Source organism: Chelonia mydas, chromosome 11 (genome assembly GCF_015237465.2).
Source record: "Chelonia mydas isolate rCheMyd1 chromosome 11, rCheMyd1.pri.v2, whole genome shotgun sequence".
Taxonomy (NCBI): Eukaryota; Metazoa; Chordata; order Testudines; family Cheloniidae; genus Chelonia; species Chelonia mydas.
In genome coordinates this window covers 43114612-43186700 of record NC_051251.2, presented here as the reverse complement: position 1 = coordinate 43186700, position 72089 = coordinate 43114612, and the positions used below count along the sequence as shown (strand labels likewise).

At 40.0% G+C, this 72089-nt stretch overlaps 2 long non-coding RNA genes across 2 annotated transcripts in view; one reads left to right on the top strand and one right to left on the bottom strand.

Annotated features, from left to right (window-relative positions):
• The window catches only part of LOC122462469, a 2107-nt gene extending 906 nt beyond the window's left edge, over positions 1-1201 (top strand). Inside the window, exons 2-3 of the long non-coding RNA XR_006285014.1 lie at positions 693-757; positions 952-1201. This is a non-coding gene — a long non-coding RNA (uncharacterized LOC122462469). The remainder of the gene's footprint in view (positions 1-692; positions 758-951) is intronic.
• Positions 1202-32881: 31680 nt separating this feature from the next.
• LOC122462466 lies at positions 32882-57208 on the bottom strand. The gene is made up of 3 exons (XR_006285009.1): positions 55239-57208; positions 41074-41143; positions 32882-33418 (listed from the first exon to the last, which is right to left on the bottom strand). It is a non-coding gene; the product is annotated as an uncharacterized LOC122462466 (long non-coding RNA).
• Positions 57209-72089: the final 14881 nt, after the last annotated feature.

Here is a 72089-nt window from a genome sequence, read left to right as displayed (position 1 = left end):
GTGACCTGGTCAGAGGGCTAGGCCATGTCCAGCAGCAGACCATTGTGTCACCAGAACAACTGAAGGAGGCGTTAAACTGAGAGAACCCCAGCAACACTGCACCTGAACTCGAGGAGGCACTAGGAGGTGACAGGTGCAATTACAACCTGGTTCTATCATTCCTACTCTCACTGGGTTGTACCTTTTGTCAGCACCCACAATAAAAGAAGATGTTCAGAACAGCTCAGCTCCCAATTAGGCACCAAAATAAGTGGACACATTTCCAAGAGTGCCCTCAGCACATTGAGATCTGAGCCTCATTTTTTTAAAAAAAAACTGGTCGTAAGTCTCACAGTGGAAGCTGTCAGGTGCTACATTCTTTTGAAAGCCTGGCCCTTGTTTGGGTGTTTAAATGGGAACTGAGCTCTCCTTAGACTCCAGCTGCAGTTATGAGGCTGAACATGTGAAAATCCAGCTCTGAACTCTTTGAACATCTGGCCCGTAATATTTGATAACATAACTGATTTTTGTTTGTTAGATTAACGCTAGTTGCCCCTCAAACTTGTCATTATTGGTCAGCTGCTTGCTTGCTTGTCATCACTGTTGAAATGGGCCCTTAGGAGGGACTTAAATGCTGGTAGGGTATCGTGTTTTGGACCAGCTCAGGAAGGATGATCCCAGCATAAAATAAATGTGATCAATATTTGTCATAGGTTCATGTCAGACATGTGGGGAAAGGGAGCTGGATCTTGCCTTGAATGATGCTTTCTCCAAGATGGTGAGTTATTTTACCCCCACCATCCTTCTACACTTATACAGCAGTAACTTGGTTAATCAGCTCTATAAATGTCTTGCTTTTCTATTAAAATGTTGAATATAAATATTTTAAAAGTATGACACCATTATTCTCCCTTTATCCTTATGTGCATGTGTCTTACAGTTCTCTGTGCATATTTTCTCCACTTGACCTAGATCAATATCACCTAGAAGGAGTCTGAGCTAATCTGTGATGGCACGTCAAACAGAACCCAGCAGTAGTGTGAGCAATCTGCTGTATGCTTGGACTATAGAAATTATACATGCAGGCGGATGGTTCTCCTGAACTTACAGAAGCACTGATGTTCCTTGTCTAAACTCTCCCCTCACTGAAACCGCACCATTCATTGATGGTCACGTCACAGCTCAGCTAGGCTGGATATTATGCTGGAGGAAGGTAGGATTGCCAGGTGTCCAGTTTTCGACCAGAATGCCCGGTCAAAAAGGGACCCTGGCGCCTCCAGTCAGCACAGCTGATTGGACTATTAAAAGTTCAGTTGGTTGCAGCAGCCAGCTCTGTGTGGCTTCCGGAAGTGGCTGGCATGTCCCTCTGGCTCCTAGGTGCAAGGGCGGCTAGCAAGACTCCGCGCAATGCCCCCACCCCAAGGGTCGACTCTGCTGCTCCCATTGGCCGGGAACCACAACCGATGGGAGCTGCAGGGACGGTGTATGTGGACAGGATCAGCACACAGAGCCCCCTGGCTGCCCCTGCACCTAGGAGCCAGAGGGATGTGCCAGCTGCTTCCGGGAGCCACCTGAGGTAAGTGTTGTCTGGAGTCTGCACCCCAAACCCCCTCCCATGCTCCAACCCCCTGTCCCAACCTTGAGCCCCTTCTCGCACCCAAACTCCCTCCCAGAGCCTGCACCCCCTCCCACACCTCAATCCCCGGCCCCAGCTCTGAGCCCCCTTCTGCACCCCAAACACCTCATCTGGAGCCCATACCCCCTCCCATGCCCCAATCTCCTGTCCAGCCTAGAGCCCCCTCTCACATGCTGAACCCCTTGGTCCCACACCGCAGCCCAGAGCTCCCTCCTGCACCCCAGCCCTCTCTGCCAGCCCAGTGAAAGTGAGCGAGAGTGGGAGAGAGGGAGGAGGGATGGAGTGAGTGGGGAAGGGGTGGGGCCACAGGGCAGGGGTGGGGCAGGAGTGTTCAGTTTTCTGCAATCAGAAAGTTGGCAACCCTGGGGGGGTCCTTGTTTTGCATCTTTTCACTCCATGCCCTTTTTTATGTGTTTAAGGATGATTTGGAATGGCAAATAGCTATTTCTTTCTAACATGGCTACGGGGCTGGGTACGGCCAACAATTACAGTATCACAAAGAAAGAGCGTGGAAGGTCAGTATCTCTCCTGGAAACCATAAATCCTCCCACCTTGTTATAAACACATACAGTCTCTCTCTCTATCTTGCTCCTGCCCCTCCCCAACCTCTCTTGCACAAAATTTAACAGGTTATTCACCCTCATTTTTTTAACTTTTATTATTTTAATTGAAGACATGCATAATGTGCCCTATTTATTGTACAGAAGTTGTGGTTCACGTTGTAAAGAGTGTTGTGTTCATATTTTGATTGCATTTATGCTTCCCCTGGCTTGTATTTTAAAAAGTTCAGATACAAAATTTTAATATTCTTAAGAAAAAAAGGAAGGGGAGGGGAAAGAACAAAATGCCAGTGGTTTCTCATGTTACTAGGAATGGGCTCTTGTTTCTGGGCTAACAGTGTAACTATTTCTGAACTCTTTATTGATGGCACCCAGAGATAATTAATTTTCATGCAGCTTTCCATGCATATTCCTCAGTGACTGTTTTGTCTGGTATCATTGTTACCCAGAGGGTTGTGTGAGGTTTAGATACCATAGAAAGTGAAGTATACAAAAGTGTGGGTGTTTCTCCAGAACCTTGTTAGGAACTGGCATTAGAGAACAAGCTTGTAATAACTCCTAGGTGATATTGAATTAGGTCAAATATTTATATTCATTGTTTTAATATAGCAAGACATTGATAGAGCTGAGCTACAGTGGATCAACCATCTCCTGCTATCACAGAACATGGACTTTTTGGGTAACTTTCATCTGTGCTGCAGTTTTCATTGCAGGATCTCAAGATGTTTTGGTCAGGCATTTTTTATCTATATGAATTATGCTTCAGATCCTAGCGTGGCACCATATTCAGGGGAGTACTCTGTCCTTGATGTGCATTCAAAATGTACATTTTATATTAATGCAAGTTATGTGGACAAATCATGGGAAGGATAGATCACTCAGGGTGAAATTCCCATCCCTTGATGCTCCCGCATAGAACCTGAATAAGTGGACCTTGTGCAGGGGAAGGGGCAGGGTTAATGTGGTGCCCCCAATAAAGTTATGGGGCAGCTCCACAGCCTTTCTTCAATACAGCTGCTAAACCTACACTTTCCCTGCAGCAATCTACTGGCTCTCAGAGCCGTTATTTAGCCTATAGTGTCTACTTGGTTTTGTTTCTTATATATCATCACTGACAGCAATTAAACAAAGTTAGTAGGGAAGACACATGTTGTCTCTCCTAGGGATTTACTAGAGCTGGCTGAAGGAAAAATGTTTAATTTATTCTTCAAATGGTGGGGAAAATCTTCACAAACAATTAGGGATTATTATGAAACCAGCTTTAGCTATTACATATGATGTACATGATATGAATTCTTAGTATGGAATAACCATGTTTTGGAGAGTTAGACATAGATTGTGGAAATAAGTTCTTGGTTTAGTTTCAATAGAGTTTAAAATTACATCTAATATATAATGTATCTTGTTTCCTTGTATTATTACTCTACATACTAAAATGTAAGCCTAACTTTAAAAAAAAAAAAAGCCCACATTAGAGACAAATTCTTAGCTCTCCAAACTTTTTTTTTTTTACTTCAGTAGAGGTAAAGAAATAAATTAAAGAACTGAGGTAAATGGGACCCTTTGTACAATACAAGGACAATTTTTGGCCCTTCCTATGCTTCTGCCTTTTAACCTGCAGATTTTATGATGAACTTTTTGGAGCAAATTATTGCACTGAATTAAATTTGGAGTTGTTAAACCAATGATACCCTGCAATTAATCTTGGCATTTACAATTTACAAAACTCCAAACACATTTCTTTTGTACACACTACTGAGGAATGTTACATAAAATTAAGCACCAAGTAATGATTTAATTTGTGGTTAATTAATAATACACAGATGATCACACTGCTAGAAAGTCTATCTCTTGGGACAGTAAGAGAGATACAGGCAAATGAGAATTTGAAACTGACAGGCTATGAGCTATACATTTAAGAGGGAAAAGTCAGATGTACACCATCAGTATTTCTGCGTACTTTACCACACAAGCCTCATGGAAGGATTTTATCAGGAGAAGCCATCCTGCATGACCTTTTGTGTTTCTTAGATTACTTGAAAGTTTTTTTTGACTCCTTGCCCAGAACAGGGATTTTACAAAAACTGAAAGGGGCCCTAGCTTAAGTTCCCACAATGGCCTAGGCTCCCACACCATAATATGAACTACTGCATTTCACAAGCTACTGTAAAATTTCTTGGCAATTGGTGATAAACAGATATGCCTTATGAGGAAACCTTTCTTCCTTTTTCTTTTTTCTCTGTTCCTTTTTTTTTTTTTTTAAACGAAAAATAAAATTCCAGACTTAATCCAGAATGAAATCAAACACTGTCACCATGTAGAAATAAAAAGGGCTAGTAATATAATTTGGATATGATGCATAAGAGCTAGATTGTGCCTTTAGGCTCGGCCAAGATGGAATGAATGGGTGGCACACAACTGTTCCACCTCAAAACAGCAACAGGAAGGAATTCTGAGTCATAAGCGCTGCATTCTCCCTGTTCCTTACCACCCACTTCCTCACAGGGGAGAATATTTGGAAAGTTGGACTGCTTTCTACACCAGATGCAGGTTGTCCGATACTACTACACATCACTCTAGTATCAAACTCTAAGGATACTACACTGCAGGTGAGAGTCCCAGTTCAAGGAGACATACTCACTCCATCTCTCATTGAGATGCACACTAAAAACAGTAGTGCAGCTCTGGTCGCATGGGCAGTAGCTGGTAGCAGGAGAACCTAGCTGTCCTGAGTACAAACCCATCTAAACCATGTGGGTACATTTGCAGTATTGGCTCAGGCTACCCACCCATGGCTACACTATGATGTTAATCCACTAGCTCAATGAATTTAATACACTGACTCAATGAAAGCTAGTGTGGATATGTCTTTTAGTTGGGAATCACACCCCTGCTCCAAGTATAGACATATCCTATGATAGACCCAGATCCAGGATCCAAATAGGCTGAGCAAGAGGGTGAGGGGAAGCATACTCCCCCTTATTCCTTTGCTTGACTGAGTAAGGTTTTGTCTACACTAGAGACCTTATAGTGGCACAGCTGCACCTCTGTAAGGTCTCCCATGTAGCCGCCCTGTGCTCTCCCATGGGCATAATTAAATCCCCCGAACGAGCATCTCCTGCTGACCTAGTGCAGTCCATGCTATTTGTCTCTTTTTTCCCTGTTCATTTTGTGTGTCTTCTATTTCTCTATACTACATTCCCCCCCTCCTCTCCCCAGTTTCTTTCTTGCTCCCTTCTATTTGGGTTTCTCCTTTCTCCCCTAGTAGCTGCACTCCCGGTTCCCCTGAATACTATGATGTTTGGCAGGGGAGCTAAGCTGAGTACCAGAGTGTAGAGGCAGCCATTATCATATGAGATGCTCTGGAGATGGCTACATTAGGGACTGCCAGAGGAACAGGCCGGGGTGAAGTGGGGATTAGATTTCAAATAAATATCTGGATGATTCAACCAAGAAAAATATTACCCTTTGAAAAAATAAAAAGTGCCAAGTGCTGAAAGGCTAACGAAGTTGCTAACTTTACTTGTATGTAACTTTTTGGATACGGTATTTTTTTTTTAAAGTGAGGTACCTTTTCAAGCAGTCTAGCCCCATTTTCTGCTAAAGCACATGCAGCACTAATAGCACTAAACCCTGAAGTCCTTATTCTATATTTCTTTTTCAATTCTATGATGCCCCAAATATTCAGATTATGAGGGATTTTGTGGGTTAATACTTTTATATCCCTGTAAATTAATGTTGTTTTTAGCAATATTAGCTATTGCCCATTTGTTTAAGATCATAATGGTTTTTTTCTAATTTGGTTTTGCCAACTAGTACTTTTTTTTTTTTTTTTTGAGGTGTGAAAAAAGCCATTTGGCTCATGAAGGCTCATTCGCTTTATTAATAAACAAGTACCATCCACAATCTCATTGTACTTGGTGCATTAAGACAGTCTCTTATTTTGTGGTAATACAGAACTGATTTTTCAGTATGTAAAAGGCTTTGTACTGTCACTGTTTTCCTTTGAATTTCTAGTTCGTGGGGTTGAGTAGATGTAAGAAAGCAGAAGCTGGCTCTTAACACTCAACAGTGTAATTAGAAGAATTGACTTGACAAAGTATAAGGATTGGCTAAAGCCTGCACGGTTGCTCATCTTAGAATGTGCCACTGCTGAGTCACCCTTAGGGTTGGACCAACAGTGTATGGTGCCTTTATAGGAGATGCAGGTCACAGTGCCTGGTCTGAGTAGCTGAGCTAACACAGCGGAGGTGTGCAGAGCAGGAATTATCCTCACTCATTCCATGGAATGGATGCAAAGTCACTCTGGAATGGCTGAATGCAGCTTGTTTACTCAGTCTCTCCTCACCCCCATGTTGGGGGTGGGACTGAGGAGCCACACAGTAGGAGATCATTTGTCCCTGTTCTCTCCTTTCCATGTGAGCATACTGTGTAGGAAGTGTCACAAACAGGATGTACAACCTGTTGATGGTTCTACCAAATCATCCTCCCCCTTGCCCACACACCTTTCACAGTGAAACCTTGCCATTCTGATGCATGTGGGCCTTAGTGCAGAATTCTATAATTTCATTCTATCTTGCCCAGATTTATCTTGTACTGTTCTAAGTACTTATTCAGCAGTTCTACTGAATGTTTTTAAATCATGTTAACAACATTATCTATTATGTACTACACCATATTTTTCAAAGTCTTATGGTCCCATTTCAGTTCTATTCCTTGTGTGTTGGTATTAATTATTTTTGTCAGTACTATCTGTGTTTGTCAATAATACATTAGATGTTCCATATGTCAGTTCTTCAGCCAGTCAAAGCACCCTTTCTTACTAGTTCTTAATCTTTTTTTCACTCATCAGCCACTTTTTTTTTTTTTTTTTTGCCGACAGCCAAAATTCAAAACTAGAGATGTGCTGAGAGGTGGTGTTTAGATCCAAATTTGGGGTTCAAGGTTGAATCAGGGATAAGGTTGGTTTTGGAACTGATAGTGTAAGTAGAATTTTGATAGCATGAAGAGCTTGTGCTGGTATTCTGCATAGGGTGAATTATTAAATGCACTGTCACTACTTGCTTTTTTTCTATAACCCTCTCAAAACTTGAGTCTGTTCTGCCCTAAATATAATCTGACAGTATGTATCTTATTACTATACTTAGCAAACTGTAAATAACTTATCCAAAAATCCGTCTTGCTAGTATGTTTCTATGAAACCTCTGACTTCAACCTGGAAGACTTATTTATGGTAGGGTTTCCACTATCAGAACTTTCTAATGGCTATGTGATTTTTAATAACATGAAATTTAGACATCTGCTTTTTTTTAAAGTATTAAAAACAAAAAATGGCACATGTGCTTTTAATTTCCTTATGTCATGCTGTGTGATAAGCTACAACAAGATAATATGTTGCAAGTAATAAGTCAGTGTTTCCAAAGCAATAGATGCATTGTGCATCCAAATATACAAGGCTATTTCTAATTATCTGCATACCATTTAAAGTCCAGGATAATTCAGTGTCCACATCTGTACTTCACCTCTACTTATTTCCATTACCTTGCATATTATAGATGTCAAATTGATGGGCCTGCAGTTCCCTAGAGTGGCCATTATAAATATCAGTACTACAGTGAAATGCTTCCAGTCTTCTGGAACCTCATTTGAACTAAGCAAGTTCTCTATAATGATCATTAATGATGTATTGCTTGCATATAAATGTTGGATATTAATCTTTTGTATATTTACACTATTCTGTCAGAGGTTTGTTCATCCCTCTAATACACAGCTAATCAATGAATGAAACAGTATTGTGCTTATGAGAACTCTGCATGTATACTTAGTGAAGTACTATTTTTATTTGTAGCTCTTTTGGTGGTGAGCCTTTTCAGAATTCTAACTCTCTTCTGTTGCATGAACTGTAATGTCCTTTAAAACCAAACATTGAAAATGCACCGAATAAATTAAGACGTACTCATAACATAAAAATATTTGCCGATTTTTATATACATTTGCTGATCATGTGAATTCCCCTTTGCACTTGTTTTTCACGAACATTTGAGTGATTGAATCACAAAAACCCAAATGTTCATGGAGTGTTAATTGCAAAGTTATAGAATCTGATGATGATTCATGTTTCAAATTAAAATGCAAAAGTGCTTCTCTAGTCATCCATTGAAGGAACAGAAAAAAACTTAATGTGACTTTTCTGACCAATTATGACTAAGCAGTGCAGCTTAACTAACAAGCCCTGAATTCTTGCAGTGACTATTCATGATTTACAGAATTTTAAAAAAGTATATGTGGAGGGGAGAGAGAATGTATAACAAGTACATTTGAAGAAATGAACTGCTTATCGACACTCCAAGAGTGGAGAAAAAAGAGGCTAAATTAGTTGAGACAATCCTAAAATTAGGGGCAGGAGTTTTGTTCTGCTCCTGGTGGGATAGGTGAGAGGTGATTTTTGTCCTGTGTGGATTTTTTTAAGTGTGTATTTGTACTGGAATGAGGCAAGTATAAAGCTTTGTCTGATTTCAGAGTAACAGCCGTGTTAGTCTGTATTCGTAAAAAGAAAAGGAGTACTTGTGGCACCTTAGAGACTAACCAGTTTATTTGAGCATGAGCTTTCGTGAGCTACAGCTCACTTCATCGGATGAGGTTATGATGAGTGTCCATTTCAGTCTTTTCAGGTGTTTCCAGCTCTTATGATTTTATCACCAGTCTCATGATATTTAGGGGTTTTCTTCAAGCTCCAGATCCTGAAAGCTTGTGAATCAATGAGTATGTAAAATTTTATTTTGAAATAAAGTCAATTTCTAGCCCTAATGGGCTGCTTTTCCAAACTTTTCTCCATGACCAAGTGTCCCTTGAGGGCTCAAATCAGATAAACATTTTTAAAGTATTGTATTTTAAGTCAATCTTGTGTGTGTGGCATGACTTTTTTTCGTGTGGTCTAACTCATGATGGTAGAATGCTTGGATTTGGCAGTAGTGATGCCAATTTAGTTTTCTCCATATTCCAAAACTGATGATGCTACTTTGCCTTGGACTGAAGGGAAGTAGGCTCCTCCTACCATGAAAAAGGTGTCCTGTTAGAAACTTGTAACTGATATCAAAGAAGCAAGGAATAGTGTGTGTACTGCAAGTGAAATTTTTCAATCACACCTAAGGCACAGATCCTCAGAATGTACAGTATATAGGCTTTTAACTTCCATTGAAAACAATGGAAAATAAGTGCCGGAATGCCTTTGAGGGTCTGTGTGTCAGTTTCCATTGAAAGGGCCTTTTGTGTTCGTGTACATTGGTGTAGCTCCACTGACGTCAGTGAAGTTACTCATATTTATACCAGATGATGATCTGGCTCTCTTTCAGTGCATAGATGAGTGCCTTTCTGCAGCACAGTCAGCAGCCAAGCTGTTTGCTGCTGCTTGTTACAGAGGAGACATGCAGTGTGACTTCTCACTGAGACCTTATTCTTGTGCTTTCATGATTTGTTGTGCTGTTAATCTAAAATAAAGGTCATTCTGACTCAGCAGATATAGAATATGGAAAAATAACTGACACATTTCAGTTGGAGAGGCTCTTAGTTGGTTCCATCAGGAGTTTTTAATGATCTCAAAATCAAAAATGAAGACCACAAAAAGTGGAAACATGGATGAATTGGTACGGAGGAGTGCAAAAGAATAGCACAAGCATGTAGGGCCAAAATCATAAAGGCTAAGGCTCAAAAATGCCTGCATACCTAGCAAGGAACATAAAGAAAATAAGAGGTTCTTTAAATACATTAAGAGGAAGAGAAAGACAAAGAAAAGTGTAGGTCCTCTAATTAGCAGGGAAGGAGAACTAATAACTGATGAGATCAAGATAGCAGATGTTTAATGCCTATTTGCTTCAGTCTTCATTAAAAAGGTTAATGGTGACCAGACACTCAACACAATTAATATTAACAAGGGGAAAGAACGCAAGCCAAAATAAGGAAAGAACAGACTAAAGAATATTTAGATAAGTTAGATGTATTTATGCTGGCAGAGCCTGATGAGATTCATCATACTGTACTTGAGGAAGTAGGTGAAGCAACCTCAGAATAATCAGCAATTGTCTTCAAGAAGTCATGGAGGACAGGTGAGGTCTCAGGTGACTGGAGAAGAGTAAATATAGTACCTATCTTTAAAAGGAGGAACAAACAGGTCCCAGAGAATTATAGACCTGTCAGCCTAACTTTTATATATAGAAAGATACTGGAACAAATTATTAAACTATCAATTTGTAAGCACTTTGAGGATGATAATATAAGGAATAGTCAGAATGGATTTGTCAGGAACAAGTCATGCCAAACCAACCTAATTTCCTTCTTTGACAGGGGGATTACTGGCATAGTGGGTAGGGGAAAGCAGTAGACATAATGCATCTTGTATGTTTTAATAAGGCTTTTGACACAGTTGCATATGACATTCTCATAAGCAAACTATGGAAATGCGGTCTATATGAAATTACTATAAGAAGGGTGCACAACAGGTTGACAGACCATACTCAAAGAGATGGTTCGCTGTCAAACTGGGAGGGTATATCTAGCAGAGTCCCACAGAGGACAATGTGAGATCCAGTAAGAGTCAATATTTTCATTAATGACTTAGATAATGGAGTGGAGAGTGTGTTTATAAAATTTGTAGATGACACCAAGCTGGGAGGACAGGATTAGAATTCGAAAGGACCTTGACAAATTGGAGAATTGGTATGAATTCAACCAGATGAAATCTTATAAAGATAAGTACAAAGAACTTCAGTTAGGAAGGAAAAATCAAATGACCAACTACAAAGTGGGGCATAGCTGGCTAGGTGGTAGCACTGCTGAAAAAAATATGGGGATTATAGTGGATCATAAATTGAATGAGACAACATGATGCAGTTCAAAAAAGGCAATATCATTCTGAGGTGTATTAACAGGAGTGTTGTCTGTAAGATTGGAAAGTAATTATCCTGCTCCACTCTGCACTGGTGAGGCCTCAGGTGGATTACTGTGTCCAGTTCTGGGAACCACACTTTAGGAAAGATGGGGATAAATTGGAGGGAGTCTAGAAGAGAGCAACAAAAATGATAAAAGGTTCAGAAAACCTCACCTGTTAGGAAAGGTTAAAAAAATCCTGGGCATGTTTAGGTTTGAGAAAAGACTGAGGGGGCACCTGATACCAGGCTTCAAATATGGTAAGTGCTGTTATAAAGAGGACTGCGATCAATTGTTCTCCATGTTCACTAAAGGAAAGACAAGAAGTAATGGGCTTACTATGGTTTTACTTTGGGGTGTCTACGGCATGAATAGCTAAGATTCTGCACCATTCAGATCTGATGAGTGAAGTATATGAAAGCAGACATAGGACATGCAGAGCATTTGAAAAACATGGCTGAAAGGTGCTGTCTGGCAGGACTAAATGGACACTGAATAATGCCTAGCTACACTGGCATATTTAATGACTTGTCACTTGTATTTTATAACCCTTTTGTGGCCTTGAAAATTTGCTTAGTTTGTACCTTGTAATAAAAGCTCCTGGCAGGATTTTTTTTATTATTACAAGCGTAGCCCACACCCCCACTTCTCCCACACCAAAAAGTGATAAATTAACATTCTGAAGCTCAAATTATTTTTATGTCAAAAGGCATGATTTTGTTGTATATTGCTGAAAAACATAAATTGGAGCCCCTGGAATATTTTGTGTCAGAACAAATTATCTTTGAGAGAGTCATTTCTTTTAAGGAAGTCATTTTGCCAATCACTAATTTATTTCAGTCAGAGTTTCATAATATTTTTTCATATGACTTTGTGTGATCATTTTAAAAACCTTAGTATGAAACCTTCTAATGTGTGGAGGAAGAGTTGACACAGAGTTGTCTTGAGACTTTTAGGGAGGAGCTGAAGAACCTAAGAACTCTCTCTAGATCTTGAACACAGGGCTATCTTGCCTGAACTCTGCAAGAGATACTACATTTGAGAGCTATTAGCTGCAGTTTTGCTTTTGTCATCAATATCCCCCTTCCAAGGTGTACATGCCTGTCAATAAAATTAGTGGAAATTCAGTATCCTATGTGTACATCTATGTGCTTTTCTTCCAACATGGAAGTAACTCACTGCAAGATTCCCAGCTGCCCAGAAGCTGAGACAGTGAATTTTAGAGCTTGTCTACAGGGAGTAATTTATCCATATGGCTATACTTAAGTCTCTCTAGAAACAATACTCAGTCCAGAATAAGAGTGACCATATAGGAAGTTATGCCAGTATGATTATACTGCTGTGTGCATGCTAGTAAGCTTCCACATATAGATAAGCCCTGAGTCACACTCTTAACTTTATTAAATTGCAGTTTCTGAGTATGAATAACAGTATATGGAATCTCAGAAATTACAGGTGGAAATGATCAGTTAGGTTATCTCGTCAATCCACTGGGGGCCAGTGCATGATTGTATCCACCATACATTGTTAGTGCTTTGTCCCTTCCAACTTTAATGTTACAAGGGATGGACTTTCGGCATTTCCACTGAGATACTATTCCACAGCTCATACTTCTTAGTGTGAAAAAGGTACCCCTTATACTGTGCCTGCATTTTCCTTTAATTTGATGGCATTTTTAACTGTCTGGGGAATTAACAAAAATAGAGTGAATATTGTGAACGAGGAACTAAAACAAACTTTCTCCTATTTTTAAAAATATATCCTCTTAATGATCAGGTTAACTAATTTTATTCATCAGTTGTTTTTGTTGTCAAAGCAGAGCAAGTAGTTTTCAGAAAACAAGTTGAACTTCCCCTGTAAACAAAAGAGGGAAAATACCCCGGATTCATTGTCATGGATTTCTACTAATTTCACGTCTGCTTTAAATAAAGGAGTTTTTGTCATCGTTTACAAATAAAGACCTTGAAATGAAATGGAGAAGGGGGAGTTAACATTAAAAACATACTGGCTTCCTCCCAAACAGGGAGTGCTGACAAGTATAATCATATTACTGAAGTCACATCAGCAATGCGATATATTAAATAAAAACATTGTCTGCAGCAAGACTAGTTTGTATTTTGTTCATGAAAACGCTGTTACATCAATCTGCCCAGAAAATGGGATACATCAGAAAACAATGTTAAGAAGGCTTTTAAAACACATCATTGAGATTACAACACCTTTAAAAATAAACAGCACTGAATACCAACGCAGGTAAAATGTCATTGTGAAACCAAGATCTGAAATTCAACAGCATGCTTTATCGCTTTCCAGTGTGTGATAAAATCTGTTCACCAGATGTACTATCTGTCTCCTGTGTAGCATACTTGAGCATCCTGTAGGCCCGAGGCCCATTTATTTCATGTAATTGCCTTCCCTGTGCACACCTCAGGGCACCCTAATTCTCCATTTTATTTCAGGCACTGTTCAGGGTACCATCTGGTAGAGTTAAGCTCATCTCATTTTACTGCGCTACTGCAGTGGCTATATTCAGCCCTATAGCATTTTTTCAGTGGAGAGAGATCTTACTGCCAGCTATTTATTGTTGCCTGAAACAAGGTAATCTTTAACTATACACGTTCAGAGTTCACAGGTGTATCAGTATTCCCTGAAAAACAGGTCACCAGTTTCCACTTCACGTTCTGAAATAAATAGTGAATTGCTAATATCCAGGTACAGTGCCATGCCGGCAGAGCATTTTCTTCTGTTAACTTGTGGAGCAGTAGTTCTAAATTCTACTCCTGGTATTTCAGCTACTCATGTCTCTTTAGTATCTCATTTTTATTATTTCTATTAAAATGAGCACAAAATATTGTATCACCTTGAAAAAAGGTACCTTACTGAAATAGCTTAATATTCAAAGAAAGCAATATATTTCTCAACTGTACCTCATTACAAGGTTCATTACTATTTTAGGCCCAAATTTACTCCATCCCTCATAGACATGGTGTTATCTTATTGTTTATCGTTGTAAATCATTGATTTGATACAAAAAGGGTTGAACTTGAAAGTGAGATCGTGGAAAACTTCATCCATTTCCAGCATCTTCCTTCTCCTCTGCTTTTTTTTTTTTTTTTTTTTTTTTTTTATGATCTCTCTTTCTCCTTTTGGGTTTTGGTCATGTATTTTAGTGGCCTGACTCTTCTTCCCCCCCCACCCCCCCAATATAACTTCCCTTTTTGTGCCTGCAGTTTTGAGCCCACAGTTATTGCCATTTAGATGTCTGTCTACCCGATTGTGCTTACAGATTTGGTGTTCAGTGTAATTGTTCCCAATTTTCATGTGCTAAATGAAAGTCCTGCATCCCTAACTCTGACCCCAAAAGGTGAGGGTGAGTCATCTTCAAACCTTTACGGATTTGAAACTTACATCCAGTAGAATTCAAAGAGCCAAATTCTGTCTTGATGTAAATCCCATTGACTTCAGCATAGCTGCAAGGCGCATAAGGCAGTACAGAATTTGCCCCACGACAGCAGCTTTCTCTTGTAGGAGAGAGATGTCCCCTCTCCAAAAGTTGCTATGAAACGGTGTATGCATCATATAAAACATCCCCAGTTTCAACTTTGGACAAATCCTATTGAAGCCTTGAGTAAAGACCACAGAACTTGGCTCAACGTTTCTTAAGTGTGTAACCGGCTTCTCTAGAACAAAAATTAGCTACTACCCTTCAGGGTCCAATCCCACATTCCTTGTGTACACTAAAACTTCCACTGAGGTGAGTGGGATTGTTGACTATGCAAATATGCAGGACCAGGCCTCTGGCCTTGAGAGAAATAGATCCTATTTTTCCTGTCACAGCAGCATGCATGTTAAAAAATGAGCTACTCTTCTCCCACTAGCCTCTTTTTAACAAAACATCTAAATCACACTTTCTTTGCATCCTCTTCACCTGAACTTTCTCTCCAGGCAAGGTCAGGGCAAGATTATGGCAATCTGATGTAGGCACACTGTAACATGGCCCTTTGTGGCTCTGCCTCCACTTCAAGTGGCAGTGACCGTAACATAAGGCCAACGCTGCACTCTCACCCAGGAGCAACAGCAGGAGGGTCCTCCTTCGAGGCAGAGATGGCGGTTTGGGAACCTCAAGTACTTAGCCCAGCAACTGGGATATATCTGCTTGGGTAGGTCGGCTAGGCCCACTGCACTTCTTGATACATATGGAGTGGCTTTGGCAGGATGCCCAGAACAATGGGTCTTGGAGCTAATACCCCATTAAGATAATAGAATCATAGAATATTAGGGTTGGAAGGGACCTCAGGAGGTCATCTAGTCCAACCCCCTGCTCAAAGCAGGACCAATCCCCAACTAAATCATCCCAGGCAGGGCTTTGTCAAGCCTGACCTTAAAAACTTCTAAGGAAGGAGATTCCACCACCTCCCTACGTAATGCATTCCAGTGTTTCACCACCCTCCCTGTGAAAAAGTTTTTCCTAATATCCAACCTAAACCTCCCCCACTGCAACTTGAGACCATTACTCCTCGTTCTGTCATCTGTTACCACTGAGAACAGTCTAGATCCATCCTCTTTGGAACCCCCTTTCAGGTAGTTGAAAGCAGCTATCAAATCCCCCCTCATTCTTCTCTTCCGCAGACTGAACAATCCCAGTTCCCTCAGCCTCTCCTCATAAGTCATGTGTTCCAGTCCCCTAATCATTTTTGTTGCCCTCCGCTGGATGTTTTCCAATTTTTCCACATCCTTCTTGTAGTGTGGGGCCCAAAACTGGACACCATACTCCGGATGAGGCCTCACCAATGTTGAATAGAGGGGAACGATCACGTCCCTCGATCTGCTGGCAATGCCCCTACGTGCACAGCCCAAAATGCCATTGGCCTTCTTGGCAACAAGGGCACACTGTTGACTCATATCCAGCTTCTCGTCCACTGTAACCCCCAGGTCCTTTTCTGCAGAACTGCTGCCTAGCCATTCGGTCCCTAGTCTGTAGCGGGGCATGGGATTCTTCAGTCCTAAGTGCAGGACTCTGCACTTGTCCTTGTTAAACCTCATCAGATTTCTTTTGGCCCAATCCTCTAATTTGTCTAGGGCCCTCTGTATCCTATCCCTACCCTCCAGCGTATCTACCTCTCCTCCCAGTTTAGTGTCATCTGCAAACTTGCTGAGGGTGCAATCCACACCATCCTCCAGATCATTAATGAAGATATTGAACAAAACCGGCCTGAGGACCGACCCTTGGGGCACTCCACCTGATACCGGCTGCCAGCTAGACATGGAGCCATTGATCACTACCCGTTGAGCCCGACAAGCTAGCCAGCTTTCTAAGCACCTTATAGTCCATTCATCCAGTCCATACTTCTTTAACTTGCTGGCAAGAATCCTGTGGGAGACTGTGTCAAAAGCTTTGCTAAAGTCAAGGAACAACACGTCCACTGCTTTCCCCTCATCCACAGAGTTATCTTGTCATAGAAGGCAATTAGTCAGGCATGACTTGCCCTTGGTGAATCCAGGCTGACTGTTCCTGATCACTTTCCTCTCCTCTAAGTGCTTCAGAATTGATTCCTTGAGGACCTGCTCCATGATTTTTCCAGGGACTGAAGTGAGGCTGAGTGGCCTGTAGTTTCCAGGATGCTCCTCCTTCCCTTTTTTAAAGATGGCCACTACATTAGCCTTTTTCCAGTCGTCCGGGACCTCCCCCAATCACCATGAGTTTTCAAAGATAACGGCCAATGGCTCTGCAATCACATCCGCCAACTCCTTTAGCGTTCTCGGATGCAGTGCTTCCGGCCCCATGGACTTGTGCTCGTCCAGCATTTCTAAATAGTCCCGAACCACTTCTTTCTTCACATAGGGCTAGTAGCCTCCTCCCCATGCTGTGCTGCCCAGTGCGGTAGTCTGGGAGCTGACCTTGTTCATGAAGACAGAGGCAAAAAAAGCATTGAGTACATTAGCTTTTTCCACAACCTCTGTCACTAGGTTGCCTCCCTCATTCAGTAAGGGGCCCACACTTTCCTTGACTTTCTTCTTGTTGCTAACATACCTGAAGAAACCCTTCTTGTTACTCTTAACATCTCTTGCTAGCTGCAACTCCAGGTGTGATTTGGCCTTCCTGATTTCACTCCTGCATGCCCGAGCAATATTTTTATACTCTTCCCTGGTCATTTGTCCAATCTTCTACTTCTTGTAAGCTTCTTTTTTGTGATTAAGATCAGCAAGGATTTCACTGTTAAGCCAAGCTGGTCGCCTGCCATATTTACTATTCTTTCTACACATTGGGATGGTCTGTCCCTGTAACGTCAATAAGGATTCTTTAAAATACAGCCAACTCTCCTGGACTCCTTTCCTCCTCATGTTATTCTCCCAGGGGATCCTGCCCATCAGTTCCCTGAGGGAGTCAAAGTCTGCTTTTCTGAAGTCCAGGGTCTGTATTCTGCTGTTCTCCTTTCTTCCCTGTGTCAGGATCCTGAACTCTACCATCTCATGGTCACTGCCTCCCAGGTTCCCATCCACTTTTGCTTCCCCTACTAATTCTTCCTGGCTTGTGAGCAGCAGGTCAAGAAGAGCTCTGCCCCTAGTTGGTTCCTCCATCACTTGCACCAGGAAATTGTCCCCTACACTTTCCAAAAACTTCCTGGATTGTCTGTGCACCGCTGTATTGCTCTCCCAGCAGATATCAGGGTGATTGAAGTCTCCCATAAGAACCAGGGCCTGCGATCTAGTAACTTCCGTTAGTTGCCGGAAGAAAGCCTTGTCCACCTCATCCCCCTAGTCCGGTGGTCTATAGCAGACATCACCCTTGTTGCTCACGCTTCTAAACTTAATCCAGAGACACTTAGGTTTTTCTGCAGTTTCATACCGGAGCTCTAAGCAGTCATACTGCTCTCTTACATACAATGCAACTCCCCCACCTTTTCTGCCCTGCCTGTCCTTCCTGAACAGTTTATATCCATCCATGACAGTACTCCAGTCATGTGAGTTATCCCACTAATCTCTGTTATTCCAATCACATCATAATTCCTTGACTGTGCCAGGACTTCCAGTTCTCCCTGTTTGTTTCCCAGGCTTCTTGCATTTGTGTATGGGCACTTGAGATAACTTGCTGTTTTTCCTGCTCTCTTAGTATGAGGCAGGAGCCCTCCCCTTTCACGGTCTCCTGCCTGTGCTTCCTCCCGGTATCCCACGTCCTGACTTACCTCAGGGCTTTGGTCTCCTTCCCCCGGTGAACCTAGTTTAAAGCCCTCCTCACTAGGTTAGCCAGCCTGCTTGCGAAGATGCTCTTCCCTCTCTTTATTAGGTGGAGCTCGTCTCTGCCTAGCACTCCTCCTTCGTGGAACACCATCCCATGGTCTAAGAATCCAAAGCCTTCTCTCCAACACCACCTGCGTAGCCATTCATTGACTTCCATGATTTGACGGTCTCTACCCAGGCCTTTTCCTTCCACGGGGAGGACATTATCAGATGATTATAAGATAAGTTCAAACCTTTCATATTGTTCCAGGCTGATACTCCTGCTTTGATCACACTCAGTTTGTGTTTTCAAACTTTTCTTTGCAACCATGAGGACTAGAAACTTACTTTAAAAAGAAATCTGATGTAATCACATGACTCCAGGAGCTGTGGTCTGAGGTACTGTCCAGCAGTGTCTGTGTCTTAACTTAGCCCTGGTCAAGGTGATGGGTGAGGGGCTACTTTTCTGGTCTGTGGAAGTACTGCTTCTCAAACAGGGAAGGGATTGTAAGTGATAGCTCACCTGCCACTTTGGTGCTCGAATTGGTTTTCTCTCTGCATTATCTGCAGCATTTGACAAGAAGAAGTTTCCAGAATCATTCAGAGCACAATCTGTTATGGCTGAGGTAACCAGCACAAATCAATCCTAGACCAAATCATTTCTAAAAATGCATCTTTTCCCCTTCTCCTCCCTTGTTACATTAATGATCGGTAATAGTCAGAGGATGGCATTTCACAGCTGCGTCTGAGAATACTGTCTTCTAGGTAAACTATAGTATCGTAATTCCACTTTTTAAAAAGAGAGTTTGTTGTGTGAATTCTGTATGTTTTGTACTCACGGGCAATGACAAATGTAGGTAGATGCACCTGGATGTAGCTGTCTGCTTTGATATAAAACAGGGTTGAAGGAAAAGGATAATGCCCACTGTTATCCATTGTTGTAAGGAGAGTTTATTTTTACTATTTTTAAACTCAGCTGAAATCAGAAGTGCTGGATTATTATCAAACTGACAAATTCTTAATAACCATAAAAATGCCTTTGGCTGATGTCTTGTAAATCCTTGAAAGTGTCCAGTGACCAAATAGATTCATATTTATTTTCCTGGCAATTTACCCCTTTGAGATTTGCTTGAGAGTTAGTCTATACAAATGTTAATGTTGATTTCAATCTGAAGAGTAATTCTCCTCCCCCCATGCATTCTGTCAAACATTGCTTCCTAATAATTACACTTGCTTCCTTGTGCTAAGAGCAAAGTGGATGAACAAAGCAACCACAGGCCTTTGAGGACTGGGAGCTTGGAAATTTTTTAGCATATAATTCAATGCTGAGGCTTTTTGGATACCAAATATACTAAGAAAATATTCCTTAGATAAAGGAAAAAAGATCCACCATGGCCTCAATCTGCAGTTGATAGTGCATGGTGCCCTGCTGTATCCATGCTATCATGTCTGGGACTGCAGCCTTAACCAGTGGTGAGCTGGAGCCGGTTCGCACCAGTTCGCGCGAACCAGTGGTTAAATTTTGAAGCCGGTTTAGAACCGGTTGTTAAAGGGGTGGGCAAACTCCGGCCCGCAGGCCACATGCGGCCCGTGGGACTGTCCTGTCCATCCCGCCTGAGCTCTCAGCTGGGGAGGCCCCCCTATGAATTTTTACTCACCCAGCAGCATTCCGAGCCTTCGGCAGCACTTCGGCGGCAGGTCCTTCAGTGCCACCGAAGACCCGGAGCGACTGAAGGACGTGCCGCCGAAGGCTTGGAGCGGCTGAAGGAACAGGTTCTTCAGCTTCTGGCAGCTCATCACTGGCCTTAACTATAATTAAGGCTGTCTGTTTTCCTCCCCATGAGACAGACTAAGGCCTTAGCTATTTCATTGATCAAAAAGGCAAGTGATAATTTAGTTTAAAGGGGGGAAAAAAAAGGAAAAGTCAGGCACACAATTCTTAAGTTTATTTTCCATTAGTCAAGTGCTAATTAATTGCCATTAATTTGTAGAAAAACACACTCAAAAAATCCAGCTATGTAAACAAATTCTCTGGAAGAGTCTTGCATAGTCTTGTGTGGACACCAGGGTAAAAAACACCTTTTTAAAAGGTCCACAAAAATCACGGCTGTGACAGCCATAAAGTCTTAGTTATGACCATATGAGTTACAACTACCTAGGCAATAGTCGTACTGCGTGCAGTTGCAGTGATATAAAAGTGATACTGAAACAGTCTTCCCTGTTTCTGCCATTGTATAGTGAGGAAAATATTATGGTTTCCATTGTACAGCCTTTCAGAGGAATTTCCATTGCAGCATCTGAATCTAACCCATGTTTTCTCTAAATTTGAAGGGTGGCTTCTTAGCCTGATTTCTCTCTCAACCCTGGGAGACAATATGAGTGAAGTAATATTTTCAGACCAACTTCTGTTGTAGAAAGAAACAAGCTTTCAAGCTACACACCACTCTTCTTCAAGTCACCCTGAGCTCATTCTTGATCAGGTCCCATTGAATTTGACAAGAGCTTTGCGTGCATATGGCCGGCAGCATTCCCCACCTCCCGCCCCCCGCCCAGTGTTTGTATGGTAAGACCTGCTGGCATTTCCTGTTTATTTCAGGGTCTGGTCTGGATCTTGGAACACAAGGCCTCAGTCTGGAAATACTGTTCTTATTAAATGTAATATGTGTTCAAATTCCTGACAAACTATTTGGCTATTATATTTTATAGAATATTACTGTAATAAAACAATTGGTTCATTTTCCCCTTGAACTGAAACTTACAGAATTTCAGTCCATAAAATGGGGTAGGCCCTTTTCCCAGTTATACACAAAATCCATAATAATCAATCCCACATCTGAGATAGTGAAGATTAAAATCAACCATTGTGTAGTAGATGAGCAGTAACTATTTTTCATAAGGATTTTTACTGCACATTTGGGATTATGATTTTGTATTATGCACATACATTTTATGAATCCATAACACAGAAATGTGTACTATTGTTAATACACATTTGCTGCCTATCATATAAAGGCTCTAAAAGAGCTATTTTGGTGTCTGCTGTCAATGTGTATTCTGAATAATAAACAAAACTTGGCTAGACATATTCTGTATTCTGGAGAAATAATAATAAAAAAATCATACTCTTGCTAATATTCACTGACAGCATATACCCTAATGTCCCAAAAGGAGTCGTTCCAGTGCACATGAATGTTAAGAATACAGAAAAGTTGCCTACATCATAAAAGATTGTGGGCGGAGCTGCTGTTGGGTCAGCTGTATCAATGTTTCACTCAGAATGAAGGGGGAAAACTCAAAGTGAAATAGATGCACCCAAATCTCCGTTCTACATGCCAGTCACCTCTTAATTTCATAATGGGATAGCCCTTCTACGTGAAGAATTTGTCAGGATAATTTCCTGCAGTGCCAAGGCCAGTAAAGTAATACGTCTGGAAAGGGTCATTGCTGTGCATACTCAACTAGGGGCTCCAGAAAGCAGCGGCAGATTGAACAACCTAGTACCCACCACAAAGTCCTGAGGAGTACTTTCAAAAGTGTCCTAAATGAATAAGTTGTATGCCATGTAGTTGTAGCCATGTCAGTCCCAGGATAATAGAGAAACGAGGTGGGTGAGGTAATATCTTTTATTGGACCAACTTCTGATGGTGAGAGAGACAAGCTTTCAAGCCACACAGAGCTCTTCTTCAGGTCTGGGTGGCTTGAAAGCTTGTCTCTCTCACCAACAGAAGTTGGTCTAATAAAATATATTATCTCATTCACCTTTGTCTCTCTAAATGAATATGCTCACGTGTAACTAAAAAGGATACTTACAATACCCTACCTAGAATCTAACCTGTAGCCCCCACTGAATGATATTTAGTTTGAAAAAGCCATAAAACCCATAGGATCTCTTTTTTCTTCTTCTTTAATATTAAGTAAAAACAAAGTAAACCACTATATATCCTACCTCCAGGCTGATGTATGTCCACAAAAATTATGAATGCATCAGTTAAAAATGACTTGCAATTAAAGGGCATGCTCCTACTTCCATTGATTTTTTTTCATGGACTTCAGACCTATATGCTGAATGCTTCTTTTTATGTAGTCCATGAAGCTGCACCAGCTGGTTTCACTCTGCTGTGATGCCCCGGAATGCATCTTTCTCTGGTCTCACTGCTCTCAAGGTAGCACAGCTGGAGCCTGCCACATAACTATGCCATATAATTTAAAAAAAAAATGCTACTCATTCTAACTCAGTGTGCTGGCCTCATACCCGAAAAGTGTGTGTTTGGTATGTATGATATCACAGAACAATACCTTCTGGGGTTTCACTATGGAGTTGGCCAGTGCAACTTTGGGAGAAACAGAGAGAAATGGACAAATAGGTCAGTCTTATGGTTTGCACAATCAAGTATTTAGCTAGGTTAGTAAGGGCATTTTTCTGGAGTAAATGAAATGGCCTTGTTTAATTTCAGGTCAGTTTTATAGCTGACACTCTTATCCTAAATTACTTTATGTCATATCTGGTGTAGACATTAAAAGAAATCATGCCCACATAAGCTTCAGTACCAGAAGTCTTAATTTTGGATTACTTGTACTAATGGGTTGAAGACAGACTTTGAATATTATTATTTGACTATTATTCTGTAAGACTTGGAGCTGTATTATGGTACTTCTAGCTTAACAACCTCTCTGCTAGTAAAGCTAGAAAAAATTAACAGAAGAGAATAAATCAATACAAAATGCCTGAAAGGCAAGATCTCTAGAAAAACTAGTTTTGCTCAAACACACTTTTCTATTTTGAAAATTCATGCAAGTATCCATTAAAGAAGAATCCATTTCTCTTGGAATGTTACAAGCATGGCATCCAAGACTAAAGAGATGTAAACACTCAAAATTATAGGGTTTTTAATGAAAATTGCATAACTATAAAGCCTTTTTCCCCCCTACTGCAAAATACATTTGTATAGGTAATTTCAGAAAACATTTGGAGAATTGGAAGTGCTTTTCTATCCATATGGTTCTTTATGAAGGGGTAATTTTTATCTGTGCTCCACTTAATTGAATATTTATAAGTCTGCTTGGCCTCAAAGGTACCTGTTAAAAAAAATACAATTGCCCTAGAATGCCTATAGTAAGATTTATTCAGTTACCCTTTAAGTACTTTGCAAGTTATTTCCATTTTCTTCCTATACAGTAATTTTGCTCCCAGTAAAATCCTATATTTTTCTAATATGCTTTATTTTAATTGGTCAATTCACTCTTAGTTGTACAAATAAGCAGTTTTAAGTTTGAGACTGTAAATCAGTCATCCATTTAAAAACTCTATTTCCTCAAACTGCAAGTTTGATTCATTTAGAAGAGAAAAAACATTGGCATGGAACAGAATTATGCAATGTCATGGACACATTAACATTTGGATCAAAATTTTACATTGTGTCAGCCAGTAAACAGTATAAATGGTTCAGATTTGCAATAAATAATTGTCTATTAATACTCTGGCATGGTGTAGCAAATTAAAGTCTCACTCCAGTAAGCACAGATGTAGGTAAGAGCTAGGGCCTAAAGCAAAGCAACTGCCATACAGCATCGAATAGTAAGAGAGCATCATGAAGCATTGTTCTCATTGCTAGAAAAAAAGCAATGTCTACAAATTTAAACAGCAATATAGAAGCATAGGAGGAGGTACATGGTGGGTGAAAAATCCAAACATTTCAGATTAGGACCATTATGTTTTAGGTGCCCCGGCAGTGGGAAACATATGTTATAAGAGTAAGAAGGGCATTCTTATTCGTAAAATGGTATGCTGTTTCTAGATCTGAACCAATAATTTATTCCATGAAGTTAGCCTCCTTTCTGTTTACAAATTGTCTGAAACTATCTTGTGATTTGTTTTCAAATGTATTCACTAATTAAATCTTTTTGCCAAATTACTTCTGTGATTTTCTTCATCTGTAGATTGTTTGTTTGCAAGCAGATAATCCTGAGTATTTGATATCTGAAATTCACAATTTTAGATGCACGGGTTAGTTTTTTTTCTTGGACGCACAGGGGCATGTGGTATTTTTGCTACCTGATTCTGTGACTTGCATTCATTGACTCAAGGATCTGGTGAGACTACTTGTGTATAGGAGTCTAACATTCAATTTCTTAGCATATACTGTTTCCTTGACAATTCCTGCAGGTAAACTATGCTTGCTAGTTCAGGGTGGAATATGAACACAAACTGAGGTGTAAATAGGGACAAAGCAAATTCATCAGAAAATCCAAATGAATAGAAATGTTTCTGTTATTCACCCAGCTCTAGCTGATGCACTGTAGGACAGTTGAACCTTAGAATCCAGAGTGTGTTCTCTGTGTACTATGCTTATTGTTAGAATCGACTCAAAACTGCTGTATTTGCCTTTTCTAACTGAATCAGTCTGTATTACCATAACACAATCTAGTCTTTCTCTACTCTAATGAGAAGGCCTTAGCAAATAGGGTGCTGTCTGTTACATTAACCATAGAGCAGAATATCCCTTTTCTTTTCCATATACTGTTTAAATATGAAGATACAGTATGCTGGATGACACAGTTTTAATAAAGTGTCTGCTTGGATGGCCAGAGAATCTCTTATCTATCTAGGCATTTCTACTGTGTTCATCTCCTTAGTATCTGGGTGTTTGGATCAGTGGGCTTTTGTGAAAAATGTATTGTTCCCCCCAAATATATAGGGGTTGCACTTTGTAGGTAGGATAAGCATTTAGGGTCAAATTGACCATGGCCCTTATGCGCGTGCACAATAGGGAAGAAGGGGAAAGGAACTTCCCCCACCACTTTGTACTTTAAAGGCCGCAGCTCTCAGGGGAACTCAGAGCAGGGAGGCCAGGGATTGAATCAAGATGGCTAGTGAACCACCTCCAATGTCACCCCTTGAGGTCACATTCCAAGTCAGGATTGAGGCACATTGTATTGGTATGAGGGAAGTCTAAACTGTTGCTGTCCATGCTATAGTTGTCGTATGGACAAATAAAAGATAGTCAGCCCTAGAGACTTAATTTGTTACTTTTCATGAACATTACTTCTACCATTTCTATGAGTATGTACTTAATATATGAAAGAGTCCCTTAATGACAGCTCTCAAATTCTTGCATCTTAGAACACAAGAATTAACTGGATGATACGTGACAAAACTTCACCAATCCTCCAGAAGATTGCAAAGTATTATTTAGATGAACCTTTCATAAGGAAAATAATTTTTTTCTGTTTCTAATACATCTCATTGCAGCCCCAACATTACAAAGGCACACAGGCAGCATGCAAAAAATATGATCAGCATATAGGAATTTTCACAGTTAATTATAAAATTCAAATAAAAAGCAACAATGAGAAGTTGTAGGTGAATGTATTAGACTAATTAAAAATATAAATAAAGTGGGCCCTGACTGAGCTTTTGACAGACCACTAAAAACACAAAATTGAGTCAAGTACAACAGTAGATTCAATATAACGGAGTGGAATAAAATAGCGAGGTCTGAATTTACACTGTTTAAGTATCTCTTGCTCTTCTTAACTCAGTTTCCAGGGTTTGATGAATAGAGTGCAATGCTCAAAATTTCAAGTCCCATGTAATTTACTATACTAAGTGAAAGATCATCTGCAACTTCCTCTTGTTTTTTAAATCATTATCTATTTGACTAGCAGCATCACCACTTGATTACATCTTCATTGGTCATTTTTAACCATGAATGAGTCATTTTCAATTATCTGAAATTATTTCAATCTACAGATACATATTTTCTGTTTTGAAAAGAGCATTGATTTGAATTGGGGCAGATTTGGTGCTGGTGTGTCATCTTTGGTTTTCAAGTAACCGGTAGCTGCAGGACCATGGTCTGGTAAGCATTTTTTTTTCATAGTGATTATGGTGTATGGGTTGTTCCAATGGCTCACTTTGTGAATGTCTTTACTGTTGGCTTTGGTGACACTGGTGAACATACTGGGCCTGAATTCTCTTACTTTGACTTCAGTGGAGTTCCTCCTGATTATACTGGTGTAAGAGAGAATCAAGCCTGTTGTTTCTGTGGTTATCTTTTTGGGATAAAATTCTGCCCTCATTCAGGCATGCAAAACTCCAATTCACATCTTCAGAAGACTGGCTTAGAGGGCTGATTTGAACATACCTTTCCTGACTAGACACCTTTGCATCCTTTTTTGCCTAGACACCTTCGCATCCATAGCTCAGTTTAGAGTGTGAGGAATTGTCTCCTTGTTATGACTGGAGAACAGCCTGGTGTGCCATTGTGTTTTCAGCAAAGTTCACTTCCCCCATATGATTTGACAATAAGGAGACCACAAGTCCTAAAATTAAACAAGAAAGGTGAATTTTCTGCTGATTGTTGACCAGACCGGGAAACTTTCAAGAGGGTTTTTTTCAGTGTTTAGTCTGGGAAGCTCACCTCAGCTCAGCTTCAGCACTTGATTTTCAAGGAAGTCATCTTGCTTTTTATCCATTTCCTGTTTTGGTTGACTTAGACCCCACATACATCAGGCTTCATACCAAATTGAGGAACAGTCTTGAACAAAGTTTCAACCAATTTGGTTTCTAACACAATTTGGCCAGCCAGTGATAGGGCCAAACTATGTTTTAACCTCCCTCTCTCCTCCTCTCCCCACAACATGTTGTAGCCTAGGTACAGAGCCAGACACTGCATGCTTATGTGTCAGTGCTCAAAAGGGGTAAGGAGACAGAAACTGTTTCCCTCTTAGATACCTGCACAGGGGACAGTCAGAATCTTGATGCTGAGCATAAGGGATATGGGAGGGGGAGGTAATGTAAGTGCCATCAGGAGTGCTAGACATCCCAAAGGGGACATAGCAAGGGAAAGGACATGGTTAATGTCTAGAGGCCATCACTGCCAGGAGTGTGCACAATACCCTTTTAAAAGGTGTAGCAGTTGCTGCCTCACTCTGTCACCCCCAGCACTCTGAAAGCATTCTTCCGGCCTTTCTCCATAGTAGGAATCATACCTCTGGCATTTGCCACTGGTGCTGTGCACCTCAGCACATTTCCTTACTCCTCAGCATAGCTGTTCTTTAACAGCCACTTTCCAGTGTTTGGATTAGAACAGTTTTACTCTGTCCATATGGAGCAGGTGAATCGTGTTAGAAAATGTTTTAACTGGAGAAGTGTTTAACTGAACTGAGAAACCATATTTAAATTCAGTTATTGGTCTGGTGCGGATGGAGCCTCAGAAACAAGGTTAAATGAGTAGCACAGGTTCACCCGTGATCCGCCTAATGCCCAGCTCTTTTCTGCTGCCACTAGCTCACATGGGTATCTTTTCCGTAGCATCTAAGTTTGATCAGTCACAGGATTACTAAAATACTATAAAACAATAGAACAGGACAGAAAATTGCTTTCTTACATGACGGCAACAACATGCTCCTTCTTATACCCTCTGGAATGACAATGAGACATTTATCTTTGTGCAAAAAATACCAGTTCACTGTATGAATTGCCGAGTTATATATGGCTAAAACATTCCACTCAAAAAGTTATTCTTTGCTAAAATGAAAACTTCCCTTTTTTAAAGATCACAGGGAAAATCTTAAGCTTCTGAACACGATAATACCAATAGGTTAATATTTATATACTGCCTTAAAACTTTTCTCCCAGTCATTCTTCTTCCTGATAATATTTGCTTGAAACTTGTGCCAAACTCTCAAATGACCTTATTTTTCTTAAATATTTTTAAATCTACTCACAAGGGGAAATGCTCATAAAATTCAGCTTCAGCCACAATCTGGACTACGGCCTGCCAAGCTCCACAGAAATAAATCATCCAGTCATTTTGGCATCCTGTGGGCCAGAAAGACCATCTTCTGAGGTAGATTTAAAGCGACATTGTTCTGTAAGCTATGTCTTCTGTGAAAGAAATTGAGCAGTAGGTTGAAAGGCTGTATTTTTGACTCTTACTTACTTGAATTTCTGCATAAGATCATCCTAAATAAATCATGGGTGGGTGCGGGGGGGAGAGGAGACTGTTAATTACAAAATCATGGATCCCAGGACTGGTCATGAGATTCCCAGGCCAGCAGGAACTTGAGGGGCACTGCAGTGACCCCTCTAGCTAGCTGAGGAATGGCAATGCTAGACCCAAAGGAGTCCTGTTCATCTGACTCCTAAGAAAGGAAGGTTTCCTTGTGGGAGGGATCTAAAAATAAACCAGAGTGACCTGTTTTCTCCATCCAAAAAGGCAAGTCACAAGAGACCATAGTCTGGCCCAAGGTCTCTTGACAAACCAGTGAAAGAGTCTTCAGTGATTTCAGTGAATGGCACTGGGGTTGTGGCATAATGACAGACACAGGAAACTTGGCTTATTGTACTTGGACTGTGTGAAACTACTGAACAGTAACAAAATCAACTCAGAGGAAACTTGGTAGTGTCAGGTTTTGTTAGAACCCAAAACTTGGGGCAGATTCACAAAATATTCAAGACTCTAGTCATGCCTGAGAAGGTTTTTGGGTGGAAAGCAAGCAAAATATGATGGCCTTGAAACCAGGCAAAAGTCAGAAGTTTTGTCTGAGTTTTGCTTTTTGTGGTTTCACTACAACTCCAAGGAAAATACTCAGGCATGCAAACTTGCATGAACTGAAAAAGGAAAATATTTGAACTTCCTGGGAAGTGAAGCAGCAGAATCTGGCAATGCTCCAACTGCACCATCAGTGGATCAATAACTGTTTTATGCCACCTCTGGTGGGGATGTAGCTGCTGCAGCCAGAACCTGGGAGCCATTTTCAATTGTCACCTGTGAGATGTAATCACACTAAACAATTGCGGCTGTGCCTTCTAAAATCCTAATGGAAAAATTTCCCTTGAAGTTAAAAACAATATATGTTATGTGAAGACATGGTTACCTATTTCATTATCATTACTGATGAGCAGAGTTGGGCCTATGCTTCAAAACTTGGACCTGGATCTAGATCTGAAATCAAATTTCAAATACTCCAGAGTTTGTGCTGGTTCAGAGGCAGGGCTTTGGCTGGTCCGTTATATACACAGCAATCATTTAAAAAAATGTGGATCTTTCACCCCCCCCCCAACTTCTCTCAAAGCTGAAGTTTCAGCTCATCTTTATTTATACAAAGAATCCTGTTAAATATTTTCGAGATCAACTGAATCAAAATAATTTTTCACCAGGATTGGATGACTCTGCAGATTATGTGTCAGGTTACAGGCAGTGTGGTCTAACTCTACTGAGACATGACAGTAGGTATAGTTATCAGATAGTTCCTCCTTGAGTCTCTTTTAATTAAATCTCTGTTTTTGTAGTAGTGGCAAGATAAGACTGATTGCAGCACTGCTTGGTTGTTAGAGCATTTATGCACTTATTTCCCTCATACACCTTTGAGCTGCAAAGAGGTACTGAGAAATACATACCAGGCAGTTAGAGGTTAAGGATCATTTGCATAAATTAGCAAGTTTTGCAAATGAATTCATCTAGTGAAAAGTAAGACACGGGACACTGCATTTTAATAATTGACATTCCACATGAAATGCAATGTTCTTGAGGAGGAAATTGAGCTCCAGGTTGCTATTAGACCCAGCGGAGCTGCAAGAGCTGGAAAGAAATGCCATCTCACATTATGAGAGTTACTGCTCCTGCATAACAACTATCTTCCATGCTGATGGACTTATTAATAAAATTACTAGTAGGCATAGAGAGGGAATCGGGAGAAATCCAGGCATCAACAATACCGGACAGGAATCTAAAATGCAAGAGGTCTTTATGATGTGGTCTAAACATCCAGCCAGGAATTCATTATGCTCTGCTTCTAAAACAACCTTTCATTTTCCATTTTATTTGGCAGCAAAAATCCCTTTACTTTATAAACACTTATAAGATTACTTCAAAGTATGCACGGCTGAGTGGAAATTATAAATTATCTATTTTTGTGCCTTGTCACAGCATAGGTTAAATTACAAAATAAAGATAAGTGATCCACTTACCTGCCTCCTGCTGTCCTGATCAGTTTAAGAACACATTATGTTACAAATATTGGTCTTGGTACATAAGTAATGACTTTCATAAGGTGCTAGTCAGTCATTCAATGTCAGAGTACCTACATCATGTGCCATAAGTACAAATTATGCTCAGGAAGAGTTGGAAACAAATCTGCCCTTAATGTTTCCTGGCTTAATTTAAAATGATCTTAAAGTGAATTAAATCATTTTACTCAATGATATACTTTCCTAGGTTCAGGAAGAGTAACTATGTCATATCAATTAAATCTCAATGAACTGCAGCAGCCGATAAAATTTTCCCCATTGACTTGTAATATTCCTAGATATTGATGGGAGAGTTATTGTCATTAATCTGAGTATAAACCTGAAATCATGTAGGGTGAGTGCTCTGATAAACTTCCTGCATTGGAAAAATAAACTGATTAACTATACTAGCTGTACACTATCTTTACCATTGTGTTGTCCTTTCCCACTGTGTTAATTGTATACCGATACACTCTTACTTTTTGTATGTGTAATTGTAGTTACCCCATTTCTGCCGCTGTATTTTCTCCATATTTGCAAGTAATCTGCTAGCCAGTTAAGAACGATGGGATGAGATAATGTTACTAAGATTCTCTCCCTCCAGAGCTTGGAACACTTTGAAACTAGATTGTACAAAGTACTAGGAAATATATGGCAGTGAATAATGCTTTACTGGTAGCAGGTTGGACAAGTTCACCTAAAAGGTCTTTTGTGTCTCTAATTTCTATGATCCTATGACAGCAAAGAATTATTGATGGTTTATTTGTATTCTTGAATATGTTGTATTTCCTTCAGCAACAAACCCTCAACCTTATTAATGATATTTATTATAAAAACAATTAAGACTTTTAAACTTTGAAATACAGACATTGAGATTCCTAACTGAAATGAGTTTTGTGGTCTCAGCACACTGCTGAGTTGCTATGGGTCACTTTATCCTCAAAAATGCCACAGACATTATTTAGGCAGATGACAGTCCATGCTGAAGAGTGAATCTGTTCAGAGTGACTTCAGTGGGGTCAGGATTTCAACCATAGAGTGAATTCTGTAGCTCTCAACCTAAGAAGTATTTTCTAAGTCTTTGGATATATCCTATTATGGAGAAGTTCCTTCAGGACTGTTTAGCAAGCCTGTGGATAAATAGAACTTCAATTTTTAACTCTTTATGAACACAAACAACCATCCCCCACAAATATTAATAGGAATGTTCATACAATTGTTTTCCAAGAAAATAAAAAACAAAGGGGCTCGTAGATTTTTTCACTGTATGATAATTTAATATGTTTCCCTAACAAAGTAACCCTGTATCTTAGATCAGTTTAGCCCTACAACATGTCATGTGCAAAAGAAACAGTCAGCTGGCCTAACAGATGCCCACAGCTCCATGGAATGAAACTTTATTCTTAAGAGTGTGGTAGCAGTATAAAGAGCCTTTTCACCAGTGTATTGCTGATGGATCTGAGCTGCTTTTCATGTATGGATGCTACAGACTCCTTATATTTCTACATTTTAATAACAGTGAACAGCATAAATTATCTCTAATTCTTGATTCTGCAAGGAAGCAGCCATCTGGTCTAATACCACTGTGACAGTGATATAGGACTGAACACTCTGTGCTTGGTCTGCTGCACAGAAAAGGACAATAGGACATATTTTAAAATGTCAGGATACATCAGAACCATATTCAGGAAAGTTTGCATTTATGAAAATTGATTGTATTGGAGATATATCATGATGCAGATCTAATCATGGCTGCTGGTGTGGTGAATTAAATTAAGAGCTGATTTGAATTTTTCTAATTAAAGATGTTGTTCCTTCTCCCATCATGCTTTCTCTTTCTGTAAAGGAAGCTTATTTAAACAATTTTCAGAAAAGCTTTGTGGGACAAAATTAAAGCATTAACAGAGAGTCCTGAGTTCAATGGTCAGGTACATGAAGTGAGTTTGATTGCCTCATTTCTGAATTCAGTGGGCCCTTGTTCGTATCCCAAAACTATCAGTGGTATTTGCATAATACTTATTATTTGAACTGGACAGGCTTAGTAACAAGCAGACCACAGGTACAGCAAGTTAGCATTGAGGTACATAGGCAGAGTGGTTTGGAGAGCCTGCATGGTGTACTGCATGCTCTTTCTGGCCCTAGCCAGATGCCTCAGTCTTGGATTTGCAAAAGTCTCTCATACACAGAGAAATGCAGCCTTTTTTGGAAGTAAATAGTCTTTAGTGGTAAGCAAATATGAGTAAAACCAAAGGTATGGCTTGCCATTGACAAATTAATTTCAGCTTTACTTAGTAGTTTGTTAAATATTTTTGAATAAAGAAGCAAATTTCTGAAAACTTGTTAAGCTGTCATTAAAATTAATGGTATAGTGTATAGCTTTAATTTCACTGGTGGCCTACCAAGTTTTCAGACACTTACATTTGATTTAAAAATAAACTTTAAATACTACTTTATACAGCAGTTAAACTGTGGAGGGCAAAGAGTTAAATACTGTAGCAGGATTTTTAAAGGGCTGCATAATTTTATGACCAGTAATAACATTTGTAGCTTTACTTGCTAGAATGGGGCAATCAAACTGCATAAATCAGGGTGATGATTACCATAGAGATATGAAGTAACCCTCCCCCCTTTCCACCATGGCGAACCCTGCATAATTGGCCAGCTGTTTTTCTTTCGGAGCATCAAACATAGGCCACTAGCAAGACAGAACTCCAGTCTTGATGGATAATTGGTCCAATCTGGTATGGTAAACTGTATGTTCCTTAGATGAGATATGGTTGGGTTTTTCAGCCTTCCAACTTGCTGTTCTGCCAATACGTATGCCAGGACTCTGAATGAAAGGAAGTGGTACTTCTGGGACTAGATATCATCATTCCTGACAATCAGAGTTTTCAAATGCTGTGACTTCACTTCAGGAAGCATAATTTCTAGAAGCATTATTTCCTGGACTTCATTCAGAGTGATGTCACATGCCAGTCTTTCTGGGTAAGTTGTGTAGTATCTGATCCATCTTTGGTGCTCCTCAGGATTCTGACATCACAGCCAATTCATCTTCCCAGTACCATAACACCCACCATTCCTGGAATGATGCTTTCATTGATTAATTCCACCAGAGAGAGAGAGACAAAAACCAAATCAGTGAGGGTAGAACAAGATATGGACAAACAAAGGTAGCTTCCAGCTAAGGTGATCTGAGCATAGTTCCTAATGGGTTGGCCCGAGGGAAAGTCCCTGCTAGAGCTTCTGCCTAAGGACAGCCAGAGCCCTTTGAATCACAGTTGTGGTCATGTATACAATGCAAACAGGGTGAGTACAGTCACCAGATGTGAGGTTATGATAATTAAGGGCTTGATCCTCCATTTTTTGTGCATACCAAAATCCTGAGCAAAGAACCTGGAACCTAACTGTATCTAGCAGAGTCTCACATCTTACATAAAGATAGTGTGTGTCTGTGTGCAAGGAATGCAAGGATCCAGCCCAGTGACTGTGCTTTATGTTCAGCCACTAGTTGGCCGCCACAAAAAAATCAAAACACTCATTCAACCCAGAGGTATCCGGAGGTTTTCCAGTGTCGAAGAGCACCTAATTCTTTTGACAATAGTTTGGCTTATCTCTACTTAAAATTTTATATCAGAGCTTGAAGGGAAGATATAAAGAGTGATGGGTGATAAATATAATAAAGCTTCTTCAGGTATTCGAGATGCCCCGTTAGCTCACTGATAGATCACTTGACGAGCTAGTGGAAAAGCCAGGGGTTTTTAAAAATTATTTCTCCCTCTTTCCTTCTGTTGCATATCTGATTCTTTCCTGTTCCACCATTTAACTTTGTGTTGTAGCTTGATAAATAAAAGTGTAGTTAGGAAGCCTCTGAATGTAATTTTTTAACCCTTCTATTCCATAGAAGTGGCTACAAAGTATAGCAAGAAAATCAGTTTGACTTAACTATTTTGTCCGCCACTTTTGGGGGACCAAAGGAGAATCTATTTAAATCTATTTAGCTTAATAGAAAAAATGAACTTGAGTCTCCTTCCTTTCCCTGACAAAGAGAGTAGTAGAAGTAGTAGTTTCCTAAAATTTCCACGTAATTACTGCAAATTCTATACTCTAGAAAATTGCTATCCTGGAAGCTGTAACTAGATGGAAATTAACAAACATACCTGGCCATATTCATATGTATCCCTTTTGCAACTCCATTAATGTTACACTTCTGTAGGTGAATGAGGTTATACAGGGGATAAATTCAACCCACTGTACTGAATTAAGGGTAAGAACTCTCCCTATGGGATGTATTATTAAAACAGGACATTAACAGCAATTTTGTTTTGTAGTTGAGGTGATTCACTCAGTGAAGTTTTGACCTTCTCTTCTCCTTTCTTTATATTTCAAACAAGTCTTTTCCTCCTGCTAGTGCTTCTTCAACCTAAGATATTTAAGTCATGGGTGGAGGGGAGGGAAGAAGTAGACACTGATTAATGACCCTGCAATCAGGGGTGTTGGAACAATTTGTATAGTGGGGTGCTGAGAGCCATTGAACCAAACTGTAAACCCGGCATATGATTGAAACCACTTGAAGCCATGAGGTGCAGCAGCACCCATAGTTCCAGCACCTATGCCTACAATAACTCCTTGGGCTGGGATCTTGTCACGACTCTGAAGTAAGGCAGGGTCATGCCTGGTCAGTACTTGTATGGGAGTCCTCTGAGGAAAACCCAAGATCATACAGTAAGTAGCTCTCTTCTCTGTGCGTCGGTTCTGAGCCAGTGCCCAAGATCAGTGCTATAGGGAAAGCAGTGTGCTGTTGAAAGTATTGATTTTTGGGGGATGAGATGTAAACCCAATGTCTTGACTATTTGAATAGAAGAATAGCAACTCAGATCATGGTCCAGAACCTTAATATATATGTTAGCAGGGCTCAGGAAAGTATAAAGAAGTAAAAGCTTAGGACAAATTCACTGCTGAGATTGTAATCCAGCAAGAAGCTTGCCTTGTCGTGTAATCCAGAAAGAGGCTTGCCTTGTCAATGTGAAAGATTTATCTGAGCATGTACACTATGGGCAACTGAGGAAGGCTGGAATGGTAAAAAAACTGACCTGGGTTAGAGGGGAAGTGAAGGGATCTATAAAAAATTATATATAAGAAAGGGGAAGTTCATAGTAATGAATATGAATCAGAAGATAGGAATTGTAGAAAATTAATAAGGGAAGCAAAACGACACAAGGAGAAATCTATGTCCAGCTGAGTTAAGGACAATAAGGAGTTTTAAAGTATATTAGGAACAAAAAGAATCCTAACAATGGTATTGGTCCATTAGTAGATAGAAATGGTAGACTTATCAGTAATACAGAAAAGGCAGAAGTGTTCAATTAATATTTGTTCTATATTTGGGGGGGAAACAGCAGATGTGATCATATATGATAACTCTTTCCATTTCTTTAGTGTCTGGAGGATGTTAAATAGCAGCTACTAAAGTTAAAAAAAAGTTTTTAAAATCAGCAGGTCCTGATAACTTGCATCCATAATTTTAAAAGAGCGAGGTGCTTGCTGAACTCTCAAATGTTGATTTTTTTCAAAAGTCTTGGAACACTGGGGAAGTACCAGAAGAGTGGAAGACAGCTAACATAGTGATGGTATTTAAAAAGGGTCTACACAATGACCAGACTTGTCAGTGTAACATTGATCCTGGGCAAGATAATGGAGCAGCTGATACAGGACTTGATTAATATAGAATTAAAGGAGGGTAATATAATTAATGCCAGTCAACATGGATTTATGGAAAATAGATCTTGTCCAACTTGGTATCTTTTTATGATGAGATTACAAATTCAATTGATGATAATTTATACATAATAATCTATAATATTCTTTTGCGTTCTATAATGTTCTTGATTTGGTACTGCATGGCATTTTGATTTTAAAAAACTAGAAAGATGTAAAATTAACATGGCACACAGTAAATAGATTAAAAACTGGCTAACCGATAGGACTCAAAATCCAAGTAATTGTAAAGGGGAAAATCCTTATCAAACAGATGTGTTTCTACTGGGATTCCACAGGGATCAGTCCGTGCCCCTACACTATTTAATACTTTTATTAATGATATAGAAGGAAGAATCATCACTGAAATGCAGATGACCCGAAAATTAGGGGAGTGGTAAATAATGAAGAGGACAGGTTACTGATCCAGAACAATCTGGATTGCTTGGTAAACTAGGTGCAAGCAAACTATGCATTTTAATAAGTCTAAATGTAAATGTGTACATCTAGGAACAAAGAATGTAGGCCATACTTACAGGATGCAGGACTCTCTCCTGGGAAGCACTGGTTCCAAAAAAGATTTGGGGGTCGTAGTAGATAATGAACTGAACATGAGCTCCCAGTACAACGCTGTGGCCAAAGGAGTTAATACAGTCCTCGGATACATAAACAGGGGAATCTTGAGTGGGAGTAGAGAGGTTATTTTACTTCTGTTTCTGGCACTGGTGTGACTGCTGTTGGCACACTGTCCAGCTCTGGTGTCCGCAATTCAAGAAGGATGTTGATAAATTGGGGAGGGTTCAGAGAAGAGCAAGAGAATGATTAAATGACTAGAAACATGCCTTATAGTGATAGACTCAAGGAGCTCTATCTATTTAACTGAGAGGTTAAGAGGTGACTTGATTAGTCTACATGTATCTTCCTGGCAAACATATTTAATAATGGGCTCTTTGATCAAGCAGAGAAAAATATAACATGATCCAATGCCTGGAAGCTGAAGCTAGACAAATTCAGACTGGAAATAAGGTGTAAATTTTTAACAGAGTAACTAACCATTGGAATAACTTACCAAGGATCATGGTAGGTTCTCAATCACTGACAACTTTTAAATTAAGATTGACTGTTTTCCTAAAAGAGATGCTCTGGGAATTATTTTGGGGAAGTTCTGTGGATTGTGGTATACAGGAGATTAGACTAGATTATCACAATTGTCCCTTCTGACCCTGAAATCTCTGAATCTGGATATGAATGGGTGCTAGTGAGGAGAAGATTACCAAAGCCTTGAACCTTTACTGTGTATGAACAGTGCTGAACAGCTCGTTTTCTATATCATGATTAGGTTCTCTGGAAGCTGAGCAAAAGAAATCCAAAGAGTTTCAGAGTACAAACATCAGAAAATCCACTCTCTGTACATTCTACAATTAATTTTCAGTATTATATAACTACAGTAGAACCTCAGTTATGAACACCTCAGGAATGGAGGTTGTTCGTAACTCTGAAATGTTCGTAACTGAAAAAAAATTATTTTCAAAAGTTTACAACTGAACATTAACATAACAGAGCTTTGAAATTTTAGTATGCAGAAAAAATCTGCTTTCCCTTTATTTTTTAGTAGTTTACATTTAACACACAACTGTACTGTATTTGCTTTTTTGGTCTCTGCTGCTGCCTTATTGTGTACTTCCGGTTCCAAATGTGGCGTGTGGTTAATTGATCAGTTCGTAACTCTGAGGTTCTACAGTATAGCCTGGTCCATGTTTCTTGATTAAACAGCAGGCATCAGTTGACTCAGATAGTTTTGTATAACCCACATATCATGAAAAGCAGTTTGAACTTCCTTTGACTAGCAGGAGAACTTCACCACTTATGCAGCCTGATTATTCACTCCAATTCTATGCATTCTCTGATTTTAAAAAAATACATAGGGTTTTGAGAGGAGGAAAAGTAAATAAAAGGACAGTTCCAGTATATTTTCTGATAAAATCTGCCACACTGGAGATACTTCCTCCTCTGTACCATAATGAACTATGTGAAACACAATGAAGTTTACTGAATGTAAAAGGAAAGTAAGACATTATGAAACATGCAATGTGGGAAATATAGACAGCAGAACAAAACAGAAGCTGGATGGTTTTATGCTACATTTTATCCTATTATTTTAAAAGGCTGAAAATATTTTTTCTGGATTAGTGATATAAATAATACTTTTTTGTGTGTTCACTCAGTAGACTGTTAGCAAACGTTTTCCTTTCAATCAATCACTCAAGAAGTCAAAATCTTTAACCACATAAAAGTCTATTGAGAACAAGTTTTATTTACAATGGTGACCTGGCCAAGAAGGCACAGTAACTGCAATATGTGTCATTACTTATAGACAGACAAGCACTGTTGTATATTACTAGAAAGCTCCCAAACATCTCAGAATGCATAAATCAATTATATAAAATACCACAAACATCAAATAAAACAATAAAATAGAAAAGGTCATAACGCCACCAGACAGGTCATGAATAACTGCTACAAGCATCAGTCAGTGATTGATCCAGACTGAATAAAAGACCAAGAGATATACAAGTTGTTCCTATTGGAGCCTTTTGTGCTGTGTTCAAAAATGTGTCACAACCTTTGATGTTGTCTCTGACTTTCATTACTTTGGTCTATATTTCATTATAAGACATTAATTTTAAAGCTTTATATTTATCAAAACTGGGTTTTACATGCTTTCTATAAATGCTCATTCTTAACAGGTACATGTTGCTTTACAATTTTCAGTTTTCAGGCTATATTTATGAAGATTAATAATATTTGGCCCACAGTAATACTGTCTGAGCTATTGTAGAACCATTTATCCAAGAGAATTTGGTCAAGGAACATTGTTGGTGATGACACTTTTTTAGATAACCGCATTTTTCCATAATTCAAAGTAACTGATTTCAAGAACACTGACAGTTTGAAATAATATTGAGCCAAATCTTGAGAGGCTGAAATCAGTGGGAGTGGTGGGTGCTCATGACTTCTAAGAATTTGGCTGATTGTTTGTAATTATATGTATTTGTCTTACGTACAGACAAAAATATAACAACAATCAAGTCAGTCTTTAGAGCTGATATAATCAGCATGTCTGAGCTATCTAAAAAGATAAAAAATCATGGATAATGCAATTTTAAATACAAGATCAGGGCTTTGTTAGTATTTATTTGTATGTCCTGTTCCCAGGTGTCCATGCCAAATGCCCACAAGCTCTGAGGGCCCTACTGCCCACTGCCTTGCACCTTATGAACTCATTTACATCTGTGTAAACCCGTGGCTCTCAACCAGGGATACACATACTCCTGGGAGTACACAGAGGTCTTCCAGGGGGTACATCAACTCATCCAGGTATTTGCCTAGTTTTACAACAGGCTACGTGAAAAGCACCAGTTAGCAGTACAAACTAAAATTTCATATGGACAGTGACTTGTTTATACTGCTCTATATGCTATACACTGAAATGTAAGCACAATATTTATATTCCAATTGATTTTTTTCATAATTATACGGTAAAAATGAGAAAGTAAGCCATTTTTCAGTAATAGTGGGCTGGGACACTTTTGTATTTTTATGTCTGATTTTGTAAGCTGGTTATTTTTAAGTGAGGTGAAACTTGGGGGTACGCAAGACAAATCAGACTCCTGAAAGAAGTACAGTAGTCTGGAAAGATTGTAAACCACTGTAAACCATAGGCATAGTTTGACTTCTATATTTGCGTGGGGGGCAGCCATAATCAGGCCAGTGGGGTCACACGTGGGGGGGAAAATTCCACACCTGTCCATGGCTTGCAGTTTGGGGGGGCAACGCCCCCCCATGCCCTCCCCAACTATGCCCATGGTGTAAATTCTGCCATTCTGATTTGGTAACATCTTACTCTTGCTTTGCTCAGGCATAAATGACTACCTCAGATCAAGACAGCCGAGAATCAGGTGCTGAGACTAAATTGTTTGTTATCTTGGAGTTTTTCAAAATTAGGAAGCCACATATGAAATTCAGAATGCAGCATGTATAAAAAGATTTATTTAGCACTTTCATTGCACAGCATGTAAGCATGCACCAGATGCCAATCAACCGTATATGTCAGTCAGTCAGATAGCATGTTGCATCACCAGGTTGTAGAGTCTCATCAATAAGACCTGGCATATAATTCAAAGTTCAGACCTTTCCAATGAAGATTTCAGCCATTTACATTCTAATACTGTGCAATTCCTGTTCTCCTAGCCTGGACAAAGTGATTTGCTAAGCTGGCAACTGCAGTGCCCTGCTTGAAATAGGATTAATTATTTAAAGAAAAAGAAAACCACCATCTTTGTGACTGCACCAAAAGCTTGTTGAATGGAAGGGTAAATGTGGCTGAAAACATTAGCTCAGATAAATTCCACCTCATTCAGCTCCAAATATGGCCATAATATTTATACTGAAATTCAGAGAAACTGGATCATCCAGATGCTGTATTCACATCTCCAGGCTTCAGAGGGTTTTGGGTAAAAAAACTTAGAATGCTAAGCCATTTTGGACAAAACGGTTTTTGCTTCATTGATGACATATGCATTTAGAAACAAATACTGCCCATTTAAAAAATAAACAAAAAGCCCCCCTCAGTTTTGAAATATAGACCCTCCTCGCATACAGAGCCCGAGCAATCTGTTTTGCAACATGACATCCAATATGATTAAGAAATGTAATACATACTAAGAAAGTCTTAGATAATTTACACTATGCATTAAAGTATTTTGCATGAGAATATAGTGTGATGCAGATAGCAGAAGAATTATGTCTTTCATTAAAAGGTTTGAAACTCAGTGTGTTATGATATAACTACAGCAGTTTTTCTGTCTCAGTGAAGGCTTTTTATTTTAAACACTGCCTTGAAAACCAAGGGATGCATACACAATAGCACTACTTTAGCGATATGTTTTAACTTAATATCACCTCTTTGTAATTACACACTGTCAGTTTACCTGATGTCCTGGGGTTATGGGTGAACAACTATGTTGTCACTGTTCTTCATCTTGGTGCATCTGATGTGAGCTGTAAAATAAGAGGGCATTTTTTCATCATTTAAAGTAACAACAACAAAAAATCCTAGTTCAAAGGCTATTTGAAGCTGTGCATGAAGAATGATCTACATTCAGGTCAGGATTAAAAGACAACCAATTACATGGAAGAAATATATATATGCCACAGATCTCTTATTTGTAAATCAGGATGTGTATTTGTTGCCTAATTTCAAAAGCAACAAGAACAACTTGCAGGGGTACATTTGGATGGCCTTTGAAGAAATGCAGATTTAATTTCTATGAAACTTAAGATGGAGGGAGGGGAAATATAGCATGATTCACCTGAGAAGGTGGCTCACGTGTTGGGGGAGATCCGGGCTCTTATTCTCCTTACTTTGTACTGCTTGAGTGGTACAAAGCAGATGAAAAGTTGGTTTACCTGCATAGGATAATTCCCATGTAGTATACCACATGTATAACCCGATCATACCCCTACCCCATCTTTGTTGCCCTGCGCAGGATGGGAATAGCAGAGATAAAAGGGATATGGCCAAGATGTTGCTGCACTTCAGTGCTCCCTTATTGTCAGAAATGCCACCCACACACCTCAATGGCTGGGGGAAGTTGATTGGGCTGGTAGTGAAGAGGAACAGCTCCAGCAGTGAGGGAGGGAGATACTCGTTGAGGGACACTGGGTAGCTCCTCCCTCCCTTCTTAGAGTCATTGGCCAGTCGGAGGAGGGAGGAGGCGGCTTGTGAGGTTCTGGCCAAGGGTATGACTGGTGGTCCTGCATGTGCTCACTCAGAGAACCACTCTGAAGGGGCCGGGTGGAATGCTCTGTCCTCTCTCAGGATGATGGAGTGTGGGTTGGGGCACACCTAAACTTTGTGTGCTGAGTGGTGGTGCCCGGTGAGGCATTCTGTGCCCATCTGGCATCACCCCACCCCACCCCACCTCAAAAAAACCAACAAAACCTCTCCACTTTACAGGAATCACCAGGGAAATGAAGTAAGATTTAGAAATGTGGGAAAGATTTCTGGAGGAGTTTAATAGGTTTCAATATGGTGTTCAGACTGGTTGCTCAAGGCCAAGCTGCAGGTATAATCCAACACCTTGAGGAGTGAGTTTTTGGGGGTTTACTTTCAAGGTAAGGGATGTGCTCAGAGGTGGCCAGAAAGTTGGGTGGCTCAGGGCACTTTGGGGATGTCACCTTGCTAGAGGTTTTTTCCCCTGTAGTGGCAGCAGTCATTATATCTGGAGCGACAACTGATCCGTGCTCCATATTGTGAGTAGACCGTTGGCTAAGAATGCTTGAAGCATGAGGCAGGTGAGGGCCTTCGTTTTACACTGCCGGTGGTTAAACATCCTTTCTTTTTATACAGAGTTTTATGTTCATGAACTGCCTGTCCCAGAAGTGGATAATAGTGCTGCTGGGGCTCTATCTCAATTTCAGGATGGCAGATTATCACCCCGCCTGTCCGCAGGGATGGATGGGCAATGCCTCTGGAACCTGGATAGCTGTGGGACTAGTGAGGACTCAGTTGCCCTGTGGACTCAGTGGGCCTATAAGAGTTCACAGAATTTAGGGCACAGGAAGAGTTTCGTCACAAATGGCCCATACTTATACACCTGGTGGTGGGATACACTGTGTCTTTGGCTCCCTCCACTATATTCTAGAACTGGCTACTGGTACGCCATGTGGGTACTTCATAGTACAGACGCTTTTAAAACGTGGTCCAGGAGAGAACAACAGGTTATCCATAACAGTGGAGACCCTGACCGGGCTATTAAAGGCTCTAGCATGTGTATGCAGCTGTGGTAGGGAGGCCATTTTGTTTAGAGTGGCATTTGTTGCTGCCTCCTTCTGCACGTTCAGAGCTAGTGAGCTGGGCCTTTTGGAGCCACAGACAGATCCCAGTGGTCATTGAGCTCTGAAACACCGGCACTGGAGCCACTTAAATGTCTGGTATAGGAGAGTATGGGTGAAGGGTGGGTAGTGCCCCTTCCCTGTGTCTAAGTTAATAGTTGTGGCCTGCTGCTTAAAATCCATCCATGTGTCTGGTCATTTCACTGCTGGGTCTGGAGCAATGGGCCCTGACAAGGGCTTAGAAAAGCTGGCTATAAGGATCTGGCCTTTTGTGTGTATTTTAATGCTGTTCTAGAAATCAAATCCAGTACAGAGGCATAGATTCAGTTTGCAGTAGCATTTTTCTAAAGCAGTATATTGTCATTCAGGTGACTTCGTCTCTTCCCCATTTCGGCCAACTCACTGCTGTAGCTCCTACATGCTCTGTTGTTTTTGTCTTCTCTTGTCATCTTCCTACTTTATTTCAACATCTCTCCTCAAGTTACAACATGCATTTGTAATGCCTACAAGCTTATCACATTTTTATGATAAATGTTTGGAATGTTGTTAACAAAACACACGAGAACAATTTTTCTACTGCAAAACTTCTCCCTTACATATTTTCAGGAAACGAACGTGGAATTCATTTTTTGTCTTTTTCAAACAACTAGAGACTATTAAATGACATTTCACAGAGCCATAATTTCAGCACTTAGCCTTTGAAAAACTGTATTTCAGACCTGCTCAGTAGACACTTGGAGTGGCTAAAATCTCTGGAGATTTCATCCTCAGTGGCATGCTCAAGCCTCTCTCAGCTCCTAGTGCTGCCCAGACTGCACATGCGCTATCTCCACAGAGCAACTGAGCATGTTTCCTTCAGCCTCGGGGCAAAGCCAGTCTTTCCCTGTAATGGCCACTTCTGGGCACTGAAATTGAGAGCAGGGACTGTCTCTCTTGTACTCTCAGTGACCCACTCTGTAGGCACCCAGGTAGTGTGTAGAAGGAAGCCCTCTGATTTGAATGTAGAGGGATAAAATCTGGAGGGGTGGGGGAGGGAAATTACTAGAGTGGGTCAAAGAGTCTGATAAGACTGGAACTGGAGCTGGGTATAGATACTGGCACTGGCTAGGCAGGGAGACTAGGAGCTAGGAGGGGAGGCTGGGACTGGTTGGCCAAGGAGACAGGTTGGGAACTGATAAAGGAAATGAGCGGGGGACCTGGGAGCCAGTTGGCTGGTGGGGAGACAATGTGACTGGGCAAGGAGCTGGGGTAGGGAAAGAGACTGGAGCTGGCTGCACAAAGACTGCGACTAGGGACCAGTGGTGGGGAATGGGAACAGGGGAGGGGAAACGGATCTGAGAAGGACTTGAAGTTCAATGGGAGAACATGTACTGGCTGGGCAATGACACAGGGCTGAGGAGCCAGGGAGGGGGAGACTGGGCAAAGGAAATGGGGGCTGGAGACGGAGATTGGATGAGTCGTCTGGGGAGGGAGACTAAGACTGGGAGCAAGTGGGGTGAGGAAGGGAATAGATAGATCTGACAAGGAGCTGGGAGCGGTAACTGGGAATGGCTGAGCAAAAAGACTTGGACTGGGTGTGGAGAGGAGGAGAGACTGGTACTTGGACAGTGAACCTGGAGGGGAGACTGGGACTGGCTGGAAAAGGAGACTGGGTGAGAATCCTGAGGAGTGATTACAGGCACTGGGTAGTCAAGGAGAGTAGGACTGAGACAAAGATGCAGAGTGGGGAAGAGACAGGACTGTGACAGGGACAAGTTGAAGGGATGGGGCAGAAGGGGATCCAACTTGGTGTAAAATGGGCAGATGAATCTGTGCCCACTACAGCACACTCCACTTCAGAGCCTGTAAAGGAACCCAAGATTCCTGAGTTTCACCCTTCCTGTGCTTTCAGTAAATATCTGTGAAAACCTCTGGCAAAGTGTGTGTTTCATTCCACCCTAGTGCTGGTCCACACAGAGGATGACAGCCTACTATTGCTATCGGTTACTCTGTGTGCTCAAGAGGCAAAGACCTGAATGGTGGATCTAAAGGTTCTAATCCTGCTGTGGATCATGTGGTTATCAATATGATGCCATATGATGGAATTTCTGGTTGGTTTTTTTTTTCTGTTTGTGTTCCTAAAAACATAGGAAATGATACATACACAAACTACATTGAAAGTACATTATTAAAGTTGCAAAGTCAAGCACTCAAAAGTTAGGAAATGCCAGAATTAAAGTTGTTTGTGCAACCTTAATTCAGTCCCCTTGTGTATATGCATTATTATGCTGTCTTTAATTACATGATCACATGCTGTTTTCCCCACAGGTCCCCTGCCTCATTCAGTGCACAGGATGAACAGTGATCAATTAATGAACATCTATTCAATATATTATTATAATTACATGGACAAGCTTAATTCTGGCATGTTCTAACTTTTTTGACTATGTGGCTTTGCAACCTTAATGTAGCTTTTGGTATAATTATTATATATATTGTTGTGACCTTGAGAATCCAGCTTGATTTCTTATAATTAAGGCCCATAAGCTATTTCTTTTGATACAAAATATTAGGGAAATACTAGTATTTCACTTAATCTATGTATGTAACCAGGAGCATTCTGTGCTTCTACAGATGTTTGTTTGTATCCATAACTAATCATGGACAATTATTAATAAGAATTTAGGGAATGTTGCTTCTTTTGTGGTGTGAAGTTATATAAATCATTCAGCTGAAAGGAGAAGATGCCCTGGAGATATACAGTATATTGAATTTTTCAGAGGAAAATTATGTGTCAGTGTTTGCCATTTGATTCAATGATTGCCATGGCAAGTGAAAGCATTTTAGAAAAAATATAATTTACATAGATTATCACTCTTTTATTTACTTTTCTCCACACCAGGGAGTCTTACGTTTATGACAAGGAAATTTCTCTATGCTTTGATTATCCTTATTTAGGTTTCAGGCCTTAGATGTCCATGTAACATTTTGCTTTAGATGTCTTCTGCTTGGTTGAATTATGAAGATTTAAGGTATTGAGGTTTACAGCCTGGAGTGGAGGCAGACTTAGGGAGTAGTTCAGAATGGTTAGCCCTCTGTGCCGTTGCTCTGAAATGTGAGATTCCTCTCACTAGTCAGGACTTGTGGCCTTTTCCCCCTTCTGAGGCCTATAAACTTGTCTCTATTGGGGTGGGGGTGGGGGTTTGATGGAGAGAAGGGATGTTCACTTCTGCACATAGCTTCCTATGCTAGTTACTCATTACTGGGGATTTTCCCATCCAAACTGATGATTTTGGCCTCTTTATCTGGTATAATACTTTATCTCTCAAACTCTTGTATAAATGGTGAATGAAGGACTGTCAGTCCCACTACTGGACCAAATATATACCCAGTGGCATCTGCCTGCCTTTTTTTTTTTTTTTTTTTTTTAAGTATGAAGTGCCACTTAAATTTCACAACAATGAAATTAAGGGCTTCTGTGTATTTTCATCGATATTATTTTGCACATATCCATTGCCTCATATCCTAAACAAACGACTTCACATCATCTGATAAATCACATACAATGTTCTTTTTTGGCCCAGTTAATAGAAATGACATATAATGTATTACTGATCCATAACAAGGGGAGATGAATACATACTGCTACCGCAAAATAAGATCAAACTTCTAAGTTTCACTAATGAAATCAGAAAATCAAAATTATGGTTGTAAGTTTGTTTAACTGGCTCTGCTGTCATAGGTTTTATCACACATATAAATCTTGTTATGGTGTTGCTGAGCATCTGAAACTTCTACTGAGCACAGTAAGAATTGCAGGTATCTAGCATGCTGCAAAACATTATATGTTTCAGCACGAAGTTTGAAGCAGAACACTGCACTGCCCGACTTCCTGCTGACTGACTCAGAGACAGGAACTAGCTGCTGAGACTGGGACAAGGAACAGAGCCAGGCTAGATCATAGAAGCACCAGTAATATGTTTACTTTAGAAGTTATTTGTTGCTATTAGCTAATAAATAAATTATTCTAAAAGCTGGCCTCAGTCATCACTGAAATACTACACCCAACATTAAGCCAATTAGAGCAAAATAGCCCACTGTTCTAAGGTTCCTGAAATACATAAGTAACTATGGAAGGGTGGCTTTAAGTCTACATTTCCTTGTGTGCAATCACTTTGTTAGATCTTTAACCTTATTTTATTTTTTACTCTTAAATATTCCTGTTCAGCTTATACAGAGGTGTCACTGTCACCTGGGTGGCAAGAAGGTGCCTTGCTAATAGCTTGGCTTTGTACCTCTTCTTAATTGTTAAACTTCTACACATTAAGAACTGTGGAATAGGTTTTTAGTTTGCCTTGTGTCTATAATTTACATATTTATTTGAGCAGACATGCAGACTGGACAGTACAGTATCAAAAAGACATTAGAAGTATTAAGTTCCCCAGATTTCACTTATCTTATGTCATAAAAATAGAAAAACTGTTTTGTTTTTTAAAAAACTGATGGATATGATATACTATTGTATATGTCTTAGGCAGTTAGAGAGATCACTAAAGGATGCCCTGTTCTTTTCATTTAGAATACATTTCAAAATTATTTGCAGTTCATTCCAATGGCACAATAGGAAAAATAAAGGCCCCTATTTCTTATAGTTGGTAATGTTTCTTAGATCCCGAGTTCTGCTCTGAGGCCTTGCAGGATCTGGCACTTAACGTAATCTGCTAGCTTGAAAAATGAAACAGAAAAGACTGATGTAATAGTTCTATCACACATCTCAGTATATTGTACATTAATATTTATGTCCAGGGAGGGTACACTGCACTGGCTTACAGTCCCATTGACTTCCTGTCACAGGGTGGCTGGCCCCAGTAAATGAAGTAGGTACAGCTCCCTTGTAATAGTGCATGTCCACTCATGTGGCCAGGTAAGAGGGTAGTGCAGCACCTAGAGCCTATAAAAGGTCAAGGAGAGACCCATGAGGAAGAGAGTCCCAGTTAGAGTAGAGTAGGTCAGGTCTCTGGGGAAAGCTGCAAAGAGTACTTGGCAGGCCCTCCCTGGGAAGAGGGAGGAATTGAAGGCAGTAGAGATGCAAGAGGAGTTTGCTGGCTGGTATCCCTGACCAGGCCAGAGGGCTGAAGACAGGATGAGCAGTAGCAGTTCCCTTTGCTTGCTGGCTCTAAGCTGGAGAGCTGGAGCTAAGGGACAGGAGAGGGTTGAAGGCAGGGGAGCCACAGAGGAGTTTACCTGCTGACATCACCATGGGCTAGAGAGCTGGACCCAGAGGAACTGAGAGAGAGAGAACTGGGGAAGTGAGGTACGCTCCCCAGGCAGTGATGCTTCCAGCAGAGGTTGTGGGGGTTCCTGCTGGGAAGAGTGGGGTTGCACTGCAGTTGGAAGGCTTTGGGTGGCTGTAGGGTTGCCAACCCTCCAGGTTTAGTCTGGAGTCTCCAGGAATGAAAGATTAATCTTTAATTAAAGATAATGTCATGTGATGAAACTTCCAGGAATTCATCCAGCCAAAGTTGGCAACCCTAGGTGGCTGTCCTGGTACAAGGACACGAGAGCTAGGGTATGGTGAGAGATGCTAGGGCTGTATGGTGCATGTATCTGGACTATGCTGAGGGAAATCTGGACTATGGTTGTGGGACTTGTGTTTTGATTTATATGCATGTGACTTTTATCGTAAATAAACCCTGTGAGGGCTGTCCTTATACTTGGGGAGTGTCTGTGGACTTAATTCTGGCAACTCTGGGTAGATGGAAAACTGCAGAGGGCATGTCTGTCATGCTGTAGCCTGCTGCAGGAGGGTGCTCTGGATGGGGTGGCCCTATAACACTTCCAAATATACTGTAATAATTTGGCCTGGTATTTAGCAGTTGATTATTTCCACCAGTGGATCTCAACCTTTCCAGATTACTATACCCCTTTCAGGAGTCTGATTTGTCTTGTGTACCCCAAATTTCACCTCACTTAAACTACCTGCTTACAAAATCAGACATAAAAAACAAAAGTGTCCCAGCACACTATTACTGAAAACTGGCTTACTTTCTCATTTTTACCATATAATTATTAAATAAATCAATTGGAATATAAATATTGTACTTACATTTCAGTGGATAGTATATAGAGCAGTATAAACAAGTCATTGTATGAAATTTTAATTTGTACTGACTTTGCTAGTGCTTTTTATGTAGCTCATTGTAAAACCAGACAAATATTGAGATGAGTTGATGTACCCCCTGGAAGACCTCTGTGTACCCCCAGGGGTATATGTACCTCTGGTTGAGAACCACTGATTTACACTATCGATATGACTATCTACAAATATAAACAATATAAAAGTGGAGGATTTTGTCTCATAAAAGGTAATTAAAAATCGGCTACATATATTTTTATTTCATGTCTTTTCATATCTTCTTAAACTTCATCTCACAATTAATGCAGTGGCTTCCAACATATTGTTCCCTTTAGCCCAGCATGTGCTGAGGCCCCAGTCCTGCAAGCACTTACGTATATGCTTGACTTCAATGGGACATAAAGGTAAGCATGTGCATATAGAGATAGAGATAGCAGAAGGGCCTTGCTATGTCAATGGTGGATGATTATTTCTATTTGCTGGGGAAGAAGCCTGAATTTGAAATGGGAAAATAAATAACGTTTTTTCCCACTCAGAGTCCAAATGAAACTTTTAAAACTGGGTTTTCTTTCTCCATAATGAACACCCTCACTTTGAGGCAAACTGTACTTCTGAAGTATGTTCTACCTGCAATTCCCTGTGTGGAACTCCCACTAGTGGCCAGGGAAGATTAGCACAGTGAATTGATTGAGGACAGTCATGGCCTCATCCAAAGCGCATTTGTGTCAATGGAATAATTCCCACTGATGTCAGCCGACACTGGATGGGGCCCTACAAGGCTCAAAGAGATCATTCTAGAGAGTTGCTGCATAACTGTGGACCAAAAGCGTTTGAAGGCAAAATTCTTCTCTGTGATCTGCGCTGATATCTGCTTACCCATGCTGCAGATCAAACAATTCTGTGTATTCTACACAGAAGTCTCAGCGCCATCAATGATATGTGAAATGAGTGCATGACATCTGAATGGAAATACCCCCTGAGGACATGTTACTCTCAGTGCCTCTTCATATTTCTTTTTTGGTAAAAATACTCAAAGCCATATATGTTTGATTCAGACAGCAGTCAGAATAAAGCCTTATTTACTGTAGTACTTGAAGGGTTATTTGTTTTATTTTGAAGGTGTACATTAATACATTGTAGTTGGTTAAGGAAACATATCTTAGTGAATCCAGAGTTTTTCTTTACAGAACACTTTTTGTTTTGGAAAACATATAATTTAAATGTACTTTCTCTTTTAAAGTTTTCCTTGCCTTGGCTCATGCATGTACAATATTACAAATATATCCACTCGGAAAAAGTTAACTATGGAAATGATCCAGTACTAGAATAATAGAAATGTAGGGATTGGAAGGGACCTCACGGTCATCTAGTCCATTCCACCCTCCATGCAGAGGCAGGATTAAGTATACTTTAAATATTCATTGAAGCCAATGAACTCTTTGCACTGATGTCAATGGTCATCCGACTCGGCACTAAAATCATAAAAGGGTGTGTGTGTCTGATTAACTCCTTTATTTCTTCAGAAACAGAGTGCATTAATTGTCTACAGGCTTGTTTTAAACTTTATTTATCATGCTGTTTGGGCCACTTTGTTGATATTTCTAGTACCATCCAGTCTTAAATTGTAAGTGACACAAATTAATTACATAAGCCCTTAACATGGGTGTAGTTTGGCAGGGAACAGGGGGCGTTGCCCCCCCCCAAACTGCAAGCCTTGAGCAGGTGTGAAATTTGCCCCCCCCCATGCAGCCCCATTGATCTGACTGGCGCTGACCCCCCCAAATATAGAAATCAAGCTATGCCTATGCTTACTAAAGCAAAGCTCCCACTGAGTTTAGTAGGAGCTTTGTCTTAGTACTGCCAGACCAGGCTCACAGAAGTTTCAGAAAAATAGGGCAACCTACAGTTACCGTAACTACAAGGTAGCTCCATGTTAAGTATACCAAAACTTGCTTAAGTACTGCTTCATTATCTATTGATAACTATGCACTTAACTCAGATCACTGGTGTATAACATAGAAAAACTAAGGAACTTTGAAAAACATATATTCCAGGTGTGAAATTTTGACCCTATTGATTTGACGGCAAAACTCTGAGGTATTTAGTTTCTGAGTGGTAAAATCTGTAGTCCTTTTGGAATCAAAACTTCCCTTGCCTTTAATAGAATCTATACACATGAAAAGGTCAACAAGATCAGGCTCTTGTTCCTGAAAGGATTAGATTCATAGATACTAAGGTCAGAAGGGACCATTATGATCATCTAATCCGACCTCCTGCACAATGCAGGCCACAGAATCTCACCCACCCACTCCTGCGATAAACCTCTCACCTATGTCTGAGCTATTGAAGTCCTCAAATCATGGTTTAAAGATTTCAAGGAGCAGAGAATCCTCCAGCAAGTGACCCGTGCCCCATGCTACAGAGGAAGGCGAAAAACCTCCAGGGCCTCTTCCAATCTGCCCTGGAGGAAAATTCCTTCCCGACCCCAAATATGGTGATCAGCTAAACCCTGAGCATATGGGCAAGATTCACCAGCCAGATACCCAGGAAAGAATTTTCTGTAGTAACTCAGATCCCACCCCATCTAACATCCCATCACAGGCCATTGGGCCTATTTACCATGAATATTTAAAGATCAATTAATTACCAAAATCATGTTATCCCATCATACCATCTCCTCCATAAACTTATCGAGTTTAATCTTAAAGCCAGGTAGGTCTTTTGCCCCCACTGCTTCCCTTGGAAGGCTATTCCAAAACTTCACTCCTCTGATGGTTAGAAACCTTCATCTAATTTCAAGTCTAAACTTCCCAATGACCAGTTTATATCCATTTGTTCTTGTATCCGCATTGGTAAGGAGCTTAAATAATTCCTCTCCTTCTCCGGTATTTATCCCTCTGATATATTTATAGAGAGCAATCATATCTCCCCTCAACCTTCTTTTAGTTAGGCTAAACAAGCCAAGCTCCTTGAGTCTCCTTTCATAAGACAGGTTTTCCATTCCTCGTATCATCCTAGTAGCTCTTCTCTGTACCTGTTCCAGTTTGAATTCATCCTTCTTAAACATGGGAGACCAGAACTGCACACAGTATTCCAGGTGAGGTCTCACCAGTGCCTTGTATAATGGTATCTATGGGTCCAGTATTCCAAATTCCAGTGTGTCTATATTCTAGTTTGTCAGCATATAAGATCATTTTATACAAAAGATGTTGAATGACCTTTCCAAATCTGAAGTGAAATGTTACATTTATCTAAATTGATTTTTCCACTCTAGCCTTTACTTCATGTGTTTGAGTACACAGATATAAATCCTCTGATAAATTAATGAATTGGAGATATTTTTAATTTTTTTGTAAAGTCTAAGACAGTGCAAGGTTTGCCTGTGTTTTTATTGTAATGTAATTAATTCATTTAAAATATAATTACTTTTGAAATTTAACTTTCTTCACATACATAAAGGGGAAAACCCCAGTCTATTTTATGTGATTGTTGTCTTTCCAGTGATGATAGAGAATTGAATATAGCTATGACCACACGTAAACATGACGTTACCCAAACAGTGTGCTGGTCTTAGAATCAATCCTTACTAGTGAAATTGTAGAAGCTTGGATGGCAAGCAGTATCCAAAGAAGATAATTGCAACTTTATCAGGCTGTGCTCAAGTAAGTGCTGTCACTGCCTGAATCTGGTGATAAATTGCATTGATCATGTAGGTTACAGAACCCCTATCAGTATCAAAGAAAAGACATTATGTTTTGACAGTGGTGCCTCCTTTGCCAACTTCTGGAAGTGTTGTACTGCACTACTTTGAATGGCTTATTTAATAAATGTTTGTAAATTTTAAAGCAGAACTTTATTACTATCAATGTAAAAATATTTGGAACATTTTAGAACACTTAATTTTAAAGAGCAACTTCAACTAGGTAACAGTTCTTAACTACAACCATGCCAATATTATCGATATTTGTTTGTGGAAAGGCTTTGCTAACTACACCAATCATACAAGAGCATCACATTAAGTATTATGTGATCAGTTACTGTGAGTTTGGCAGGAGCAGTGAAGGGAAGAGACTAGAGGTGAAATCCAGGCTTTGAAGTCAATGGGAGTTTTCCACATCTGTTTGTTTATTAAGGCCCTATTCCTTCCTACCCTTGGGTTCATTAGCATTGTTGTGCTTGTGCAAGGAGTTCTAGATTAAGCCCACAATCCTAGTATTTAATTTGATAGTATATTATTGATCTTGCCACATAGGACTAGTACTCAGGACACAGCTATGTATGGTTAAAATATTAGGTGATGCTAAAACTGTAGGCCTGGCTTGACATAATTTCTTGCCTCATTTCTTAGTGGGCATAATTGGGATGGTGAATGGAAGGTTAAGTTGTAAATACAGGCTTGACAAACAGTACGCTGGAGTCAGGATGGCTGTGCTAGCTAAAATAAGTAGCAGCACCTGGATGCTAGGGACTATGAATAAGATAAATCCGGAATGTAAAGATCAGGTTCCATGTGAACAACATGCTGTAGAGGGATTCTTTCCTGCAAAGTAACCAAGCCAATTCTAAAAGGTGTGGTGTAATGTGTAGCAAATGCAGTGTCATATGTAAATAAAGGAAGAGATTGTTGTGTAACTTTGGATGTGGTATGCCCTAAACTACCCCCTACACCTGAGTCTAATCAACTCAGCATAGCTTTGCTGTATGCCAAATAAAGGAACATGAGTGACGAAATCTAGAGTCGAACTAAATGTTTTGTATCCCAGAAAACTGTATGAAGTGCTCTACCAGAACAGGACGAGATGTTCTGGATAAGCCGGGTGGAAAAGGTTTTGGAGGGAGTCCCAACAACAACTTTATTAATTTTAAACAACAAATTGGAATTAAAAGGGAAGTCATATCAACCACCAACTATTTAGCACATAACTATCCAGTGCAAATTTTCTATACCTGGCCTCACTCCTGCTAAAAGAGGGCCCCATAAGCCATATATAGAAGGAAAGCTGTCAAACTACCTCTGTCCTTAATAAAGGGATATACTTCTGCAACTGCATTCCCTGGCTATGCCTTTCTCATGTGAGGGTTACAGTTACAGATGAGGGGAGCCTCAATCCCCATTCAGCTTTGAGACTCTCAGTTGCCTTGCATAACATACCACACCCAAAACTTCCTTTGGGTCATCAGTTTGCTAACAAGGCATTGAAAAGGCCACAATGCACAGTGGATACCTGCAAAAGTTGAGACATAAACATGCATAACACGAGAAACCATGATCTTTCGGTTGCTGAGATGAAGCTGCAAAAGCCCACTCTGCAATTTTGGCATCACGGAAAAAATTCCTTCCTAACCCCAAAATGCTATTGAACTCAACACTTGGGAAAAATCCAGCACTAAACATACAACTACTAACTAAATCACAGGGTGAAGGGAAAAGTGGATGTCAGATATGGCAGTCAGTCTAGGAGAACAAAGAAATCCCTGAAACAAATGAAGTCCACTTCTATGGCTGTTGGGGGGTCCAGCAGCCATAGAAGTGGACTTCTCATTTGTTTCAGGGAATCAGAGGCTGCTGAGCATTCACACAGCTCCTCCCCCACCACAAGGTGTACAATAATGTAAAGCAAAGCGAGAGAACCTCCAGATCTTCTCCATCCTTGACCAAAACCCTCCTTATGTCTGGCTGACCAGCTCACATTCCCATTCCTTGGAGCAAGGTGAGTGGTATTTGTTGCCCTCTATAGTTCAAAACAACATTTTTGCCATGATCTCAGTTTTGTATTCTCATGTTAAGATATAAAGTATATATTTCCATGGTTTTCATTTCCACTTCATTTCTTGGAAGAGTGGAATTTATCTCCTCTTTACACTACTCATCACCATGGTATCTGAGCACCTTATTAATCACTGGGATGCCTTGTATTTACTCTACTATTTTGGCTTGTGCTCTTCCTACTCACAGGCTGTGAGCCTGCTACTCTTGAAATAAGTTTCAGTGGGAGCAGGATCATGCTCTTTATTGCTTCCTTTATTCTTTTATTACTTTCTCAGTGCAGCAAGTCTCCATGATAGTTTCCACATTCATAGCTGTTTCACCCTCCCCCACATACACACACAGTTTGTATGTAGTAGTATAAAGCATATACTTACCAACATGATGGGAAAGTAACACCAGCTTTATAGATGGAAAACGTTTAAGGTGAGCATGTGGCTAGTTTTGAGCATTGTCGTTAGAACAACTGACTTTCCCATCCAGTGCTCAATATTGACAAATACAGAACAGGCATCTAATACTTCTGTTCCTTCTTAAAACAGAAAATCAGATCTTGATTTCCTTGCACTTATGCCCATTCAACAAAGGATATTTTGGAGCGGTAGGTTTTGAGTGTTGAAGAGTGTTTCGATGTAGCCTTTTCTTTCTGTGTTTCTTAGCTGTTTCTTAACTAATTCTACTCTGATTTTTAAAGAAGGAGTCAGGGACCACATCAACTATCTTAGCTGGCTTCAATAAAGAGTATTCGGAATTCAAAATAAACTGTCCCACAGGGTATGCCTGCTAACAAATTTCCACTAATTGACATCAAACTGGTTAATTTCCACATAATAAGTGTTGACTGATTCAAGGGCTTGATTCAACTGACTAAGACTTTCCTTGCAATGCTCACATATAGGCAACCTGTTTGGAACACAGAGTGCAATATTTAAGGTCTTGCCAAATTCAAAGATGCTGGGACTTGGAACAGTGTTTTTAATCTTTAGTTCTTTTGGCTACTAATTATGTGGCAGAGGCATAAATTGGGTTTTGCAAATCATTATTTCCATTAGAAAGGTGTTGGAAGCAATTCCACTGAGGATTTCCCTCCTATTTGTGCAGCTGTTACTCCCACGGGAGGAGGCCATTGCGGTCCTGGCTGAAGCATGGGCTTCTGTTCTGTTTCCACAGCACTTGGAAGAAAAACAAAATAGGACTAATGAAAAACACACACGGGAAATGCTTTATTATTTCATCATCCTCACCTACTGAGATCTGGCACCACTCTGTGTTTAGGAAGAACTTCTCCCGCCCTCTCTCTCTCTCTGAGTATGGTTATAGAAGGCTGACACTCTGTCATTTCCTGTCAGATCATTTCAGAGGAATTTGCTCTTATTTCCTCCCAGCCTCATCCTGGCCTCAGCATTGGCCACATGCCCCAACACCCATGCTGTGTTTACTTAACCACATGGAGCACTGGGCAGGCTATGCTAGAAATTCTGGGGCACCACACACCCATATTAGTGAAACATTGCAAAACTTACCCTTCTATTCTGGAAGAATTTACATTTCTGTAAGGAAAACACCCAGGGTTCCAAACAAACTTATCCAGAGTTTAGTCAGATTCTGTGTTGGTGGATTTTAACTTCTCCACAAAATTCTGACAAAAAGGTCATTCAACTAGAATCAGACTTGGTTGGATTTTAGGCATATCAACAAACCTCCCCAGGAAATGCATCTTTTTCTTGATAGCTGTAGCTAGTCAAACATGGATAATATGCTTAATTTATCTATACATCTTTGAGTTCAAACTGCATTACAGACCAATTAATCAGGACCATTTTAAAATCCAAATAAAATTAGATATTTAAATAGATAGAAATTAAATTGTGTAGAAATATTTAAAACACGCAACAAATGTGTGAAAGTAAATCAACTGGCAACAGGACATTTATACTTGACATGTGAAGTTTTTCAGTGCTTAAAGTGGTCACAGTTGGATGCCTTTTAAAAAAAAATAGACTTAAGTTACTAATAATCTTCATACTAAGATTTATGGTAAGGAAGAAAAAAAAGTAAATTATCTGACTGAGGAGTCATATCTTCCTTCCCTGGCAGCACAAGGTTTGTTTTAATGCTGTTAGGAAAAGTCCAATTAAAATAATTTCTGTCAGAAAGCTAGGAGATATGTAGCTCCAGCCCCAGTTCAATGGTCTTGAGCTGGAATGACAAATCTTTCCTTAATTGGTACTTAATATGGTTGTTTGGGATTGGTAGTTTTCTGGGATAAAAGAAGATAGGAAATAGAAAACAGTGGAAATTAGATTAATAAATACTTCCCTCTGAAGTAGTTAAATCAACAACCATGATTTTGGGCATCGTTTATGAAATAATAGGTAACTAACGTATTTTATGAGATCTTTTAAATGGCACTTAAACACAAACATCTATCTTCAATGGAGAAAGAGAAACTAATGCCTGCCATTCCATTTACAACTCATTTTGTTCATCCAGCCTGTTGTGAGGGTCTCAATCATTGCACACCGATGAAATTCTGTACTTCTATTGCTTGGAGCACTGTGGACTTCCTAGTGGATCTGTGGTCCCAGTTGAGACTGGAAAAAAATTACAGTTGTTCTTTTGATATCATTTTTAGATTAATTTATTTTGCTTTATCACTGTTACTAAAATTTATTTAAATATAATAGATACAAACAAGAAAATAGCATACAACATTTCCATTGGCACAGTATAGGTTTTTCAAATATAATGAGCTATCAACAGAATTTTTAGGATTCATCAGTGGTCCTGGTAAATATTTAAAAATGGAAGTTATTAGAAAAAGCCTCGATTGCCAAGATAAAAATATACCCTAAATTCTAATAGTATCAGAGGTATGTTTCTGTGTGATTGAATGTTTGCTACCAATTTAATATTACAGCATCATTATACATGTACAGGCCCAGATTCTGTCATCTTTTAGTATTTATCAATAAAACTTCCCATTTTAAATTAATGGGTCCGCTACAGGAGTAAAGTGCAACTCAACCTGAGGAAGGGTTGCAGAGTCTGAGCCATAGAAAGATGAATAGATTGATCAGGTCATTTAGTCTTCCTTCTGCTGTATAGTACATTTCCTAGTACTTTGTCCAGTTCAGATGTCCCAAGTGATGGGGCCTCCATCACTTACTAGGGAGAGTTTATTACACAGTTTAATAGATCTCATTGTCAGGATGGTTTTCCTGATATTCAGCCTAAGTCTTCATTCTTATTTCTTGGTATACTGTCTTTTTTACCTCCTTGCTGCTTACATTCTTTAAATATTGGAACAACAGATTATCTCATACCACTGTTAGTCATACTCATTTAGGCAAGCTATACACTTGTAGCACTCTTGACCTTTCTTCATATTTCAGTCCTTCTGGGTTCTCCTAGTAATTAAGACCAATCAAAAAATATTGAGTATTTTCAGTGAACATTTTTTTAAAAGTAACATTTTTGTTTTGTTTTTGAATTGAAAAATTCAATTCCATAATGAACTGAACGCAAGCATAACATGTTATATTGAGTAAATAATATATGACAAATATCATATTTGACGTATTTAGCCTCTTTTTCTGCTCATGGACAATCCCTGAGATGACAGTGATTGTCTTGAATGTATTCAACAACTCTTTACCTCAGTGAGCTGATCATGAACAATTTTGCTGAGAATACTCACTACTTGATAGTCAAAATCTGAGCTAAGTTGCTTACTTGTGATTTGGCAGATAAGTCATAGCAGTCTCGCCATCTTGGCATTTATACCAAAATCATCATGGTCCTAGAGGAGCATCTTAAAATAAAACAAAACAAGTGTTTATTGCCAGACAGTTCTCTCAATCCTCAGCTCTTGAAATATAGTGTCTAATCCCTGACTGGATGAATTGGCAAGGAGAAGAGGAGAGGAATTGATTACTGGAGCAGGGAGGAGCCTGAAGGGATTTGCGCCTCCTCACAACTTCATCCTGTACTGAACTTGGTACTGGCCAAGAGAAAATGCAAAGAAAAAGAAAAGTGGTTGAGTCAGGAATGCCACTGCCTAATTACTCCTCCTTAGGGCATGTTTACACTTAAAATGCTGAACTGGCACAACTGCACCGATGCAGCTATGCCGCTGCAGCACTTTAACAAAGATGCTCTACGCCTACAGGAGAGATCTCTCACATCGGCATAGTTAATCCTCTTACCAGAGAGGCAGTAGCCAGGTCAATGAGAGAAGCTTTCCCAGCAACATAGTGCGGTCTACATGGTGGGTTAGGTTGGTATAACTACGTCACCAAGGCGTGTGGATTTTTTATACCCCTGAGCGACCTAGTTATACCAATATAGGTCTGTAATGTAGACCAGACCTCAGATAGGTATTTGAAACACGATATGGCCAAAGCTAAATATCAGAATTTGATTTTATTATTTCCTCAGTGTTGATAGTGTGCTAAGTACCAGGAAAGAGACAGTTCCTGTTCTGAAAAGCTTCCAAACAACTATGATCTAACTTTTTTTTGGATTTTGGTCCACTGTGCTTAATAGCAGCCAAATTCTGATGCAATCCTAGCACCTAATGACATACTATTCATATTTTTCTTTGAGGAAAGTGATTGGTGGCAGTGTTTGTTAAGCAGATCCATTTTACTAGGACACGTGCACATACATTGTGATTCCTCATGTCGTTTAGGAAATGGTTGTGCACTCTCTCTATTTGAGGCCTGATGGTCCTATCCTTTAAACTGATGTATATCAGGAGTAACTTCCCAGAAATCAATGTTATTACACCAGTGTAAGATAGAATCATGCCTTGTATGTTTAAAGGAAGTTCAATAATGCATATTTGGTAAATTGACATTACTTTACAATAATTCAACTGTAATGCACACAAAACTAAGATCCATTACTTTCAAATAGGAGAATGCTATGTATACAGTAAACTTACTTTGCTTCAACAGACTTGTACAAGGACTTGTTTTCATTAAATCTGGCTTGAATTCAACTTAAAATATTGTTTTCTTTCTTTTTTTGTCTTCCTGTCCATAATTATTCCTCTGCAGTGTGAAAATACCACAGCCTATGTTTGATGTCTTCACCACAGTGGAATGCTTTTAAACTTAACGAAGAGTTGCAATAAATCAGTACATTTCATTCTGCTTTCTATCATCAACACATATATACTTTCTTTAGTATTAATCCCCTCAGAGATTCTTAGAAATCAGAAGGACAAGCTAGAAGTAATTGTTGTTAACTTGTAAAAGGATGGTGCTGGCATCATACCTGATAGTTATCTTGTCTTCATCTGAAATAACATTTTGATATTGCCCAATTATTAATTCTTTGATATTAGCAGTAAAACAGCATGGGATGGATTATGACATTTAGCCCAGCCCTGCTTTGGGGTGGTGAAGCCCATGGGACTGCTCACTGTACATAAAATTAAGCATGTTCATAAATCTTTGCAGGATTGGTACCTTAGATTGTAAACCATTTGGGGCAGGGACTATATCAAACTTTGTGCTTTTGTTCAAAACTAGCATAATGCATCCTGATTGATAGCTCTGGGTACTACTTTAATATTATACTAATTGTAATCATAAATCTCATGAGAACAGACTTTGTCAGGATTTCTGCTATATCTTAGTTCCAGACAAGTGGAAATACTTTGAGGATAGATTTTGCTCTAGGTATTTTAGTATTTACCCATCTGTTCTCAGTGCACGTTCAGAACAGGAAATACAGATGGGAGTGAACCAATCGCCTGTTTCAACCCCTTGAACCTGAGAAATTTTGGATCCATATTTGAACTTCCCATCAGGATCCTTGCTCTATAATGGGCAAGACAAAAACCCAGGTCCTGCCGCGGCTCCCAAAATTTGGGAAAGCTCAGACCCATCTCTACCCAGAAGTGATAAAATACACTAAGAGTTTATAAATAACACATACACGCTCTCATCTCATTGGCATAATTGAACATCATGAAAGGCTTTGGTCAATTTAAGTTTGGATAAAGATTCAAGTGAACTCTTGTACTATCAGAACCAGTTTTCCCACCCCGCCTCCCAGTGACATAATTATATCTTAATTTAAATAACTCTAATTAAACAACACTCTTCTGTGACACTGACAGGCATTGGCTTTAGAGGGTTTATTCCTGTGTCTAAATGACAATAGTAACCTATTAAGTAAAGGTGAAAACAGAGACGAATTATCTCATAGACTTCTTGATTTCTCTGGTTTTTTGTATATGCTTTGGTGAAATGGAGACTGAGTATGTGATTTTTACAAATAACAAATGTCTACAATATAGACTCTTATGTGCAGAGCCAGTGTGAGGCATAAGCAGACTAAACAATTGCTTAGGGCCCTGAGCAGCTCCAGGGCCCCCCCTATTAATTATAAGTATGTGTTGTGTGTGTGTGTGGAGGGGGGGCAAAATATTCCTGCTTAGGGCCCCCAATGGGCTAATACTGGCACTGGTTATGTGATGTGATGTCTGGCTTCCTGGTGGTCTGAAATTGTACTAGAACTCTGTTTATTAACCGAGGTTCCACTAGGGTCCAAGATATCAGTCCATAAAGTCATCACATTATTGTTTAGAAAAGCTAATTTAGCTCATATTTAAAGGTGTTTTATTTTCACTTATCTCTTCCTCTGAGTCCTGGACTCGTGATAACTAAGGTACCTGACTTATAGGTAGGGCAAGACAAGAAATAGTCCCAGTAAACATTTTTAAACTACTACTAATAAAACATTCCTAAAATAGTTATCTGCTGTATATTCATTATATACAAAATGCTTGATGGCATAAACAGAATTAAAATGTTATTGGCACTTTGTTTGGGATGATCTGCATCAGAGCTTGAACTGGGGGAAAGCAGGGATATGGTGGTACTCTCACAGACTCTGCCCACAAGTCAAGCTCTACCTACTTGAGTTAGCAAAATGACCATGCAGCACAGGTGCTGAAACTAGGGATGCTGGGGGTGGTGCTGCACCCCCTGGCTTGACATGTTTTCCATTATATGCAGGGTTTACAGTTTTGGTTCAATGGCTGTCAGCACCCCCACTATAAACACTGTTCCAACACCTCTGCCATGCAGGTATTAATCAGACAATGTCCACTGGGCTTCTCAGCTTGGCATCCCCTCACTTGGGTCAGATGCACCCTTGGACAGACCAGATTAAGACATAGCATAGGCTTAGATCCTTGTCTCCCAGATTTGTGTGATGATCTCAGAATCTAAGTTCATTTAAAAAAATATTTTTAGCCCTCATGGTTCTAAAGAAAAGTCTCAAAATGTGACCTTAGTGTAATCAATATATCGATGTCTGTCTGCTTGAGTCTGCTAACAGCCTCCAGCAGAAGGCAGGGAAGAAGCACTTGGCCTCATATCCATAACCAGAGCATTTCTCAGGGGAGGGAAGTGCTGGCTTGTTGCATTGCTTGGATGTCCCACTTAGCTCTGTAGCAGTGGCTCTGTCAGTGGGATTTGGATGTCGTCCTGATTTCTGTGGAATTGGCTTCTCTTTGGTGAGGCTTAAATACAACTCTAGGGCTCTGCTCCACCCATATAACCTTTAGACTCCACAGGTCTTATTGACGGGAGGAAATCTTCCCCCAAATTGTATCCACTTGTGCCACCAAAATAAGACTGGATTCCCAAGATATAGAGTGATGATTACAGATCTGCAACTTTCTTATATGCTTTGCAAGCAGTGAAATAGTTTAGCAGATAGTTTAAATAATCATCATTGAGCATCTGAGTTAATACTCCATTGTGATGAAATGAGTACTCACTCCCCTCAGAGCTATTGTTTCAGACTCTCTGCAAATGAAGGTATGTGTCACTACATTGGTTTATACTTGTGAAAAAAACCTTGAAAATATTAAACAAATATGGGCTACAGACTTCATTTTTTTTAAATGAAAACTGAGGTTCTGGAGAACAATACAGCACCCTCGGAAAAGTGCCAGGTTATCAACCCAGGGTGACTTTCTTAGGCCGATTTGAGCCCTTATTGCTATCTTTCTCTTGTGGCTTTTGCAGTCATGCGGAATGCAGCCATCCCAAACTCAGGTTAATAAAACCTATACAACTCAAAAATGAAACCTTTTTAAAGCCAGTATTTATTTATTTAGGAGCTGTTGGATCCCAAACAAATCTTTTAAAAAACTATCAGATTTCTGTTACTGATAGTTATGTTACTTAGCAGCAGATAATACATTATCTTAAAGATGACTGTGATGAATGCCATCTATGTACAACATATTGTAATTTAAAGTGCAGAGTACTTGAATATAAAGAAGTACTAGTAAGAAACGTAATTAGAGCTTTGGAACACCCATCGACTAATCAACGCTTTGCACATGTGCAGTGAAATACCTAGGCTATAAGGTTTCCAGTTGTCTTTGCTATTAATGTATGACAGCTATACTTTACGTTTTGCCTTGGGCTAAACTCATTTTCTGTTGACTACATCTAAGGCATATAGCCAACTCTTAAGTTCACTTTGGGGTTATGAGGTTTACATTTTATAGGTACTAACGTATAGATACAACAGTTAGCTGGATGTTTTATAATTGGAGTCTCACTCTCCTTTTGTGGGCACTGAACCAGATCGGCTGTATTAGTTTATTGCCCAGAACTCTTCACATTGAATTACTTAGGTTGCTTGTTCATAAAAGAAAAAAAGAAAAAGAAAAAGAGTCTGCTAGCTTTGTGTAAATTCACCATCAATTTATGTTGAAATACAGGGTTTTGCCACTGGTTTGCTTTTTGTTTTTGTGTGAAGATAACTGTGTAACTAATGGTTGGCTCTACTGAACAATTGCATTATTGTTGCACTTAAATTGCTCCTAGAGGCCCATTTTAGCGTGATAAAAAATTATAAATGAATAAATTAAACTCTTTCAATGTACAGGCATTTTACAACAGCTAATAACTTCAGAATTGATCTCTTTTGCCTATTTTTTTAAAAAAATGTGTGTGTATATAGAGCACATGGGGATCATTCAATGGTTTAATTACTCTTTATTTCTGGTGTTTACTGAAATTGTACATCTCAGATGCACTGGACCAAATTCTGCTCTAAATTACCTGTGTAACACTAGTAATCCCTGTGAGGGACCCCAGTGAGCAGAATTTGGGCTACTGTTTTTTTTTTTTAATGTATTTTAAAATAGAGCCCTATTGAAAAGTAAAAATTTGTTAAGTAATCCTGCAGGGTATCCAGTCCAATTTCAAAGGGCTTTTTTTTGAAGGATGCAGATAAGTAACAATATCTTGCAAATTTATTATGTATGGATGCTCTTTTAACCAAGCACAGAACAAGACAGAGCTAGGAAAGAAACTGTCAATTTGTCAAAACCAGCCTTGTTTGAAATATATGCAATACAAACTTCAAGAATTATTTGTGTTATAGAGGAGAATAAGTGATGAAGTGGAAAGGTTAGCTCTTATTGCAGACATCACTTAAACCTGTCTTCTTTTTATAGAACCATAGGTGTAGCTAGCACTTTTACAGGCATATAAAAAGACAAGGTACTTACCCTTGTAAGTTTACAATCTATACACTTGTGCTTAAGCACTTTGATGGATCGGGGCCTTAATCAGACCAAACTCACAGTAAAAATGAAACAGAAAATTGTGGGCTAGGGAGAGAGCAGTAAATGGGAAGTGAACACTGCTCTTGGGGAAGCACCCCTTAATCACATCAGATGGCACTGTACAAAACCCATAGAAGACAGGGTTTCTACCCCAAGAAGCTTACATGCACAGTTTGATAGACAGTGACACTTGCGACACATTAGATACCAGATAACCAGAATATGGATCAAAGCAGTCCAGACATCTGTTTTCCAACAGCTTTTGCAGATTAACAGTGCCATGCTTCCTAGAAGAAATGTGATTTTAGGTTACTGGGATGAGTTTGAATAAAGGGATAGGATGATTTTTCAGTGAAGATGGAAATGGATCCAGTTCCAAGCATAAAGCGAAGCATGAAAGGAGGCATGAAAATGAGAAGGATAAGGATACTACAGGGACCTGCCAGAATGAAGAAAATGGTAGAAAGGAATCTTTTAAAAAAAACACATTTAATTCCCTTTCAAACCACAGGATAGAACAAACATGAGCAGCAGCGCTAAGGCTAGGTTTGCCCACTGTGGCACTCATATAAGGGGCAGATCATGGCAGTCTACTGCAAAGAGAGAACTGTCTTTCGGGGGAAAATTGGCAGGGAAAATCAGGACATCTATTAGTTTTGCTTCCACCCAAAACCGAGATTTGTTCTAGCCACGTTCTAGCCACAGCCTCCAGGCAGAGAGTCCATTTTCAATGAACAGTCACCCAAACAAAACTCTTCTTGCGCAAAGGTTCAAATAGAGCGACTACAAAAGGTGTGCCTCCATCACTAATCTAATCCAATCCTAATTTGCTGAAAAACAGGTGATTTACCCATCTGGACTAAGAAAACATACCAGCCTTCCCCCAGGCTGGAGTCCAGGTATCCAAATCTAAGAACTTGTATACAGTAGAACATCAGAGTTACAAACACCAGAGTTACAAACTGACTGGTCAACCATACACCTCATTTGAAACTGGAAGTATGCAATCTGGCAGCAGTGTGCTCATGTGAGCACGCGCGCGTACACACACACACACACAGAGTACAGCACTGTGTAAAATGTAAACTACTAAAAAAGGGTCAGTTTACAAAAAAAAGATTTGACAAGGTTAGAAACTATTTCTGTGCTTGTTTCATTTAAATTGAGCAGCATTTTTTTCTTCATAGTGAAGTTTCAAAGCTGTATGAAGTCAATGTTCAGTTGTAAACTTTTGAAAGAACAATCATAACATTATGTTCAGGGTTATGAACATTTCAGAGTTATGAACGACCTCCATTCCTGAGGTGTTTGTAACTCTGAGGTTCTATTGTATGTCCTTTTAAGCCCAATCAATTAGAGTAGGCTTATCAGTTTCCTGCTAAAATCATTATTGTAATAGGCATAAATATAACATTAACATGTTGGGAAATTATTTTATAAATCTCATTTAATTATAATCATGAAATCAAAGCTGAACTAATTTTCACCTGAATTGCAATTAACACCGCAGAAAAGCCCTCTAATCTTCTACTTTTGAGCAAAATGAATTCCTTTTTTTTACTAGGTGTGTCCAACATCTAGCACAATGGGGCCATGATGCAAGTCTGTAGGTGCTATCATAATGCAAATAAATAATGATGATGAGTAAAAGTAACTCTACATATAACCTGAACACATTTAACTTTCTCAATTATGGATATGTGTCCAAAACCTACCTGTGACTGCTGCCTCTTAATTACTCACTCACTTGCGAGTGGAGGAATCAGGTCTACTGAAACAGCCTCTGTATATATATTATAGAAAAGAAACCAACTTAGTTGTATAAACAACTATGTGAACTGTACCACATCCGGCCAAAAACAAACGTGCTATCAATCACTTTGGTAAGCTCATGATGGGTATGTGCGTGAGACCTTCAAACAGAGCAGGAAGTGCATACAAAAACATTAACCAGTGTGCGAGTTTCAATCTCCAGTAAAGCCTTAGCTGCTACCGTAGCAATTCAAAGCAAATGAGTTCCCCATTAGCTGTCTCTTAACAACAGCAACAAAGTAACTTCTAGGTTTTTAAAATTAAGTCACTGAAGAAAACTGTGCCCCCCTGCCAATGCCTAGGACACTGCACAGCCAACTAGCATGGGTATAAATAGCAGTGCAGATGATAAAACAAGACTAAGAGTAGAGTGGAATGCCCATGCCTGAACCCCCAGGCTATATACCTATGTGGCTCTCTACGTGCCCAGTCAGTGCTTCCCACATCCATGCTCCTGTCTTTAGCAGTGTAGTGTCCTCCTGCCTCCCCCCTGCCAAATCCTGTCAGTCCGGCATGTAGCTACACACCATGGGTGACAAGTATGGGTGAAGCCTGCCTTTCAGTGCAGTGTGTAGCTACCCCTGCAGTGCCCATAATCTATGTGCTGCCATAAGTATAGACATAGCCTAAAAGTAGTGCGTAAAATCTTGGATAGGGGTCATGATGGGGATACTTTAGGGAGCAGAGAGGTCACAACTTGAATGCTGGTGATCGCCTGGGGGTTGCTGAGAGAAGTTTTGAGACACTTGTAACTTTCACTGGTTGGGGGTGGGGGGATGAGCTGTCCCTTGGCAGCACCCCCCACCCCAGATTGAGGGAACAGAGAGGTGGCATAGATTCACCTTTTCCCCCTAGACACTGAGATCTTCTGATGCATGTAGCTTGGATGGACCTAAAGGTTTGAAATCTCTGTGTATCTGTGAATGTGAATGCAAAATGGGTGTAAATGGAAAGCAGGATAACTGGCAAAATGAATGGAGCTTACATTGCCAGAGCCGGCGCTAAGCATAAGCAGACTAAGCAGTTGCTTAGGGCCCCAAGCAGTACACTGTACACAACCAGGGGAGAAAAGGGAAGTCACAGGAAAAGTAAATACACAGAAGTTTGTAAAATAAACTAGACTCTCCCTCCCTATATATCTCCGCATGAAAACCAAGTGGGCAACTGGCAACTCAGCCCTGGCACCTCTCACTGACTTCAATAGAAGCCCACACGGTATCTGAATTTGGTCCTCACAGAGTTGCAAATCAGTAAGGTGAGACAAGGTGGGTGAATAGTATAAATTACACTCATTTTACACACCAACCTAATATCAGTTTGGTGCAAATTAATGGCTACTTACACACAATTTATTTCCAGTATGTAATTTACACACTTGTACAGTTACAATTTAATTTAACTTTAAGGGCCAAATCTTGATCCCCTATTGTGGCTACTATGTGCTGAAAGGCTGGCACAAAACAGCCACAAAGCTGTTTAGTCTGTTTAGCCCCCAGTCAGCCCCACAGCAATGGGCATGGCCAGGGAAAAGAAACATGTACAGAATGGCCTTGTGCTCTGGCTGTCCCTGATTTCCACAACAGTCCCCAGGGGGCCCTGAGTCCACCCTAAGTGTTCCTCAGGACCAAACCAACTTACAACCATTTTTGTATGCCCCAAGCCAGTCACCAAACATCTGATCCTGAGGATCTAGCCCGTATGCTTCCAAAAGTGTCTGAGAGGCCCCAGGTTTCCATTACACCCACATGCAAACAATCACAAATAATGCACAATGGATTTGCAGGTGACTCATCACAAGCCACTCTGAGAAAAGTGTTAAACCTAAAAAAAGCAACCCATGACCCAAGCAATCTCCACCAATACCTTTAGCAAAATAAAGGGCTCTGTTGCAAATGAATGTCAATGGAGCAAAGCCCTGTGATGTGTGGAATACAGTGAAAAAGCACACTGAGGATTTGGCTGCATGTTGCTGGCAAAGGGCACTAAAAGGGTGTGATTTGTAAAGCTTTCTAATGTGCTGCGCTCTAACTGCCCCATGTAGACCCTGTTGGTCTACTCTAAAAGGTACCTAGTTTGCATTAACATAGTCCTATTTGGAAACAGGACCATGTTAGCACAAAGCAAGTAACTTTTAGTTCACACCAGCAGGGTCTCCATGGGGCAGATAGAGTGCAGCATGTTAGAGTGCTTTACAAATCATACCCCTCTGTCATGCTCTGCCGTGCCATGTAGACAAGCTCTTATAATATCACTTTTTGCTACCAGAAGCCATAATTAAAACTAAATACATGGTTGAATTAAATATATTGTACTGAATTATGCTCCAGGTCAATGAAACTATTAACCGATTGATCTTCAGAGTAGGACAGGTGACAACCTAAATGTATCCAGTACTTTCTTTCTCCTTAGTCTGTTTTGTAGTATACAGAAAAGGAGAAATGGATAAATGAAGCGTTGTCTAAGTCACTGACATACAACCTTAAAAAAGTGCCCTTCCTGTGACGTCTTAATAGTATACACTTGAGGAGCAGACCAAACTGATTCTAGGTTCTTTTTTCATATATGGTCTTCTTTGTAAATGGTAAGGGATGTGAGAAAATAATTCCATTCTAAATTCAGATAAGCCTCAAGCTTTTGGTGGATAATCTCAAGCCAAGTTGGTGAAGGAGAGCAGAGAATGCATGGCATATGCTCTGGAGCTCCATATACTACAAGAAGGGAAGACCTTATCAATTCTCAGTAGACACAAGAGCTTGTTTAATGGTATCAATTGTTCTACACTCTGGAATGTTAACCTTGCAAAAAAACCATACGCCCTGAAACGTGGTATGAGAGACAAAGGAGAACTATGAAGTGTATCCATTGCTTTTTATATTGGTCACAATTACAAAGTTTCTTCAGTCAGAGAAAGGTGAAATAAAACACATATGCATACCCAATATTGTGGACATGCTGTTGCCTGATTTATTGGTTGCGTTTTAACTAGAATTCCCATTTAGCATTCTGTGGTTTGACAGGATGCTGCCTCAAGATCAGAGCCAGAATTATTCGAATTCTTACTCTGATGAGGGCCCCAGTGTGACCGGTTCCCCCTAGGGTGCCACCTGGAACTGTGGTACCACTGAGCTCGCCTGATGCACCAGCCTGGGCTCCCTTTACACTGTACTGCTGTGACAGGCCCTCAAGCCCCCTCCAGCTGACATAAAGGTAGGGACACACCCAGCTGCAGCTACATACAGATGCTGAAATCAGCTCTGCATGGGAAGGAACTAGCTAAAGAACTGCCTAGCTACTCAAGTGCACACCCCTCTCTGGAGGGTAAACCCAAAATTATACCATCTTGCGCTGCACAGGGAACTGTACAGCGTAAGTTCATGATGTTCGCTCCCTCTCTCAATGTGGGGAGAAATATACCCAGCTTTCTGCCCCAAGTTATGACTCCCACACATACTCGTTTTAGATAAAGCAAAAATAAATGTATTAACTGCAAAAGGTAGATTTTAAGTGATTATAAGGGATAGCAAACAGATCAAAGCAAATTACCTAGCAAATAAACACAAATACAATCTAAGCTTAATATACTAAAGAGGTTGGATATGAGTAGCAAATTCTCACCCTAAATGATTATTTAATCTGGCTGCAGGCTCTTAAGGGACAAGCTGCACTTGTTTTCAGCTAAAACCTCAGGTGTTCCATTAACAGGCTAGAAACCCCTCTAGTCTGGATCCAGCACTTCCCCCCAGTTCAGTCCTTATTCCTCAGATATTTCCAAGAGTCTCCTTTGGGCGGGGAGTCAGTGAAGAACCACAGTGGTGTCACTCCCCCCCTGCCTTAAATAGCTTTTGCATATGGCGGGAACCCTTTATCTCCAAGCTTGGTTCCCTTGCCTTTCAGTGGAAAAACACTGGTATTCCAAGATGGTGTCCAATACCAGGTGATCTGGTCATATGCCCCTGTAGTGTCATATCAGCCATGACTCGGAGGCTGTTTGTAGTGTCCTCAGGAAGGCTCCCGGATGGAAGATAAACTTTTTCTAAGGCCTATTGTTTTCTCTAATGGCCCTTCCCAGTCAGCCATCTACCTAGTGCATTCTGCCTAGTGGGTGTTCCCCAGTTGTAAACACATTTGTAATACAGATTTATAGTCAATATTCTTAACTTCAGATACAAAAATGATACATGCATACAAATAGTATAATCATATTCAGTAAATCATAACCTTTTCAATGATACCCACATGACCTATCTTGCATAACATATAGTTATGCCATAATCTGTCATAATAATATCTTTATGAAGAATAAGGGATGCAGTGTCACATCCAGTGTGCACAGGAGAGACACTCACACTTAGGAAAGGCCTTCTGACCTTGTAATATTTTTATTAGCACAATTAGCAAAATCACAAACACTCCAACCCTGCAATGTAGCTAGAGATAATACAGATAATATTATGTATGTTTCCGTTTTATTCTAGTGCTCGCTCGCTTGCTCCACCCCCCATTTTTAGGCAGTAAAACTCACCTTTCATATATCACTTGTATAGGGTGTTATTTAGCAATAACAATGTAAACAAAATGGAAGAGGCATGTAGCACTATTTTTCTATGTAATGTACATGACAATTGATCTTATAGTGGTAAGGGAGATTCATAAATTGGGTTGTATTCCTCAGTGTGTATATATAAACTATTTCTTGGTGAATAGAGCCCTCGGTGACATTTAGTTAAATGAGACTGATTGCATTAGATTGTACAGATTCAATTAAATCATCTGTTATTCTGAAAGTCAGAGTATGGCACCAAACTCCCACTGTTCATTAAGAATGTATGAATGTGATCTTTGGTGTATCTGCCTTCCGTTATGGTTTGCACTATTGTAGCTTATCAGGGCATGTTGAGTTGTGCCAAGTGTATTGGCTGGTATTCCTTCAAATTCTGACTCCCAGTATTAATATAGGAAAATCTGGCTGTTCAGCTGTATTTTCTCTGTTCTTCATTTGGGATTCTAAATCGTCCCTAAGCATTGTTTCAGATTCAGAATGCTGAGAGGGCTTCCTGATGCTCTTAGATACCATTGTCCTTTGCGTCTGCAAGCTGATATTTAAGGAGAAGTCTTGTGTAAATTCTTTTTCGCAGCTATCTAATACCTTATTATATTAAACAGAGCACCTGCTAGTATCCAGATGGCCTTTATGCAGAATTTATCCTGTGCCCCTAAGAATTAACAGAACATCAGCTAGTTGCAAATAGTATTGTTATAGCTTGTGACTTCAGAAAAAAGCTCTTTAGCCACTCTACCGTTCCATCCCCATATTGTAACTATGAGATTGTCATTCACCCAAAGTGCCAGCATGGGGGAATAAAGAAACATACACTTGCCATTCATTTCCTTATGTGGGCTACATGATCTGGGTAGTGGTGTGAGTGTTTAATGCCCTCTGAAGGGCCATTGGGGTGTGGATTGGAGGGACCCATAGTTTCACATACACACCCCCAGCAAACTAGCCAGCAGCAAAGTACTTCCCTCCTGAAGCAAGGGGACCAATTTACGAGTTACAGCCTGGTTCTTGGTCTGCTCCTGGGACCACACAACTGTGTGCACCCCTTACTCAGGGCTGTTGGCAAAGCTACAAATTAGGCCTTTGCTTTCTTCCCAAAGATATTCAGGCAAAGAGCAAATTGGCTTTCTGGCCCAGCAAAAATCATCCCTGATATTTAGGAGATTACTTCTGAAAACAGACATATAGACAAAATCCATCCCAAATAGAAAGCTTTTTAAAAATGAAGAGGGTGCCTCCCAGGCT